The 70,789-nt window shown below is 44.1% G+C and overlaps 5 protein-coding genes and 1 long non-coding RNA gene across 9 annotated transcripts in view; all 6 read right to left on the bottom strand.

Annotated features, from left to right (window-relative positions):
- LOC129815926 (mitochondrial carnitine/acylcarnitine carrier protein-like) overlaps positions 1-11,596 on the bottom strand; it is a 14,836-nt gene extending 3,240 nt beyond the window's left edge. Inside the window, exons 1-4 of the mRNA XM_055870139.1 lie at positions 11,495-11,596; positions 2,136-2,228; positions 1,899-2,026; positions 40-130 (exon numbers count right to left, since the gene is read on the bottom strand). Of these exons, the coding sequence (XP_055726114.1) occupies positions 40-130; positions 1,899-2,026; positions 2,136-2,228; positions 11,495-11,596 (414 nt within the window). The remainder of the gene's footprint in view (positions 1-39; positions 131-1,898; positions 2,027-2,135; positions 2,229-11,494) is intronic.
- A 554-nt stretch (positions 11,597-12,150) lies between these two features.
- On the bottom strand, positions 12,151-26,363 carry LOC129815895 (NCK-interacting protein with SH3 domain-like). 3 transcript variants are annotated; one of them, XM_055870077.1, is made up of 14 exons: positions 26,127-26,363; positions 20,445-20,649; positions 19,196-19,308; positions 18,578-18,755; positions 18,365-18,440; positions 17,655-18,199; positions 17,218-17,388; positions 16,853-16,939; positions 16,490-16,628; positions 15,698-15,778; positions 15,441-15,569; positions 14,782-14,871; positions 14,445-14,617; positions 12,151-14,269 (listed from the first exon to the last, which is right to left on the bottom strand). In XM_055870077.1, the coding sequence occupies exons 2-14, from the start codon at positions 20,613-20,615 to the stop codon at positions 14,051-14,053; spliced, it is 2,172 nt and encodes a 723-aa protein (XP_055726052.1). In that variant the 5' UTR covers positions 20,616-20,649; positions 26,127-26,363; the 3' UTR covers positions 12,151-14,050. The 3 variants fall into 3 exon arrangements, with proteins under 3 accessions (XP_055726052.1, XP_055726051.1, XP_055726053.1); XM_055870076.1 differs by lacking the exon at positions 26,127-26,363 and having other exon boundaries at positions 20,445-20,831; XM_055870078.1 differs by lacking the exon at positions 26,127-26,363 and having other exon boundaries at positions 17,655-18,196; positions 20,445-20,831.
- Positions 26,364-29,476: 3,113 nt separating this feature from the next.
- LOC129815936 (uncharacterized) lies at positions 29,477-33,213 on the bottom strand. Its single transcript, XR_008753495.1, has 3 exons — positions 32,998-33,213; positions 32,623-32,677; positions 29,477-32,196 (listed from the first exon to the last, which is right to left on the bottom strand). It is a non-coding gene; the product is annotated as an uncharacterized LOC129815936 (long non-coding RNA).
- Positions 33,214-39,178: 5,965 nt separating this feature from the next.
- LOC129815925 (transforming protein RhoA-like) lies at positions 39,179-48,996 on the bottom strand. Its single transcript, XM_055870138.1, has 5 exons — positions 48,820-48,996; positions 42,022-42,179; positions 41,487-41,607; positions 40,067-40,197; positions 39,179-39,963 (listed from the first exon to the last, which is right to left on the bottom strand). Exons 2-5 carry the CDS (start codon positions 42,175-42,177, stop codon positions 39,790-39,792), a joined length of 582 nt encoding a protein of 193 aa, XP_055726113.1. The 5' UTR covers positions 42,178-42,179; positions 48,820-48,996; the 3' UTR covers positions 39,179-39,789.
- Positions 48,997-51,969: 2,973 nt separating this feature from the next.
- LOC129815922 (cytokine-inducible SH2-containing protein-like) lies at positions 51,970-56,733 on the bottom strand. The gene is made up of 3 exons (XM_055870135.1): positions 56,143-56,733; positions 53,867-54,039; positions 51,970-53,711 (listed from the first exon to the last, which is right to left on the bottom strand). The coding sequence occupies exons 1-3, from the start codon at positions 56,160-56,162 to the stop codon at positions 53,203-53,205; spliced, it is 702 nt and encodes a 233-aa protein (XP_055726110.1). The 5' UTR covers positions 56,163-56,733; the 3' UTR covers positions 51,970-53,202.
- A 288-nt stretch (positions 56,734-57,021) lies between these two features.
- LOC129815911 (twinfilin-2-like) lies at positions 57,022-64,649 on the bottom strand. 2 transcript variants are annotated; one of them, XM_055870121.1, is made up of 11 exons: positions 64,225-64,649; positions 62,866-62,943; positions 62,499-62,677; positions 61,892-61,987; positions 60,949-61,053; positions 60,751-60,765; positions 60,543-60,587; positions 58,342-58,467; positions 58,040-58,190; positions 57,829-57,950; positions 57,022-57,656 (listed from the first exon to the last, which is right to left on the bottom strand). In XM_055870121.1, the coding sequence occupies exons 1-11, from the start codon at positions 64,247-64,249 to the stop codon at positions 57,489-57,491; spliced, it is 1,110 nt and encodes a 369-aa protein (XP_055726096.1). In that variant the 5' UTR covers positions 64,250-64,649; the 3' UTR covers positions 57,022-57,488. The 2 variants fall into 2 exon arrangements, with proteins under 2 accessions (XP_055726096.1, XP_055726098.1); XM_055870123.1 differs by lacking the exon at positions 60,751-60,765.
- Between the last annotated feature and the right edge of the window lie 6,140 nt (positions 64,650-70,789).

Below are 70,789 nucleotides of genomic sequence, written 5' to 3'. Positions count from 1 at the left end.
AACCCAGTTCTGTGTGGTCTTACTGTAGGTGTTTCTCACCTGTAGGAGACACTTGATGCGTTCTCCAGGGGCCATGATGGCTGTGGTGAACACGCCTGACAGCATCCCGGCAGCAAACAGCTGTGGATACCTGAGAAGGACAGCAGATGGTTATGCACAACACAAACAAGCGCACACACATAAACATATGCATACACACACACACACACACAAACACACACACACACACAACCATGCCTGTGCACACAAACTCTTTCAACATAAAAATGGGTGAAGACACTACTATGGAACGATCACCTACAGTTGAAGTCGGAAGTTTACATACACTTAGGTTGGAGTCATTAAAACTCCTTTTTCAACCACTCCACAAATGTCTTGTTCACAAGTCACACAAGTCATTTTCCAACAATTGTTTAAGGACAGATTATTTCACTTATAATTCACTGTATCACAATTCCAGTGGGTCAGAAGATTACATACCCTAAGTTGACTGTGCCTTTAAACAGCTTGGAAAATTCCAGAAAATGATGCTTTGGCTTTAGAAGCTTCTGATAGGCTAATTGACATCATTTGAGTCAATTGGAGGTGTACATGTGGATGTATTTCAAGGCCTACCTTCAAACTCAGTGCCTCTTTGATTGACATCATAGGAAAATCAAAAGAAATCAGCCAAGACCTCAGAAAAAAAATGTAGACCTCCACAGGTCTGGTTCATCCTTGGGAGCAATTTCCAAATGCCTGAAGGTACCAAGTTCATATGTACAAATAATAGTATGCAAGTATAAACACCATGGGACCACGCAGCCGTCATACCGCTCAGGAAGGAGGCACGTTCTGTCTCCTAGAGATTAACGTATTTTGGTGCGAAAAGTGCAAATCAATCCCAAAACAAAAGCAAAGGACCTTGTGAAGATGCTGGAGGAAACAGGTACAAAGGTATCTATATCCACAGTAAAACGAGTCCTATATCGACATAACCTGAAATGCCGCTCAGCAAGGAAGAAGCCACTGCTCCAAAACCGTCATAAAAAAGCCAGACTACGGTTAGCAACTGCACATGGGGACAAAGATCGTACTTTTTGGAGAAATGTTCTCTGTTCTGATGAAACAAAAATAGAACTGTTTGGCCATAATGACCATCGTTATATTTGGCGGAAAAAGGGGGAGGCTTGCAAGCCGGAGAACACTATCCCAACCGTGAAGCACGGGGGTGGCAGCATCATGTTGTGGGGGTGCTTTGCTGCAGGCGGGACTGGTGCACTTCACAAAATAGATGGCATCATGAGGTAGGAAAATTATGTGGATATATTGAAGCAACATCTCAAGACATCAGTCTGGAAGTTAAAGCTTGGTCGCAAATGGGTCTTCCAAATGGACAATAACCCTAAGCATACTTCCAAAGTTGTGGCAAAATGGCTTAAGGACAACAAAGTCAAGGTATTGGAGTGGCCATCACAAAGCCCTGACCTCAATCCTTCAGAACATTTGTGGGCAGAACTGAAAAAGCGTGTGCGAGCAAGAAGGCCTACAAACCTGACTCAATTACACCAGCTCTGTCAGGAGGAATGGGCCAAAATTCACCCTACTTATCGTGCAAAGCTTGGGGAAGGCTACCCGAAATGTTTAACCCAAGTTAAACAATTTAAAGGCAATGCTACCAAATACTAATTGAGTATATGTAAACTTCTGACCCACTGGGAATGTGATGAAAGAAATAAAAGCTGAAATAAATCATTCTCTCTACTATTATTCTGACATTTCACATTCTTAAAATAAAGTGGTGATCCTAACTTACGTAAACCAGGGAATTTTTATTAGGACTAAATGTCAGGAATTGTGAAAACTGAGTTTAAATGTATTTGGCTAAGGTATATGTAAACTTCCGACTTCAACTGTACGTAAGGACTTGGACTGGGGTTTTCTGTTGTAGTTTCTTGCCCAGGCCAAAGCCAAAGAAGCAGACAGCGAACATGGGTGTGACTCCAATGATAGGGGCCGTCATGCCTTTATACAGGCCTTTGAATCCCTGTAATAGAGAAAATTAGAGAAAGAGGAATGAATAAAAGAGACAGCAAAGAGAGTTGAACAAAACAAACACATTCAACACCAGAAAGCGATAGGCTACTACTACCCACCTCTTTGGCAAGGGTCTGCTTAAAACAATCAAAGGTGCCTCTATACAGGGGGCTCTCACCAGGGCTGGGCACAGGCATGGTCTGAATACGCACCTAAGAGAGAGGAGGATATGTACACACTCATCATATAGGCCTACACACATGATATACTTCTGTATAGAGGAACATGTATTTCTTATTTCCTATATGTGGCTCAGGTGATATACAGTCGTGGCCAAAAGTTTTGAGAATGACACAAATATTAATTTTCACAAAGTCTGCTGCCTCAGTTTGTATGATGGCAATTTGCATATACTCCAGAATGTTATGAAGAGTGATCAGATGAATTGCAATTAATTGCAAAGTCCCTCTTTGCCATGCAAATGAACTGAATCCCCCAAAAACATTTCCACTGCATTTCAGCCCTGCCACAAAAGGACCAGCTGACATCATGTCAGTAATTCTCTCGTTAACACAGGTGTGAGTGTTGACGAGGACAAGGCTGGAGATCACTCTGTCATGCTGATTGAGTTCGAATAACAGACTGGAAGCTTCAAAAGGAGGGTGGTGCTTGGAATCATTGTTCTTCCTCTGTCAACCATGGTTACCTGCAAGGAAACACGTGTCGTCATCATTGCTTTGCACAAAAAGGGCTTCACAGGCAAGGATATTGCTGCCAGTAAGATCGGATCATCAAGAACTTCAAGGAGAGCGGTTCAATTGTCGTGAAGAAGGCTTCAGGGCGCCCAAGAAAGTCCAGCAATCGCCAGGGCCGTCTCCTAAAGTTGATTCAGCTGCGGGATCGGTGCACCACCAGTACAGAGCTTGCTCAGGAATGGCAGCAGGTAGGTGTGAGTGCATCTGCACGCACAGTGAGGCGAAGACTTTTGGAGTATGGTCTGGTGTCAAGAAGGGCAGCAAAGAAGCCACTTCTCTCCAGGAAAAACATCAGGGACAGACTGATATTCTGCAAAAGGTTCCTTGGATTGGACTGCTGAGGACTGGGGTAAAGTAATTTTCTCTGATGAATCCCCTTTCCGATTGTTTGGGGCATCCGGAAAAAAGCTTGTCCGGAGAAGACAAGGTGAGTGCTACCATCAGTCCTGTGTCATGCCAACAGTAAAGCATCATGAGACCATTCATGTGTGGGGTTGCTTCTCAGCCAAGGGAGTGGGCTCACTCACAATTTTGCCTAAGAACACAGCCATGAATAAAGAATGGTACCAAAACAAGAGCAACTTCTCCCAACAATCCAGGAACAGTTTGGTGACAACCAATGTCTTTTCCAGCATGATGGAGCACATTGCCATAAGGCAAAAGTGATAACTAAGTGGCTCGGGGAACAAAAGATCGATATTTTGGGTCCATGGCCAGGAAACTCCCCAGACCTTAATCCCATTGAGAACTTGTGGTCAATCCTCAAGAGGCGGGTGGACAAACAAAAACCCACAAATTCTGACAAACTCCAAGCATTTATTATGCAAGAATGGGCTGCCATCAGTCAGGATGTGGCCCAGGAGTTACTTGACAGCATGCCAGGGCGGATTGCAGAGTTCTTGAAAAAGAAGGGTAAACACTGCAAATATTGACTCTTTGCATCAACTTCATGTAATTGTCAATAAAAGCCTTTGACACTTATGAAATGCTTGTAATTATACTTTAATATTCCATAGTAACATCTGACAAAAATACCTAAAGACACTGAAGCAGCAAACTTTGTGAAATTAATATTTGTGTAATTCTCAAAACTTTTGGCCATGAGTGTACATCTGCAATAACTGGCCACTGTCATAGGCTTAATGTAGTGCAGTATGACAGAAATTGCCATATACAGGTAACTAACAAAATAACCAACATAAAGTGTCTTAATAGAGCATTGGGTCACCAAGAGCCAGAACAGCTTCAATGTACCTTGGCATAGATTATACAAGTGTCTGGAACTATAATGGAGGGATGCGATGTCACGAATCCCGCCGAAGATGGTGCCTCTTCCTGTTCGGTCGGCGCTCGGCGGTCGTCGTCGCCGGCCTACTAGCTGCCACCGAACCCCTTTTCTATTTCATTTAGTTGTGTCTGATTTGTTGCACCTGTTTCGTGTTTAGGTTTGGTTGTGGGCTATTTAAACCCAGTAGGCCCGCCGGCTTTTGTGCGGGCTTGTTTTTCTGTTTGTGGTGTTTGATTATTCTTGTGGTTTCTTTTCCTGATCAGTTTCGTCCTGTTTGTTGGACTGGGACTTTACGCGCCCTTGTGTGTGTGGCGTGACCGTCTCTCTGGTTGTGTTGGAATATTAAAGATCCATATCTTTTGAACCCTGCTCTCTGCGCCTGACTCCTGCACTCACTACTTATTGAAGCCGTGACATACGACACCTCTTCCACAAGAAATTCCATATTTTGGTATTTTGTAGATGGTGGTGGTGGGAAACGCTGTCTGAGGCGCCGCTCCAGAATCTCTGATGAGTGATCAATTGGGTTGAGATCTGGTGGCTGAGACGGCTATGGAATATGGTTTAAATCGTTTTCATGCTCATCGAACCATTCAGTGACCACTGGTGCCCTGTGGATGGGGGTATTGTATTCCTATGGGGGCATAGCCATGGTAGCCAAAATAATGGCCTGCCAAGCATTTTATACAATACACCTGTGTGGTTGCACCTGTTTTCAATATACTTTGTACCCCTTACTTACTCACGTGTTTCCATTATTTTGGTAGTTACCTGTAGGTCAAACATCCCCCCTACCCCACCACCAGCAAACGATGAACTGAAAACTCAAAAGAGTCATGATGTTGTCCCCACAGTGACTGTAAGTACATACTCCAACCAGAAGTCATGGATTACAGGTAACATTAGCACTGAGCTAAAGGGTAGAGCTGCCGCTTTCAAGGAGCGGGACTCTAACCCGGAAGCTTATAAGAAATCCCGCTATGCCCTCCGACGAACCGTCAAACAGGCAAAGCGTCAATACAGGAGTAAGACTGAATCATACTACACCGGCTCCGACGCTCATCGGATGTGGCAGGGCTTGCAAACTAATACAGACTACAAAGGGAAGCACAGCCGAGAGCTGCCCAGTGACACAAGCCTACCAGACGAGCTAAATTAGTTATATGCTTACTTCGAGGCAAGTAACACTGAAACATGCATGAGAGCATCAGCAGTTCCGGACAACTGTATGATCATGCTCTCCGCAGCCGATGTGAGTAAGACCTTGAAACAGGTCAACATTCACAAGGCCGCAGGGCCAGATGGATTACCAGGTCGTGTACTTCGAGCATGCGCTGACCAACTGGTAAGTGCCTTCACTGACAGTTTCAAGCTCTCCCTGTCTGAGTCTGTAATACCAACATGTTTCAAGCAGACCACCATAGTCCCTGTGCCCAAGAACACTAAGGTAACCTGCCTAAATGACTACCAACCTGTAGCACTGACATCTGTAGCCATGAAGTGCTTTCAAAGGCTGGTCATGGTTCACATCAACACCATTATCCCAGAAACCCTAGACCCACTCCAATTTGTATACCGCCCTAACAGATCCACAGATGATGCAATCTCTATTGTACTCCACACTGCCCTTTCCCACATGGACAAAAGGAGCACCTATGTGAGAATGCTATTCATAGACTACAACTCAGCGTTCAACACCATAGTGCCCTCAAAGCTCACCACTAAGCTAAGGACCCTGGGACTAAACACCTCCCTCTGCAACTGGATCCTGGACTTCCTGACGGGCCAACCCCCAGGTGATAAGGGTAGGTAACAACACGTCCACCACGCTGATCCTCAACACGGGGGCCCCTCTCGGATGCGTGCCCAAGCCCCTCCTGTACTCCCTGTTCACTCATGACTGCACGGCCAGGCACGACTCCAACACCATCATTAAGTTTGCCGATGACACAACAGTGGTAGGCCTGATCACCGACAACGACGAGACAGCCTGTAGGGAGGGGGTCAGAGATCTGGCCGTGTGGTGCCAGGACAACAACCTCTTCCTCAACGTGATCAAGACAAAGGATATGATTGTGAAAATGGAGGATCGAGCATGCCCCCATTCTCATCGACGGGGCTGTAGTGGAGCAGGTTGAGAGCTTCAAGTTCCTTGGTGTCCACATAACCAACAAACTAACATGGTCCAAGCACACCAAGACTGTCGTGAAGAGGGCACAACAAAACCTATTCCCCCTCAGGAGACTGAAAATATTTGGCATGGGTCCTCAGATCCGCAAAAGGTTCTACAGCTGCCCCCTCGAGAGCATCCTGACTGGTTGCATCACTGGCCTGGTATGGCAACTGCTCTGCCTCCAACCGCAAGGCACTACAGAGGGTAGTGCGTACAGCCCAGTACATCACTGGGGCAAAGCTTTCTGCCATCCAGGACCTCTACAGCAGGCGGTGTCACAGGAAGGCCCTAAAAATTGTCAAAGACTCCAGCCACCCTAGTCGGAGACTGTTCTCTCTGCTGCCGCATGGCAAGCGGTACCGGAGCTCCAAGTCTAGGTCCAAGAGGCTTCTCAACAGCTTCTACCCCCAAGCCATAAGACTCCTGAACATCTAATCAAATGGCTACCCAGACAATTTCCATTGCCCCCCCTTTTACACTGCTGCTACTCTCTGTTATTATCTATGCATAATCACTTTAATAACTCTACCTACATGTACATAATACCTCAATTACCTCAGCTAACCGGTGCCCCTGCACATTGACTCTGTACCGGTACTGTATATAGCCTCGCTGTATATAGCCTCCCTGTATATAGCCTCGTTATTGTTATTTTACTGCTGCTCTTTAATTATTTGTTACTTTTATTTCTTATTATTTTATTTTTATTATAAAAAAAATTAACTGCATGATTGGTTAGGGCTTGTACGTAAGCATTTCATACACTTGTTGTATTCGGCACTTGACAAATAAAATTGTATTTTATTTTACAAGCCTCTCGTTCACATGTCCTTCACAATAGGGGGCTTATTCGAGCTGTCATTTGTGACTGAGACATGTAAAAGTGTGCCTTAAAAAATGTAGCTTACATTTGTTGATTGCTAGGCATACATATAAGATTATGTCTTGATACATTTGAAACAAGGTCTAGTTGTGGCAGCAACCAGACTAGACTGTAAGCGACCCTCTGCGGAATGTATTGCTTGACTGCCTGAGAGTGTTATGCAAAATATCGTTTGCAAATTGCTTCCACCCCAAACGGCTTGATCTTGAGTTCGAGTTTGTTGAACAGAGCTTTGTCCATCATGACATTGAATAATCAATTCATTGCATCCATTCTTGTATTTTTGTTCTCTATGCTGCCTGCAGTATGATATATTTTCCCTCACGCACATGATAGACAGTTGCTGGTTGGAGCATGTCTTTGGAGTCGCTGAGCCGGAGAAGCGCGTATTAAAACCCCCTGCTGGAGGTCATTTTGCAGGGCTCTGGCAGTGCACCTCCTTGCACTAAGGCGGAGGTACCGGTCCTGCTGCTGGGTTGTTGCCCTCCACGGCCTCCTCCACGTCTCCTGATGTACTGGCCTGTCTCCTGGTAGCGCCTGCATGCTCTGGACCCTACGCTGACAGACACAGCAAACCTTTTTGCCACAGTTCGCATTGATGTGCCATCCTGAATGAACTGCACTACCTGAGCCACTTGTGTGGGTTGTAGACTCCGTCTCATGCTACCACTAGAGTGAGAGCACCGCCAGCATTCAAAAGTGACCAAAACATCAGCCAGGAACGGGTTGGGGATTGTTGAGCTGCCTCTGATAGCCAGGCGGAGAGCGAAGAGGAGCAGCTTGAACGAGACAATCCGCGGAGGACAAGCTGAAGAAAGAACTCAGGCCAGTCAGAGAAACACAATCTACTCACACGCTCACATACAGATTCATGCATACACACTGTCCCTCTCTCCCCTTACCTTACCATGACCTCTATTTCTTACATCCCTCAGAGAAAGGACCATTTTCGGGGTATTGCTTTGTGCACTGACTTTACTCAACTCATCAGTTGATTTAGCCCAAATCCTAACCACATCAGTTTTTGACAACAGGCTGCATACATTAAAGTGAAACATACCAAAACCAGATCTAGATTTAAAATCAGAGGGTGTTTTGAGACATTGCATATCAGGGCCAGGGTTAGGTTGCACATTACCTGATATCAACAAAAGAAGAATAACTAGGCACTGTCTTATTTTGCACACTTTGTACAAAATAATAATATGCAGTACTACAGGATATTTCTTAACGTAGCTCTTTATTAGCTAGCTATAACTGGCATGTTCACGTATCGCCAACCAGGATCAAACTGACCATGACCTAACCATTTGGGTGGTCTTAACCAATCATAGCACAGTATGATATGGCGGTAAAATGCATCCAATTACAATTCAGTATGTTTACACATATGAATATTACAGGCACCTGTTTAATAGCCTTGCACGGCTTCTCTTTTTAAAGAGAATTCTACAAGTGAGTTTCCAGACAATACAAAACAGTCATTTAAAACCATTAGACTTTGGTTGTGACACAAGTTCCTACTGTTCACGCCATGCCACAAATGCATCGGCACCTGGACGAGTGAAAAAGAGCGAGGTGCCGCAGACAAACCCTTGTGAGTGAACAGCTAAAAGAGTTTTTATATACTAACTCTATTTTATCAATGTACCAATCGGGCTTCAGGAAGAAGCATAATACCAGCAGCCATGAAGGTTTTAAATGATATCACTGAAGCCTTTGACAAAAATCAGCACTGTGTCTCACTTTTTATTGGTCTCTCTAAGGTTTTTGATACAGTTGATCATGCTATACTGAGGCGAGATTGTCGAGTGTAGGTCTTTCAGAGCATGCAGTTGCATAGTTTGCTAACTATCTGTCTGATAGAACTCAGTGCACTCAATTTGATGGGCTCATGTCTGTTAAATTGTCTGTCTGTAATGGAGTGCCCCAGGGCTCTGTACTCGGTCCCCTCTTATTCACTATTTATATAAATAATTTAGACAAAAATTAGCAAAATGCGCAACTTCACTTTTATGCTGATGATACTGTTATTTATTGTTGTGCCTCGTCTCTCACAAAAGCTTTACAAAACTTGCAAACTGCTTTTTATACTGTTCAACATACCTTGTGTCAATTGAAGCTTATCCTCAATACTGACAAAACTAAACTAATGGTGTTTTCTAAAGCAAGAAATAGATCTCTGAACCTTTCACCTATTACTACCTGTCAGGGAAATGAGATTGAGACTGTAACCTCTCATTTAAATTGCAATTTCAACAACTTACAAAAGAATTTAAGCTTGAAGTTGGGATTATATTTTAGTAATAAGGCCTGTTTTTTTTAAGCCAAAGGGAGGCTAGTATCAGCTACATTTATGCCTTTACTAGACTATGGGGATATTTTATAAATGAATGCTTCTGCTCAGTGTTTGAGATCAATTGACACCCTTTACCATGGCGCATTGAGATTTATTTTAAACTGCAAAACCCTTTCGCACCACTGCACTTTATATACAAGGGTTGGTCACTCGTAGGCTCAGTCACTGGTATACTTCTATTTACAAAGCCATTTTGTCTTCACTACCATTTTATTTGGACATTTTTATTGTTCATAAATGTGGTGGGTACTCTCTTCATTCGCAGGACTTTATCCTGCCAACTGTTCCAAATGTCCGAACTGAATTTGGTAAAAGGGCTTTTATGTACTCTGCTCCATTGTACTCCGGCCTTCTCTAGTCACTCGTAGGCTCAGTCACTGGTATACTTCTATTTACAAAGCCATTTTGTCTTCACTACCATTTTATTTGGGCATTTTTATTGTTCATAAATGTGGTGGGTACTCTCTTCGTTCGCTGGACTTTATCCTGCCAACTGTTCCAAATGTCCGAACTGAATTTGGTAAAAGGGCTTTTATGTACTCTGCGCCATTGGCTTGGAACACCTTACAAAATACTTTTAAACTGGAAGACCTTATCCCGATTGGTGTTTTTAAATCACTGATGAAGGATTTTGAGATTGATTCCCTGACCTGTCAATGTTTTTAATTTGCTGTTTTATGATTTTGTTATACTCTTGTGAATTCTATGGTTTTTACTAGATTACTTGTAGTTTTTCATGTTGTCTGTCTGTAATTGTGTACTGACTTGGTGCTGCCTATCTTGACCAGGATGCTCTTGAAAAAGAGATTTCAAATCTTAATGAGCCCTTCCTGGTTAAATAAAGGTTAAATGAAAATAAAGAAATAATAATGTACAACATTAACAATGTCTACACTGATCAATTTGTGTTATTTTAATGGACAGCATGCCAATTGCATGCTCCCTGAAAACTTGAGACATCTGTGGCATTGTGTTGTGTGACAAAACTGCACATTTTAGAGTGCCCCTTTACTGTCCCCAGCACAAGGTGCAGCTGTGTAATGATCATGCTGCATAATCAGATTGTTGACATTCCACACCTATCAGGTGTATGGATTATCTTGGCAAAGGAGAAATGCCACCAATAGGGATTTAAAAAAAATTATGCACAACATTTTAGAGAAATTTCTGGAATCTTTTATCCCAGGTCATGAAACATGGGACCAACACTTTACATATTGCATTTATATATTTTGTTCAGTATAGTATCATATAACAGACGGTTACTTAAGTCCAAAGCGAAGTGTTGGTCTTGGTGGATGGGTGGGCGTATAACGCAAGCTCTAGCAACCCCAAAGGTTGTGAGTTCAAATCTTCTCATGGACAACTTTAGCTCATTAGCAACTTGTACAGTACTAACAACTATTGTATATACTTTGTAACAACTTAGCATGTTAACTAACCCTTTGACCTAACTCCTAAACGTAACCCTAACCCCTAGCCTAGTTAGCCAGTCAGCTAATATCATGTATTTTGCAAATACGTAACATATAGTACATTATGTAAATTTGTAACTGGTAATTCTTAACATATCATACGAAATGGGTGATGGACATTCACAAATTAATACAAAACATACGAAATGCCCTGACACCAGGTTGGCCAGCAGGTCAAACTAACGACTAAAATGAAGGAGTCACTCGGAAAAAACGAATCATGACTCTCGTGTCAGTAAAACGTCGCTCAAAATAAACGATTCGTTCGCAAACTGCACAGTACTACAGCTCAGTGAAGCGCTCATTATGTAAACTGACAGTCCCTGTCATAAGTTCTATGAAATTTAAAGAACAAGGAAACTAACATCCAGTAACCAATTATACATCTCTAAAGATACATTTGTATATTACTTTGCTAGGAATGCAGCCTGCAGCAGAGACGAATGAAAGTTAGGCTCGCGAGGCAAGATATTAGCAGCTAGCTACTTTGTTATTAACTTAAGACAGCTAGATGAGCAATGAGTAACTTTGCAAGAAATAATTACTTTTGTGGTATCAAGTGGATGTCTAGCGAAGACCAAGCAGACACCACCAAAGCCCCCAGCGAAGAAGTTCTTCCCTGGGTTTATTGCCTGGTATTTAGACATGGTTTCTGTTCAAGAAAAGACAGCTAGCTAACAAGAAAATAAACACAAAATGTTGCGTCTTTACGACCAGCAGCTATTTGGGGGAAGCTAACCGGTCCCTATGTCACCACTATCGGTTCAAATGAGAGGTAGATATATTTTCTTGACATCCACCGTCGTGTTTTATCCAGTACGGACATTTTCAACCAATCCATCAAATTTATTTATAAAGCCCTTCTTAAATCAGCTGATGTCACAAAGTGCTGTACAGAAACCCAGCCTAAAACCCCAAACAGCAAGCAATGCAGGTGTCGAAGCATTTCACCCATATATGTGCCCGGACCGAGTAAATGATTACACATTTGCTTTGGTCCCTCTTAAATTTAGAGTTCTACCATAAACTCTCCATATTATTTGTAAACATACACTACAGGAAGAATTTTAATGCAATTCTTGGACATACTTCTACAAATACTATTTCAAATTAAAATACTTGGTTTTGCTAAGGATGCCCCTCCATAAAACAAATATTATTTAAATGCAAAAAGTACAACACACACAAAACTGGACCACCATTCATTGAGATGTTTGTTTATTAGTAGATTATAAACATTAAGAAAATACACTTTCTTACCATCGCCTCTCTCTGAACAACCATTTCAAATATATTTAAATTGGGAAAATAGATCAATTGGTTTTATTACTATAACACAGTGGTGGCTTTAAGGGACAAAATAAGTCCAAAGGACAATGATTAAACAACAGGAAACCATACACATACACCTTCTCACACTTACAAAAATATACACACACCTTACATAGACACTCACAGGCACATGCATAGCTTTATGCATGAACACAGGATAATAAAAACACATATCACAGAGTACACTGGTATATCCCATGTTAAAATAAGTAAACACTAAGTGTGTTAAAGGGTACAGTATATGTGTATCATGATGGCCACTAGAACATTTTGCCACAGAAACACTTCCACTATTAGCTCTAACAGCTGAGTAAAAATAACCTATGATACAAGGGAGAAAAAGCTTTGATAGAGTGGGAGACAGTGACTTAGAGAAGTCATTAAGAGAGTGAGACTTGCCATGTGAAAAAAAATGGATGTGTCCTGCAAAATGGGTGGAAACTAAAATGTCCTTTGTGTCTTGTACAGTGATTCTCAGGGGTACTATAGTAAGGGGTTGAATTATACAGTAGGGGGCAGAGTGGAGTGCAATCTTAAGGACGGGACTGATAACTGAGATAGATTTCGTACCAACATGATCAAGGAAAAGCAATCAATCGCGTTTGGTGACAAGTCACTTAGTTAACCCCAGACTGCAGTTGAAGTAATACTGAACAATCGAAACATATCAATCCCTTATTATTTTGTACTAATAAATAACTACCAGTGGAAACACCATTCCCTTTCACAGAGCCATAACCATATAGGAAGTTAGTCAAGGCTTAGTATGTAGAAGCGACGTGTTACAGCTTGTTGTTACTTGGTACAGCCTTGTTATTACAGTGCTGTTACGTTCCATCTACAGCACAAGCAGCAGAGCAGAGTAGGAGCGGCCTTGTTGGGAAGAATTTAGAGCATGTCATAGGTTAGTCATGCCTAGAGAGGAGGTTACTATAGATAAAGTGTAGGGCAGAAAGCATGGTAACAAGTACTGCTCAGTCAGACAATCACAGCCATAGATATTAAGTGAGGTTCACCACGTAGCAGCATTGCCATTGCAATAAATAGTGAGTTTTAAAACTAACCTCAAAGTCTAGAATGTCTTGTTGAGAAAGGGCTTGTTTTCCAGACACAGATTAAGCATAGTCAATGGAGATTCTCCACTGAGCATGCTTTTTAGTTTAGAGAACTAGGCTTAATCTGTGTTCAGGAAACCAGCCCAGAATATTTTGTTATCAGTCTATTGGCTCATTTGTCTTTTCATTTCATTGAACACACTGAGGCCATGCCATGTGATGAGGAATAAGAATGAGTGATAAAGAAGTGGTCTACAGCAGTGGTTCTCAATCTTGGTCCTGGGAACCAAAAGAGTGCATATTTTAGTTTATGCCTTAGTACTACACACCTGATTCAAATCAAACCTTGATGATGAGTTGATCATTTGAATAGGCTGTGTAGTCTTAAGGCAAAATCTAAAATGTGCACCCCTCCTGGGTCCCCGGACCAAGATTGAGAACCACTGATCTACAGAATACAGTACACTAATACCAGGGTTACAAGGCCCTACATAAAACACTGTAGGCTGGCCCCTCAGTACAAGGGATTACATCATAAGGGCTTTAGCCCTTATGATGGAGGGTTCAAGTCAAGTGTAACAGTATGTTATCTCAGAAACTAAGTAGCGGTCTACAGTCCTTTCTTAATCCTAGGAAGTTCCTCAGTACCATCCCTCAGTATAAAGGAGCAGACTACTGGATGAGTGCACATCACCACTGTCATATTCAGTCATCCTAGCTCTCGCTGATCTGAGGGAATTCCTTGTACATCTCCTGCACTATTAGCTTATCCATCTGTTTAGCTGTGGCCCCGCCCTCGTCCGCTCCTGAGTTGTCCTCCTCTCTCAGAATCCTTTGCAGCGCGCCCTGCAGGTCGGAGAGGCGGTGCCGGTGCTCCAGGTAGTCTGTGGAGCGTATGATGGAGTGCATGAGGGAGAGGTACTCCATCCTCAACTGGGGGGGAAGAAGAGAGAGCGAGAATGTGAACCCATTAGCAGCACAGTCATTATACAGTTCACATTCCTTTTGAGGATGCATTTATCTAGCTAAACATAAGACTCAGCCATGCTTAGGTCCCAGGCTGGCTGGCCAATGGGAAGTGTGGTGTGAGCGTGCATATCAGTCTCACCTTGTCCCCAGGTGAGAGGTCAGAGATGCATCGAACAGCGATGTCTATCATCACCATCATGTCCGTGCGGTAGAAGATGTCTGAAGAGTCTCGGCTGGCGAAGACATCCTGCAGGAACTTAAGTACTGAGTGTGGGGCAGGGGGAGCATGTTTAAAGACACACACAGGGTCATCTGGAGAGAGGAGAGAAATAACAAGTAAGAGGGTGTAGACAGAGAGAAAAGTGAAAAAATAAGCATAGAAAGAAGGAACCGAAAAGAAACGGCAAAGGACTTGGAATGGATTCACACGGTATCGTATTGAATATCGTCGATGTAAACAAAGGTGTGCGTCTCACCTCCTCTGTTTAGTAGAAGCACTATTTTCTCAGAGAAGATCTTCACGTTCTTCTTGACTACAGTCTGCATTATCACGTTGCTGCTAGGCACTGAGAGCAAGAATGAACATACACACCTTGAAACAACAACATTAGCACAAATACCACACCTCACAGGTAAAACAAAGAGAAAGAACACTTGGGTCCCCTTTGCCATAATACATAAAGAGAAAGAACGCTTGGGTCCCCTTTGCCATAATACATAAAGAGAAAGAACACTTGGGTCCCCTTTGCCATAATACATAAAGAGAAAGAACGCTTGGGTCCCCTTTGCCATAATACATAAAGAGAAAGAACACTTGGGTCCCCTTTGCCATAATACATAAAGAGAAAGAACGCTTGGGTCCCCTTTGCCATAATACATAAAGAGAAAGAACGCTTGGGTCCCCTTTGCCATAATACATAAAAGCAGTCAATAGGGAAAATTCCCCTTCACCACTTTTTAACCTCATATTGATTAAATATAGGACACAGAAAATCACTGTTTTCACATTGAACTGGTATGGAGCTACAGACTATGAATATGAAGTTAAAGAGTGGTGAAGTACCCCTTTAAGAGTGGTGAAGACAACTGTTAAAATAAAAGGTGTATGTTCTGTCTAAAGCCTGTGTCCTCTCACCTATGAGGTGCAGGTTAAAGGCCAGGATGAGATTGACACAGAGGTCAGGGAGCTGCTCTGTGGGGTCAGAGAGAAGACCGTCCTCAACCACATCTAGCAGGAACTGAACAAAACTAGCGTTTAAGTGCTCTATGGAGGGAGAGATAGACAGACAGATACATTTTCAGCTTTGAGTTTGAACATATTGATCGATAATGTGATGGCAGTTTGTAAGTATTCTAAAGCAACATAGTGGTCCTATGTAATATTGTTCATACCATAGTGGTGATAGGGCACCTGCTCCCCCATAGAGAAGATCATAGTCAGGACCAAGGCTGTGTAACACATCTTCTGATGTTCTGGGGAGAGATAAAACACAGACATACAAACATTCATGAAAGAGAGAGGGCACAAAGATGCTAAATAAAAGAGACTGAAACAGAAAGATATGAGGAAGGAGACAGAGGTCACAAAGAGAGAGAAAAGAGAGAGAGAGAGAGAGATGCTCAAGAGAAGATGGGCTATGTGCGCACTGCCCACAAAATGAGGTGGAAACTGAGCTGCACTTCCTAACCTCCTGCCAAATGTATGACCATATTAGAGACATATATTTCTCTCAGATTACACAGACCCCCAAAGAATTCAAAAACCAAATCCAATTTTGATAAACTTCCATATGTATTGGGTGAAATACCACCGTGTGAAATCACAGCAGCAAGATGTGTGACCTGTTGCCACAAGAAAAGGGCAACCTGTGAAGAACAAACACCATTGTAAATACAACCTATATTTATGTTTATTTATTTTCCCTTTTGTACTTTAACTATTTGCACATCATTACAACACTGTATATAGACATAATATGACATTTGAAATGTCTTTATTCTTTTGGAAGTTGTGCGTGTAATGTTTACTGTTCATTTTTTATTGTTTATTTCACTTTTGCTTATTATCTATTTCACTTGCTTTGGCAATGTAAACATGTTTCCCATGCCAATGAAGGCCCTTAATTGAAATTGAATTGAGAGAGAAAGAGAGGGAAAAGGAAGTGATAGAGGAGGCCTTCTCACCCTGTGTGTCTGTCTGCAGGTCTCTGGCCAGCTCCATGGGCAGGATGGAGTTGAGGAGGGTGGAGATAAGGGCAGAGTCCAGGCTACACATCGCCCCAAACACCTTGAGCAACAGCAGGCGTAGAGACACTCGGTGTTCCTGCACAGTGACACATGAAGTAACACTGTTACTATACTATGCATTTACAACATGCCGGTGAAACATCACTCATCTATGATAATTAAGTTGATTCATACCACAAACAACACGTTTAAAAATAATGCAATGATAAAATATTGTTTACATTGTGGCTCTCTTGGGTGGGAAACAGGATGACAGGGTAACACAGGGTCTGGTAGTGAGTGACATGTAGAATATCTTACCATCTGGTAATAGGTCACTAGTGACAGCACTGGCTCTGAGTGGTTGACCCTGCACATCCTCTTACACACCTCTGGATCTGCATCTGTCTGGGGACACAAACACCATCTTCCTTAGATTCAACAGTTACCAAAGGTCTCAGTGGTAATACTATCACATCTATGAGGAATCCCTTTGTCCAGGGTCGTATTCATTAGTGCACACCGTAGCGAAACATTTTGCAACGGAAAACGAAGACAAGCGTTTCTTATTGGACACATTCAGGCAGTCCCTCCCCATTTCAGTCCGTTGTCTTCCGTTTGGCGTCTACTGAATACAACCCAGGTGTCAGTCCTGAGTCAACTTTCCCTGAGTGCACATATCTCACCAGTATCTTCAGGAGCTCCTCCAGGTAACATGCAATGAGAGAGTGGTCTTCGTGAAGAGCCCAGCTGCGCTGCTGAGAGTCGTCAAAGTGACGGGCAAGGTCGCCTAAGATGACCTCCAAGCGCTGTTCATCGTGACACACTTGTCCCTGTGGCAACGCCGAACTCTGATCCTACAGGGAGAAGTCTAGGTTATTTTGGGGTATGTTATGTGCACATGGAATCGGTTCGACCTGACAAAGATCCACATCGGATCGAAACATTGTCACTGTTATAATTGGTATAAAGAGCATTTTAATTTGCAGACTTTCCTGTTATGTACAAGTATAATGTGCACGTATAACAGCTTAACTTTCTAAAGGTTGAGGTTATAACATGAAATACTGTGTATTGGAGCAAGTAAGTTGACATTCTGCAACTAGACGATTATGTAACTGACCTTGCTCTCTACCAATGAGAGGAGGACTTTCTCTAAGTCAGATGAGGCTTGAGGTATGGTAGTTTGCAGGTGACCCACGACCACACCCACCGCTACCCGAGACAGATCGTAACTCAAGCCCGTGTTCCTCCTCACCAGCTCGATAAGCTCCGCCCCTGTTGTCCCGGGGACAGACTCTGAGTGAGTGGGGCTGCCGGGGGGGCTTTCAGCGACAGAGGGCGGGGCAAGAGGCCAGTCGGTTTCTGATTGGTCCTCAGTGCTGGGCTGTGGTGGGGGAGTGGGCTGAGGTTGGGGTGCGGGGCCCTTCTTTGAGGGAGCTGGCTGGGGAGAGGGGTCAGAGGGAGGTAGGTCGTTTGGAGGAGGGGGCGGGGGCTTCACACGGCTTGGCACTGGGGGCGGGGTGCTGGCAACGCTTGGAAGGCTGACATCAGAGGACACCACAGAGTGGGAGGAACCAGAGTCCAGGGAGGCAGAGCTGACAGAAGGGGACAGGCCAGTCCCTGTAGCAGTGGCGGGGCCAGTAGGAGGAGGAATGGATGACTCTGCTGAGACAGAGAGAATGAGGAAGAATATGGAGGAGCGAGAGAGAATAGAGTAGAAGTTGCAGTAGATGGCATGAGTAGTGTGTGTGTGTGTCTGTGAGTGGAAAGAAGATGTGTGTGGAGAGAAGATGAGTAGCTGTGTCTCCATGGTGACGATGAGACAGTCACCTGGGTGTCGGCTGGCTCTTAGTTTCTCAGGAGGAGGCGGAGTTATGGGTGCTGCACGACGGGGCTGAGGAGGCACCTGCAAGACATAACAGTAAATCAGAGTAAATATCAGGATATCAGTTATATGTCTCAGCCTCCTCAAAAAAAAATGGACTATCATGAAATGGACTATCATGTATTATTCTTTTGGTGTGAATGAATGCAATCGAAGACCTGGTAAATCCCCTGCACATTGTCAGTACTCTCTGACATTGTGCGGCTGATCCCATTGGGTGGTTGAGGGTTGTGGCTGAGGGACAGTTCGCTGGTAGAGGAGGACAGGCCCTGCTTAGGACTGGATGGAGTTGGACTTCGCCTTGACAGGGTCTCCTTCCTGTGATGGATCAACTTCCTGTTCCAGACGCAAAGAGAGAGTCAATGGCTATTTCTGAAATGTAATGTATTCCTACTAAAGTAGTGTACTAGCCTATGTAATGAATAGGGGGTCATTTCAGATGCAGCCTATGAAGATAACTGATCAGAGAAAAGCGATTTCCGGTTTATTTGTAGTTATTGTCACATACACCGGTTAGGTGCAGTGAAATATGTTGTTTTACAGGGTCAGCCATAGTATTACGGCACCCCTGGAGCAAATTAGGGTTACGTGACTTGCTCAAGGGCACATCGGCACATTTTTCACCTTGTCGGCTCTGGTATTCGAACCAGCAACCTTTCGCTCTAGGCTACTTGCCACCCTATGATGATGAGGAATCAGCACCAATCAGGGAACTGTAGCGTGAGGATTCTACACATCAGTGTGTGTGTCTGTGTGTGTGTTAATGTTGCACTCACTGTAGCATGTCTCGCTGCTCCAGGTTGTATTTGCCCCCGTTCTTCATGGCCAAGTTATGGATCCCTTCGATGGCCCGGTCGATAGATTGTAAAACCTCATCCTGCTCTGGAGCCTGGGGCACAGAGAAAAGGAGGGCAGAGAGAGAGAAAGAGTTAAATATTCAACATCAGCATTAATTATTACGAAACAAGGAAACAAAAAAAAACATTTGTCTGGAGGGCAAAATGGGCCTCCAGTCAGAAAAAACTAGGACAGCACAGTTATCTAACCAAAATCAAACCCTCTAAACAGTAACACGCCAACCAATGCAGTCCAGATACAGACAGACACCTAGCCTGACCTCACCTACACGGCCCAGGCAGGGACAGTCAGACAGAAAATCCTGCTGCACAGTCAGACATAGCCTGGAATCCACACTGACTGAATATCGCTCTGCTTCATCTTGGTTTCATTTCACCAAGTCAGCAAAACACACTCATGCAGTTCACACTGAGAACTCATTGACTAAAATAAGAGTGCATTGGAGCATCCAGCTGGGTAGCTGTATAGAATATGGGATGCTGGCATTAATCTAAAAGGCCTGAGATTTCACAAACTATGCATAGCTCTTCTAACTGAACTCTCCCCATAGAAAGCATGAAACATTAGATTACAGTTTTTATTATGTGATTAAAAGTTTTTATTATGTGATTAAAAGCAATGTATCCTGTGTACGTACTGTATTTTCTCTAATCTCATCATCAGATTTTAAACGCGACACACAAATAGCAGATGCGTCGCCACATTTTTCCTGCATTTTGGCTTATGTCCCAACTACCCCTGCGGTACAGACCCAGCTGGCATTGCGAATTTGGCATGACTCTGAGCCGTTCTCATTAGACCATTTGGGTTTATTCTGGAAAAATCTTTCAGTTTGCATGTAAACGTCCACATATAATAGTGTCATGTTGAATATGGAAAATACTCTTAATATGCAGCTAAAAGCCTATAGAAACAAATTAGCAAAAGACAGGCAATGCAGCAGAGCATGTCTCCAGTTCACGTAGGACTGTCACGTGAAAGAAAGTCACAAAAGTAGCTGAAATCAGGTCTATTGGAATGCAACGCAGCAATTGAACCTCTCACGATCGTTCAATTGTTAGACTGACTGGTCCACTCTCTTTTATCATGCTAACAAGCTTGCATGGAATACTTGTCAAAATCCACGTTCACCAATCAAGAAAGTTAAGAAACCATTGTTAAACATACCTGAATCCTTTCGATGTAAGAAGCGGGAACGTAGCCTGTCTCGCCCGAACTGCAGCGTGAGCCGAGCCACCAGTGTTTGTTGCTGCGTTCCAGGATCAGAAAACTCTCGCCGGACCCGAAGTGGAGCGAGTTGGGCTCCGCAGATCGAAAGGCATACAGTGACCGATACATAGCTATTTCTTCTGCTTTAAATCCCTTGTAATTCCTCAAAAACACATATATGACTGTTTCAGCAAATACACAATTAGCTAATTACATGTACTCAGTCGAAGATAATTTGAAATGTATATTTACGACATGGGCGAATGACTCTCCTGCTTTCTATTTACAATGTACTACAACTTGCGACTCTCGCTTGTACCACAGTAGGGGGCGCGCACGCACGCAGAACAACGCGGGCGGGCACGCCCCTTTGGTATTCAGGCAAATGAATCAATGACAGAGCTGACGGAGGGTATAAATATACAATATAAATCCAATATATATAGACAACTGTTTATGCAAGCTTGCTTCACATGTATATCAGATATAGGGCCATAATTATGTCCATCATTGGAAACTATTTCCAGATTAATGTAAATATATACTTTTTTAATGTGTTTATTATGTATTGGGGATTTGTGGTATATGGCCAATATACCACAGCTAAGAGCCAATGTATGCTTGATCCGAAAATGGTCGGATGGTGTGATGCCCCCAGAGGCATGCAGAGGCCAGAGGTCCTTACCTTGAGCTCCATACCACATTGCTGTGCACCATTAAATTGTGTGACAATGTTTAAAAAAAAATATATATATTTCACCTTTATTTAACCAGGTAGGCTAGTTGAGAACAAGTTCTCATTTGCAATTGCCACCTGGCCAAGATAAAGCATAGCAATTCGACACATACAACAACACAGAGTTACACATGGAATAAACAAAACATACAGTCAATAATACAGTAGAAAAAAAAGAAAACAAAAAAGTCTATATACAGTGAGTGCAAATGAGGTAACATAAGGGAGTTAAGGCAATAAATAGGCCAATATAGCAATTAAACACTGGAATGGTAGATGTGCAGAAGATTAATGTGCAAGTAGAGATACTGGGGTGCAAAGGAGCAAGATAAATAAATAAATACAGTATGGGGATGAGGTAGATAGATGGGCTGTTTACAGATGGGCAGTGATCTGTGAGCTGCTCTGCTAGTGAGGGAGATATGAGTCTCCAGCTTCAGATTTTTGCAGTTCGTTCCAGTCATTGGCAGCTGTAATGGTTTTCTTCCTGGTGTAACGGATGTGAAATGGCTAGCTAGTTAGCGGGTACGCGCTAGTAGCGTTTCAATCAGTTACGTCATTTGCTCTGAAACCTAGATGTAGGGTTTCCTCTTGCTCTGCAAGGGCCGCGGCTTTTGTGGAGCGATGGGTAACGATGCTTCGTGGGTGACTGTTGTTGATGTGTGCAGAGGGTCCCTGGTTCACGCCCGTGTCGGGGCGAGGGGACGGTTTAAAATTATACTGTTACACTGGGATGAAGGAGAGGACCAAAACGCAGCGCAGCTAGTGTTCAACATAATTTAATAAAGAAAATGTGAACACTACAAACAACAAAACAATAAATGTGAAAACCGAAAACAGTCCTATCTGGTGCAGAACACAAAGACAGAAGACAACCACCCACAATCCCCAACACAAAACAAGCCACCTATATATGATTCTCAATCAGGGACAACGATTGACAGCTGCCTCTGATTGAGAACCATATTAGGCTGAACACAGAAACAGACAAACTAGACACACAACATAGAAGGCCCACCCGGCTCACGTCCTGACCAACACTAAAACAAGCAACACACATAAGAACTATGGTCAGGACGTGACAGTACCCCCCTCCTGAGGTGCGGACTCCGAACGCACCCCTAAACCTCAAGGGGAGGGTCTGGGTGGGCATCTGTCCGCGGTGGCGGCTCCGGCGCAGGACGAGGACACCACTCCACCATTGTCTTTGTCCCCCTCCTTAGCGTCCTTTGAGTGGCGACCCCCGACCTTGACCTAGGAATCCTCACCAAGGTCCCCACATAATTGATGAGACAGCTCAGGACAGCGAGGTAGTTCAGGACAGAGAGGTAGCTCAGGACAGAGGGGTAGCTCAGGACAGAGGGGTAGCTCAGGACAGAGGGGTAGCTCAGGACAGAGGGGTAGCTCAGGACAGAGGGGCAGCTCCGGACAGAGGGGCAGCTCCGGACAGAGAGGCAGCTCCAGACAGAGAGCCAGCTCCGGACTGAAGGGCAGCTCCGGGCTGAGGGGCAGCTCCGGGCTGAGGGGCAGCTCCGGGCTGAGGGGCAGCTCCGGGCTGGAGGGCAGCTCATGACTGGAGGGTAGCTCATGACTGGAGGGCAGCTCATGACTGGAGGGCAGCTCATGACTGGAGGGCAGCTCATGACTGGAGGGCGGCTCATGACTGGAGGGCGGCTCATGACTGGAGGGCGGCTCATGACTGGCGGGCGGCTCATGACTGGAGGGCGGCTCATGACTGGAGGGCAGCTCCTGACTGGCTGGCGGCTCTGGCAGCTCCTGACTGGCTGGCGGCTCTGGCGGCTCCTGACTGGCTGGCGGCTCTGGCGGCTCCTGACTGGCTGGCGGCTCTGGCGGCTCCTGACTGGCTGGCGGCTCTGGCGGCCCCTGACTGACGGACGGCTCTAGCGGCTCCTGACTGACGGGTGGCTCTGACGGCTCGGGACAGACGGGCGGCTCTGACGGCTCGGGACAGACGGGCGGCTCTGACGGCTCGGGACAGACGGGCGGCTCTGACGGCTCGGGACAGACGGGCGGCTCTGACGGCTCGGGACAGACGGGCGGCTCTGACGGCTCGGGACAGACGGGCAGCTCTGACGGCTCGGGACAGACGGGCAGCTCAGACGGCGCTGGGCAGGCAGGCAGCGCAGACGGCCGACTCTGACCTGCTGAGGCGCACAGTAGGCCTGGTGCGTGGTACCGGCACTGGAGGTACTGGGTTGGAGACACGCACCTTAAGGCTAGTGCGGGGAGCAGGAACAGGGCACGGCTCGGGACAGACGGGCAGCTCTGACGGCTCGGGACGGGCAGCTCAGACGGCGCTGGGCAGGCAGGCAGCGCAGACGGCCGACTCTGACCTGCTGAGGCGCACAGTAGGCCTGGTGCGTGGTACCGGCACTGGAGGTACTGGGTTGGAGACACGCACCTTAAGGCTAGTGTGGGGAGCAGGAACAGGGCACACTGAATTCTCAAAGCTCACTATAGGCCTGGTGCGTGGTACCGGCACTGGTGGTACCGGGCTGAGGGCACGCACCTCAGGGCGAGTGCGGGGAGAAGGAACAATGCGTACAGGGCTCTGGAGACGCACAGGAGGCTTGGTGCGTGGTGCCGGAACTGGAGGCACTGGGCTGGAGACACGCACCACAGGGAGAGTGCGTGGAGGAGGAACAGGGCTCTGGAGACGCACTGGAAGCCTGGTGCGTGGTGTAGGCACTGGTGGTGGGGCGGGAAGGTGGCGCCGGATATACCGGACCGTGTAGGCGTACTGGCTCCCTTGAGCACCGAGCCTGCCCAACCTTACCTGGTTGAATACTCCCCGTAGCCCGCCCAGTGCGGAGAGGTGGAATAACCCGCACTGGGCTGTGTTGGTGAACCGGGGACACCATGCGTGAGGCTGGTGCCATGTACACCGGCCCGAGGAGACGTACTGGAGGCCAGATATGCTGAGCCGGCTTCATGGCACCTGGCTCAATGCTCACTCTAGCCCGGCCGATACGCGGAGCTGGAATGTACCGCTCCGGGCTATACACACGTACAGGAGACACCGTGTGCTCTTCCGCATAACACGGTGTCTGCCCGTACTCCCGCTCTCCACGGTAAGCATGGGAAGTGGGCGCAGGTCTCCTACCTGACTTCGCCACACTACCCTTTAGCCCCTCCCCCCCAAGACATTTTTGGTGTTTCTTCTCGGGCTTCCTTGCTAGCCGCGTACCTTCATAACGTCGGTTCCCTTTCGCAGCTGCCTCCGCTCTCCTAGCTGCCTCCACCTGTTCCCACGGAAAGGCAATCCCTTCCAGCCAGGATCTCCTCCCATGTGTAACAACCTTTTCCGTTCAACACATCCTCCCAAGTCCATTCCTCCTGGTCCCGCTGCTGCTGCTGCTGCTGCTGTCCGTAGCTACGCTGCTTGGTCCGAGTTTGGTGGGTGGTTCTGTAATGGTTTTCTTCCTGGGATGAAGGAGAGGACCAAAACGCAGCGCAGCTAGTGTTCAACATAATTTAATAAAGAAAATGTGAACACTACAAACAACAAAACAATAAATGTGAAAACCGAAAACAGTCCTATCTGGTGCAGAACACAAAGACAGAAGACAACCACCCACAATCCCCAACACAAAACAAGCCACCTATATATGGTTCTCAATCAGGGACAACGATTGACAGCTGCCTCTGATTGAGAACCATATTAGGCTGAACACAGAAACAGACAAACTAGACACACAACATAGAAGGCCCACCCAGCTCACGTCCTGACCAACACTAAAACAAGCAACACACATAAGAACTATGGTCAGGACGTGACAGCAGCAGAGAACAGGAAGGAAAGGCGACCAAAGGAGGAATTGGCTTTGTGGGTGACCAGTGAGATATACCTGCTGGAGCGCGTGCTACGAGTGGATGCTGCTATGGTGACCAGTGAGCTGAGATAAGGTGGGGCTTTACCTAGCAGAGACTTGTAGATAACCTGTAGCCAGTGGGTTTGGCGATGAGTATGAAGCGAGGGCCAACCAACAAGAGCGTACAGGTCGCAGTGGTGGGTAGTGTATGGGGCTTTGGTGACAAAACGGATGGCACTGTGATAGACTGCATCCAATTTGTTGAGTAGAGTGTTGGAGCCTATTTTATAGATGACATCTCCGAAGTCGAGGATCGGTAGGATGGTCAGTTTTACAAGGGTATGTTTGGCAGCATGAGTGAAGGATGCTTTGTTGCGAAATAGGAAGGTGAGGTGAGGACAGGAGGTCCTGTATAAACAGAAACTGACTGACTTCCTTGACAACTTCCTCCACAACAGCTCTGTGCTCCTCTGGGAAACGCAAGAATTATGAATCCCCTGACTTCTGCAGAGGCCATATCACTGTAAATGCTGCATGGCTAATGCAGAAGCCGGGTTGACCATGTAGCGCCTTTTAGGGCTGTATGCAGGCACTCCGCGTTGTGTGGTGCTTAAAAACGTCCTTTAACCATTGTATATTAGCAATATACCACACCTCCTCCGGCCTAACTGCTTAATTTTACCACTTGCAAATTATCATCCCCCAAAATTCTGCCTTAACCACGTTTCCATCCACAGTAAAAGTTATACTGTTTAAAAAATTCAGGACAGCTTTGATAAAATCAGGAAGTTTAGGTACAATTGTATAAATGCCAAAAGATCATTTGTTCATTGGACATGGTGAGATATTTTTGTGTCGGTACAATGTATTATGCGAGAAATGGCGGTGGATACGCCTTTATGCGCAAATACTGATATAATAAGTGCACGCAATGACCTTGATACTCCTTTCCAATATATCGAGGGTCTTCTTCTGGTGACATGATGATCGATGCTTTACTGCCGTTTGACAAATTCAAATATTATTGTTTTTATCCATAATAAGGTCATCATATAGAGTAGAATATCCTACCCGCAATGTATCTGCGAGCTGTTGGTTTGAGCGCATGTCAAGACCAGAGTATGCGCATTTGCTTACTCAATAGTTTTTGTGACAAAACTATCCGTAGAGTTGAATATGCGATGGAAACACATTAAACTATAGATTGCATTACGTACCTATCTATTGATATAATTAATCACTGATTGCTACAGTGTATTTACACAAGACCATGTCCGTAATAAAATAACCGGAAGTACTCAAACGGAAGTATCACACTTTGTGCTACACAAAATGAGTTCCCACCGACATTAGGTAAGTAACTGTCAACAACATGCGAGACAGTTCCTCCAGAGATTTTCACACCCCCTGCGTTCACAAGGTACAGCACTGACTATTCAGAAAATACACTAAGGTTTAGTGCTAATTAATGTTAGCTGCACAACTTGACATCTCTGCCCCCTGGAAGCAAGCTAGTTAGCAAAAATGCTGCTTTCAAACTGTGTCTTGCTACTTGAGACATTTCAGCCAGACAAGGCTATTGCCAATGCCAGATCTATTGTTATTACGTCTTGCTACATGTGAGATCCCAATTTAATATAATCTGTCCAAAATTCAAAGTCAACCCTAATATCAAAGTTTGCAACGTCTTTTTAGACATCTTTATTATTATGAGAACTTGTTTTCAACTGGTCTACCTGGTTAAATAAAGGTGAAATAAATAAAATATATTTTAACCTTTAATTTGACAGGGAGTCATGCTGACACCAACTTTTTACAGTTGAGCCCTGTATACAGGTCTGATGTCCCTATCCCACATCAGCCTGTCATCCTAGCCAGAGTAGAATCCAACCCTATGCTTGCTTACAGCTGCACTGGGGACGGACTAGCCCAAGGTGTACTCTTAAACAGCCTACCATTATTCCTTGAGGTCAAAGGACCTTATATGTTATTTTCAGAAGTAGACTTGCTCTGGCAGCCAAAACAGCCAATTCTCCATCTAAATGTGAATCGATTCTGAATTGCGATACGGTTCTAGAAACATAAATCCCTTTACTTTTATATCACATCAAAATAATTTCACAAATGCAAAATATACACTTAGATTTTTACATTTTAATAATTTAGCAGACTTACAGTAGTGAGTGGATACATTTCCATACTTTTTCAGCACTGGTCCCCACGTTGTGTTCGACCTTTGCTCTAATCCCCACCAGAAGTCAACCTTTATGACTGTTCTATTTTTTTTCATCTCTCTTCAGCTTTAGTTTACCTGCTTCCTGTGATACTGTTGAGTGCTGTGTGAGAGAGAAATTAGTAGTGATGAGTTGAATATGAGATTTAACAGTATTATGTTGAATGTCCTTTTAGCTTTCCATATGTCGCCCCCTGCAGGTTGGCAGCTATAAAGACATCAGTGTCGAGGGCATGGCACTTTTTCGCATGCTGGGACCTCGAAATGGTGCAACACAGTACTAGTCAAAAGTTTGGACACACCTACTCATTCAAGGGGTTTTCTCTACCACAGCATTCTGCAGCGATATGCCATCCCATCTGGTTTGCGCTTAGTGGGGCTATCATTTATTTTTCACCAGGACAATGAGTTGTGTAAGGGCTATTTGACCAAGAAGGAGAGTGATGGAGTGCTGCATCAGATGACCTGGCCTCCGCAATCACCTGACCTCAACCCAATTGAGATGGTTTGGAATGAGTTGGACCTCAGAGTGAAGGAAAAGCAGCCAACAAGTGCTCAGCATATGTGGGAACTCCTTCAACACTGTTGGGAAAGCATTCCAGGTGAAGCTGGTTGAGAGAATGCCAAGAGTATGCAAAGCTGTCATCAAGGCAAAGGGTGGCTACCTTGAAGAATCTCAAATATAAAATATATTTTGATTTGTTTAAAACCTTTTTTGGTTACTACATGATTCCATATGTGTTATTTCATAGTTTTGTTGTCTTCACTATTATTCTACAATATAGAAAATAGTACAAATAAAGAAAAACCCTTGAATAAGTAGGTGTCAAAACTTTTGACTGGTACTGTAATTCAATTATACTTCAGTCAAGATGACACAAATTATGATAGACAATAAATGTGATACTCAAATTTATAAATACACAACCTCATGCAAGATGCAAAGACAGAAGTACAATTCCCTGGCATATACAGATAAAATAAACACAGTGAATTATAGGTCATTTGTTATAAATAGTTGAAAGGTCATACTTCAAATGTTTTTGTGAATTCCACTTCAGAGGTATGACTATAGTTTATGTCTGTATGCTCATGATTTGTCTCGTGAATGATTTGTGTCCACAGAGGTTCTGATCCTGGATACGGGGGGGGGGGGGGGGGGGGGGGGGGGGGGGGTCAGTCAGAATTGATTGATCCCAAACTCCTGGCCCTTCTCAAGAGCAAAGGCATCACTGTGGAGGTGCAGGACACAGTAGGGACACATGACCTCAACTGACATCTGGTTACAGTATTAGGGATGTGTGGTTGTGCAATATATTTCAGTACATGAGCATTTATAGACAGGTTTACCCAAGCCTGGTTTAGAATATCCTCTTGTTAAGAGATTTCTCTCACATTAAGTTACTGTGTGCCACCACCGCTCTGGAAAGCTCTCCATCCATACACAGACATGGGCAGCCTCTGCCTATAGAATGTGTAGGGCAGCTATCATTTGCATTTTTCTCCTCTCTCTGACACTCATCCCTTCTCCTTCCTCAGCCAAACGCTTGTGCAACTTCCTGAGCAGTGAAAGGTGAGTGGTGGCGGCTGGTCTGATTCTTCCTCCAATCAGCACAGAGCTAGAGTAGCCTAGCAACAAGAACATCATGAGGTATTTTTGGAAAAGAGGGATTTGATGGAAAAGAGGATGTTTGTTCACCACTCTAGGACGCATGATCTGGATCAATCTGTCCTTATTCAGGTGCTGAATTGCTGTATGTTTTTTGCAATTGCACTCTCCTTGCTCGACGGTTGTATCATGGTTTTATGTAAACAGGGTGAGACATTTCTAGAAGTTTGTTTGTGTGTGTGTATGTGTTTACGGGAAGATGAAAATGAAAAAGAGAAGTGGAGTGTGTTGGCAATTATGTATTTCTGAGCATTGGAGGATATGATTTGGAGGGGGTGTTTTCTAGTGTTTTTTATCTGTATCATTGTAAATACATATGGCATGTTACCATTGAAGCAATAAACAATATCTACAACAAATAGTTTTTTTTGTATTTATATAATTGCATGTGTTGAAGATAATGAGTAATGTTGACATGTTCATGTCATTGAGCACCGTTTGCTGATTATCATGAGCAATTTACTAAATGGAACAGAAAGACATTGATTCATATCAATAATTCAGTGAGTGAAAGCATATGGGATATACCCAAGGTGACTGTCCTTCATTTGGATTAGTAAACCTCTAATCTCATTGTCTATCTTCTACCCTTACCTCTCCGCACCACCCGTTTCTCTATCGGTCTCAAAATATAACATAATGCAATATGTAACGCAATTCCATGGCTTTGTTCTTCTCAGAGATAATCTGCAGGATACGTGTATCAACTAATCATCATTCTAGTTTTGCTTCACCACACAAACACATGGCCATTCATTCAATCATTCAACCATTCATTCACACGCAATCACATACTCCTAATACACTAAACTCGGAAGAATATAAATCAAATCAAATATTATTTGTCACAAACACATGTTAAGCAGATGTTATTGCTGGTGTTGCGAAATGCGTGCGTTTCTAGCTCCAACAGTGCAGTAATATCTAACAATTCACAACAATACACACAACCTAAAAGTAAAAGAATGGAATTAAGAAATATATACAAATTAAGAAGAGCAATGTTGGAGTGGATTAGACTAAAATGCAGTAGAATAAAATACAGTATATACATATGAGATGAGTAGAGCAAAAATATGTAAACATTAAAGTGAATAGTGTTCCATTATTAAGTGACCAATGATTTCAAGTCTATGTATATGGGGAAGCAGCCTGTAAGGTGCAGGGTTAAATATCCGGGTGGAAGCCGCCTAGTGAATGCTATTTAACAGTCTGATGGCCTTGAGATAGAAGCTGTTTTTCAGTCTCTCGGTCCCAGCTTTGATGCACTTGTACTGACCTCGCCTTCTGGATGATAGCAGGGTGAACAGGCTGTGGCTTGGGTGGTTGTTGTCCTTGATGATATTTTTGGCCTTCCTGTGACATTGGGTGATGTAGGTGTCATTGAGAGCAGGTAGTTTGCCCCCGGTGATGCATTGGGCAGACCGCACCACCCTCTGGAGAGCCCTGCAGTTGTGGGCGGTGCAGTTGCCGTACCAGGCAGTGATACAGCCCAACAGGATGCTCTCAATTGCGCATCTGTAAAAGTTTGTGAGGGTTTTAGGTGCCAATACAAATTTCTTCAGCCTCCTGAGGTTGAAGAGGTGCTGTTGCGCCTTCTTCACCACACTGTCTGTGTGGGTGGACCATTTCAGATCGTCAGTGATGTGTGCGCTGAGGAACTTGAAGCTTTCCACCTGCTCCACTGTGATCCTGTCGATGATCAGTCCACTATCAACTCCATTGTTTTGCCAACATTGAGTGAGAGGTTATTTTCCTGGCACCACACTCCCAGGGCCCTCACCTCCTCTCTGCAGGCTGTCCTGTCATTGTTGATAATCAGGCCTACTACTGTTGTGTCATCTGCAAACTTGATGATTGAGTTGGAGGCGTGCATGGCTGTGCAGTCATGAGTGAACATGGAGTACAGGAGGGGGCTGAGCACGCACCCTTGTGGGGCCCCTGTGTTGAGGATCAGCGAAGTGGAAGTCCAGGACCCAGTTGCACAGGGCAGGGTTCAGACCCAGGGCCCCGAGCTTAATGATGAGCTTGGAGGGTACTATGGTGTTGAAGGCTGAGCTATAGTCAATGAACAACAATCTTACATAGGTATTCCTCTTGTCCAGATGGGATAGGGCAGTGTGCAGTGCGATGGCGATTGCATCATCTGTAGATATATTGGGGCGGTAAGCAAATTGAAGTGGGTTTAGGGTGACAGGTAAGGTAGAGGTGATATGATCCTTAACTAGCCTCTCAAAGCACTTCATGATGACAGAAGTGAGTGCTACTGGGCGATAGTTATTTAGTTCAGTTACCTTTGCTTTCTTGCGTACAGGAACAATGGTGGACATCTTAAAGCGAGTGGGGACAGCAGCCTGGTATAGGGAGAGATCGAATATGTCCGTAAACACTCCAGCCAGCTGGTCTGCGCATGCTCTGAGGACGCAGCTAGTGATGCCGTCTGGGCCGGCAGCCTTGCGAGGGTTAACACGCTTAAATGTCGGCCACGGTCAGCCACGGAGGAGAGCCCACAGTCCTTGGTAGCGGGCTGCATTGGTGGTACTGTGTTATCCTCAAAGCGGGTGAAGAACGTGTTTAGCTTGTCCGGAAGCAAGACGTCGGTGTCCACAAAGTGGCTGGTTTTCCCTTTGTAGTCCGTGATTGTCTGTAGATCCTGCCACATTCGCCTTGTGTCTGAGCTGTTGAATTGCGACTCCACTTTGTCTCTATACTCTATAATGATGCACAGGCCACAGTCAAATTAAGTGTGGTGTTTATTAGACAGGGTATTAAATCAACAGGAAGTTATTTAGCGTACCACTCTCCAGTCTCGATACCATCAAAGAGAGTAGAAGAGTATCTACCACATGATAAATGGAACATTTACAATGACATACAGTAGCTGTCAAGCAGGGAATTCTGGGAGATACAAGAGGTCAATCTAAGGGCTGCTTAAAAAACACAAAAACAAAGACATGACAGACAACCGCAATATAATATTATTGTAATATTTGCCATTTAGCAGATGCTTTGTCCAAGCGTGTGCATACATTTTTGTATAGGAGACCCAAGTGGGAATCGAACCAATGTTCAAAATGGGAGGAACGTCCTTTTGTCCTCATCACGTCACCATCATCACAGTCTCTGCACAAGTCACCAAAGATGAATTCTCATCCTGTGTTGCGGCGATGGAAATCCCTGATATCCTCACACTCAGTCTCAAAGTGTGTCGTGGCGTCATAGGAGCGAGACACAAAGATCTGAACAAGGGAGATGGGATCAAAATAAACAACACCGGAGTCTCCTCAATTTGTAATCCTGGTACAACTCAATAGCCTAGAATATTGAAACAATTTTGATATATTATAGTGAATTCGGTGGGTATCCTCGACCAGGGCTTGAACCCAGGTCCAGCGACTGTCAACCCCTTAGCAGTTACACCAAGAGATCCAAACCTCTCAAAAAGGTTGCTACGTGTTGGCTTAAGGTCGATACACTACCCCCTTTCTTTCAGGAGAGCGTGTCCCCATGCTTCTCTATTCCAAGTCCTTAACGTGTATCAATTAAGGGAGTATCCCCGACCAGGACCTGAAACCTGACTCGAACACCAAAAGATGTGAACCTCTTGGCGAGGTCACTAGGTGTGCGGTTAAGGACAATACAATATATTGAAGGTAGCCCCTTACCTGACTTTTCCTTCCATCAGCAATGGGGACCATCATGTTGCTGACAGAAACAAATCTGTAAACCAATCACATTAATTCTTTTGTGTATTTTTTTGAGTGTGAAATTGGTTGTGTGTCATTAAAATACACTGTACATGTGATTCTAAATGTAACAGTAGGTTGTGTGAAACTTTAAAAAAGATATATATACTTTTAAGGATATTTTCTGACTCGATTGAACAGATAGAGAGAGGATGACAGTGGAGAAAGCTATAGAGAGGTTGTGTCAAAGGGCAGTAGCCGGATTCAAACATATGCCAACACCGCAAACATTTTTGCCGGGGGCTGTGGCTAAGACTGCAAGACCACCTTAGGCCACGGTTGTGTAGAACTTACCTCTGATGAATGGGCTCCAGCAGTTCCATCCCAGGCTGCACTTACTTCTCTGGGTTACTGGTCTCTACAGTGGTGCTCACCATGGCAATATACATCCCCGATGACGCCATGTTGTGAGCGTTGTACATCATACATACAGTGGGGCAAAAAAGAATTTAGTCAGCCACCAATTGTGCAAGTTCTCCTACTTAAAAAGATGAGAGAGGCCTGTAATTTTCATCATAGGTACACTTCAACTATGACAGACAAAATGAGAAAAAGAAATGCAGAAAATCACATTGTAGGATTTTTAATGAATTTATTTGCAAATTATAGTGGAAAATAAGTATTTGGTCACCTACAAACAAGCAAGATTTCTGGCTCTCACAGACCTGTAACTTCTTCTTTTAGAGGCTCCTCTGTCCTCCACTCGTTACCTGTATTAATGGCACCTGTTTGAACTTGTTATCAGTATAAAAGACACCTGTCCACAACCTCAAACAGTCACACTCCAAACTCCACTATGGCCAAGACCAAAGAGCTGTCAAGGGACACCAGAAACAAAATTGTAGACCTGCACCAGGCTGGGAAGACTGAATCTGCAATAGGTAAGCAGCTTGGTTTGAAGAAATCGACTGTGGGAGCAATTATTACAAACAGATCACTGACCATCTCGAATCCCACCGTACCTTCTCCGCTGTGCAATCCGGTTTCCGAGCCGGTCACGGGTGCACCTCAGCCACGCTCAAGGTACTAAACGATATCATAACCGCCATCGATAAAAGACATTACTGTGCAGCCGTCTTCATCGACCTGGCCAAGGCTTTCGACTCTGTCAATCACCATATTCTTATCGGCAGACTCAATAGCCTCGGTTTTTCTAATGACTGCCTTGCCTGGTTCACCAACTACTTTGCAGACAGAGTTCAGTGTGTCAAATCGGAGGGCATGTTGTCCGGTCCTCTGGCAGTCTCTATGGGGGTACCACAGGGTTCAATTCTCGGGCCGACTCTTTTCTCTGTATACATCAATGATGTGGCTCTTGCTGCGGGCGATTCCCTGATCCACCTCTACACAGACGACACCATTCTGTATACTTCCGGCCCTTCCCTGGACACTGTGCTATCTAACCTCCAAACGAGTTTCAATGCCATACAACACTCCTTCCGTGGCCTCCAACTGCTCTTAAACGCTAGTAAAACCAAATGCATGCTTTTCAACCGTTCGCTGCCTGCACCCGCACGCCCGACTAGCATCACCACCCTGGACGGTTCCGACCTAGAATATGTAGACATCTATAAGTACCTAGGTGTCTAGCTAGACTGCAAACTCTCCTTCCAGACTCATATCAAACATCTCCAATCCAAAATCAAATCTAGAGTCGGCTTTCTATTCCGGAACAAAGCCTCCTTCACTCACGCCGCCAAACTTACCCTAGTAAAACTGACTATCCTACCGATCCTCGACTTCGGCGATGTCATCTACAAAATAGCTTCCAATACTCTACTCAGCAAACTGGATGCAGTTTATCACAGTGCCATCCGTTTTGTTACTAAAGCACCTTATACGACCCACCACTGCGACCTGTATGCCCTAGTCGGCTGGCCCTCGCTACATGTTCGTCGTCAGACCCACTGGCTCCAGGTCATCTACAAGGCTATGCTAGGTAAAGTGCCGCCTTATCTCAGTTCACTGGTCACGATGGCTACACCCACCCGTAGCACGCGCTCCAGCAGGTGTATCTCACTGATCATCCCTAAATCCAAAACCTAATTTGGACGCCTTTCCTTCCAGTTCTCTGCTGCCTGCGACTGGAACGAATTGCAAAAATCTCTGAAGTTGGAGACTTTTATCTCCCTCAACAACTTTAAAAATCTGCTATCCGAGCAGCTAACCGATCGCTGCAGCTGTACATAGTCCATCTGTAAACTACCCACCCAATTTACCTACCTCACCCCCATACTGCTTTTATTTATTTACTTTTCTGCTCTTTTGCACACCAGTATCTCTTCTTGCACATGATCATCTGATGATTTATCACTCCAGTGTTAATCTGCTAAATTGTAATTATTCGATTTATTGCCTACCTCATGCCTTTTGTACACATTGTATATAGATTCTCTTTTTTCTACCATGTTATTGACTTGTCTATTGTTTACTCCATGTGTAACTCTGTGTTGTTGTCTGTTCACACTGCTATGCTTTATCTTGGCCAGGTCGCAGTTGCAAATGAGAACTTGTTCTCAACTAGCCTACCTGGTTAAATAAAGGTGAAATAAAATAAAAATAAAAAAATTAGGAAATGGAAGACATACAAGACCACTGATAATCTCCCTCGATCTGGGGCTCCACGCAAGATCTCACCCGTGGGGTCAAAATGATCACAAGAACGGTGAGCAAAAATCCCAGAACCACACGGGGGGACCTAGTGAATGACCTGCAGAGAGCTGGGACTAAAGTAACAAAGCCTACCATCAGTAACACACTACGCCGCCAGGGACTCAAATCCTGCAGTGCCAGACGTGTCCCCCTGCTTAAGCCAGTACATGTCCAGGCCCGTCTGAAGTTTGCTAGAGAGCATTTGGATGATCCAGAAGAAGATTGGGAGAATGTCATATGGTCAGATTTTTTGGTAAAAACTCAAGTCGTCGTGTTTGGAGGACAAAGAATGCTGAGTTGCATCCAAAGAACACCATACCTACTGTGAAGCATGGGGGTGGAAACATCATGCTTTGAGGCTGTTTTTCTGCAAAGGGACCAGGACGACTGATCCGTGTAAAGGAAAGAATGAATGGGGCCATGTATCGTGAGATTTTGAGTGAAAACCTCCTTCCATCAGCAAGGGCATTGAAGATGAAACGTGGCTGGGTCTTTCAGGATGACAATGATCCCAAACACACCGCCCGGGCAACGAAGGAGTGGCTTCGTAAGAAGCATTTCAAGGTCCTGGAGTGGCCTAGCAAGTCTCCAGATCTCAACCCCATAGAAAATCTTTGGAGGGAGTTGAAAGTCCGTGTTGCCCAGCAACAGCCCCAAAACATCACTGCTCTAGAGGAGATCTGCATGGAGGAATGGGCCAAAATACCAGCAACAGTGTGTGAAAACCTTGTGAAGACTTACAGAAAACATTTGACCTCTGTCATTGCCAACAAAGGGTATATAACAAAGTATTGAGATAAACTTTTGTTATTGACCAAATACTTATTTTCCACCATAATTTGCAAATAAATTCATAAAAAATCCTACAATGTGATTTTCTGGATTTTTTTTCTTCTCATTTTGTCTGTCATAGTTGAGGTGTAACTATGATGAAAATTACAGGCCTCTCATCTTTTTAAGTGGGAGAACTTGCACAATTGGTGGCTGACTAAATACTTTTTTGCCCCACTGTAGATGTCTGAAAAACAAATAGGGTCAAGTTATGATTAATCCCAAGTCTAACATATTGTATTCACATTTAACCTGTTTGGTATTTGGGGTATGGTGGTTATTTTGATGAATATGTGTTACCTGAAGCTAAGGCCTTTGCCTCGGTTGAAGGGACTTTGTGGACTTTACTAGCCCTATACACATAGCTTCCCTCCAACACCTTAAAGTCCCGATGCCGAGTTACCTCGGTGTACACCAGCATTTTAACCAGCTGACCTGAACAAACACACAAGCACAGGATAACACTACAAGAATGACCCTGACTCACAGTTGAGTTCGTTCTGAGGTGTCTGTCCTATATCTGAGAGTTATAAGATCAGGAAACCTTTTTTTGATGTGTTTTTGGTATTTAACCCCTTATTTTAGGCACTAAACTATCTCCATACTTCCATTCATTTTTTAAATTGGTACCCGGCTATCTTCAGATTAGTTTGTGATTCTTGTGCTCGTAGAGCAAAACAACTGACATGTACATTAGACTCACCTTTCCATAGAGGGATCATATTAGTGTGTATCCCAAACTGTTCAGAAGCTACAGACAGAAGTTGGCAGATTGGCTGTATTGTCCCGTGTTGCTTGTGGGGGTCGTAGAGCAAAACGTGAGTCTCCATCTTTCCATAATAGTTTGTAGGCTGTTCGGATGCTACAGACGTTTTCATGAGAATACCAATTTTGGGGGGATGTCTCATGGTCTGACAAACACCACTCTAGCTGTGCCACCTTTCACTGCAGATACGGAAGGGCGACATAGGCGGATGCAGTGGATTGAGACGTAGACCATGCAAAAAAATAAATCTCAATTTTAAATTGATGTATTTCGATTGGGATTATGTATTGTGATAATTAGAAGTGAAACACTAAGTTAGTGAATTTAGTGGAAACCTGCTCATTTGTAACAAGGATGGTAACAAGCATTCATTGCTACACTGCTGTAATTGTGAGGCTTGCACAGCAAGAGCCCCATCTTAGATATTCAACATATCTCTTCTTATTCTTTAGCACTCTACTCCTCCTACACCGTTTAAGTTAGATGGAATATCCGTCTACTTCTCTGCTATTCATATCTGGTCGCCGAATCAAAATATTCACTAGGGATCTTACGCTACAGCTGTTTTAGTAACTGCATTACCACATCTTCTTCCAACTTTTCCCCCAAAAACAGAAGTTTTCACCACTAACGCAACAAGTTAGAGAAAAATGTTACAAGGTATGAAATCTTCACCTACTTCTCTGCTTGTCAAATCAGAAATCGGATAAGAAATCGTGTGTACCAATCTGTAACTAGAGCCGTTTTAGTAACCAATCGCCTTCTCTCTTTCTAGCTGCTGTAAATCATGTCAGAAGCCAGCAGATTAATTATTTTCCATACAACTGCCGTTTGGACCACTAACCCAACAAGTTAGAAAAAAATATTGCTCGGATATTCTCAGACACAGAGAGCATACATTATGAGAGTGAAGAGAATAACCACAATTACAGACCACAACAACGCAAATATTGACCATTCAACAACTGAACCATAACTACAGACTAGATCCACACAACTACGGACCAAAACAACTGACCACAACCACACAACTGACCGCAAAAACAAAACTGCTTACCATATCTAGTGACCACAACCACACAAATTCTGACCACACAACTACTGATCACTCATCTACTGACCACAACCACACATCTAGTGACCAAAACCACACAACTACTGATCACAACCACTCAACTTTTGACCCTTACAACTATTGACCACAACTACTGATGTAAACCACACAACTTCTAACCGGAACCACAAAACTTCTGACCACAACCACATAACTACTGACTATCGGTGGGAATTAAAAATGATTTCACTATTTTAATAATATAATCAAAGTACAACATTTTAAACTTTTGAAGAACAAACCCCACAACTTTACTTGTAAAGTTACCATGTAGTTACATATCACTACAATGTAACTATGAGTTGTCACAGTTAACTACAACACTTGTTAGTGTAATTACACTGTAATAAGGACCCCTTACAATGAAGAGTTACCATCATGTCTTTTGTTAATTTATCCAGTGGATTGAGTCCCTATTCTGACAGCCGGTCAGCTCTTCCTCCTGTGTGTCTTCCTGCTCACCATCACCTCTGACTGGATCTTCTATCGCTCCCTGGTGGCTGATTGCAATGGCTGTGATAGATCAGCACTCCTACTCAAAGATACTTCATAAATACAGCCCCAGTTCTTGCATGATAATCATGTGAGATCCATTGTCTTGTCACCTCATTTTACCAAACACTCCTAGTAGACTGTGCCATATCCTAATGACAGACCCCTCAGGAATGTAAATATAGTGAAAATGGGCATAATGGGCATAATGTGAGGCACGATCCAACGATGTAAAAAGTAAAGCACACAGTATGTTACAAAAAGCTATACTTGCACGTTGAAACAATACTGTTGACCAAGTCCGGAAATCACACCAAAGACCTAGAATCTAAGACCTATTTGTCTTGAGTGCTTGGAACTCAGTACGGACAGATTATGGAAGCAGAACTCATTTTTGTTCTTTGCAATGGCAAATGATCTTTTACATATAATTTAAAATAAAAATGTACCATATGTATTTTGCTTGTATCTGTATCAACATCTGCCATCATCCAGTTCCCATTAACTGTCTCAAGAATCTTAAAGTTAGTTATTACACACAGATACAACATTTCCATATGTGTTAAACTAAGTGTTCAAAAATTGTCCATGTGGGTTTTTATGAATAGATGCACATGGGGTTTTATATGAAGCACATTTATTTCAACAATGTTATGCCTGTGCATAAATCTAAAATTACAAAAGAATCATAAAGACTATGGGTCACAGTGTATAGGTACCCCTCCCTGATTGGCTGTGGTAATGTTCCTCAGTTCAGTGGGCAGGGCTCAAGCACTTAATTGGCAGGTATGACACAACAATAGATCCCCTGTGGTGTATTCAGGAAGAACAAAAACCGATCAAAAACGGGGAGGGACCTACCTGAATTTGTCCATTAGAAATTAAGTTTCCGTTGCAAAACGTTTTGGACTAATGATTACACCTCTGGCTGACTACATCAGTTACATGGCCGTACAGGTTCAGAAGGGAAATGTTGATATGGCAGATTCACTCATGTACAAGTACAAAAAAAGCATTTCCATAACCCCATCATCAACATTGAATACTGACAAAACCATGACTATTTAACTTGTTTTGCTTTAAGACAGAAAATTAAAAGCATTACACCTTTAGTAAAAACTGGTGAGCACAGTCTTTTTTGGAGCAAAGGGGGGAATAGACCTAATTTCTTATCTTCTATTGTTCCCCTTGTACCCAGTGGGAGGCCGTGTTCCTCACGCCTTCCCTCCTTTTACAGTAGGAGGCATTTATGTCTCTGCTTCCCCCGCCGGGCCTGTAGCGCCGCCCTCGTGGCCATCTCAAACACTTCCCTCACCCCATCCTTGCTCTTTGCGGAGCACTCCATGTAGCCGAAGGCACTGATCCGGTTCGCCATGTCACGCCCCTCCTCTGGCTTCACAGGCTCCTGAGAGGGGTGGGGGGTCAGAATGTGGAGTCAGGAAAGCCACATATTGATCTTCTGAGAATTGTGTGTGTGTGAGAGAGATTGAGAAAGAGACTGACTGTACCTGCTTCATCTTGGCTAGCTCTCTGCGGGTGTGCTCGTCGTTACGCAGGTCCTTTTTGTTGCCCACTAGGATAATGGGAACGTTAGGGCAGAAGTGTTTGACTTCTGGAGTCCACTTCTCCGGGATGTTTTCTAAACAAGGGGGAAGGGCAGAAGTCAAGGCCAGTAGGAGTTAGCGAGAGCAAACTTCTTCAGCATACTAATCAAGGCTGTCCAGTAGGGCTGGGCGATATATATTGTGTGACGATAGAAAAATGTCTATCGTTTCATATTATGCTCTATCGTTTATTTCGTTGTCGCAAATCACACTCTTTACTGCAACATTTTTCGTCAATTGGACGACGCTTTGCGTTCGTAAATTTGCAACAAACAAACATGAAAGAGAGTGAACGTGGTACAGAGCACAGAGACACGGAGCTCGTACCTAAAAGAGGGGCAACTTAGGTCGCATGGACGTGGTTTGGGTATGAAAAGTCTGACAGACCAGAAAACCGTCCTCTGCAAAATATGGCGCAGGCCGGTCTCGACAACAGGCTCAAACACCATTAACCTCTTTTAGGACCTACGCAAGAATCATGTGAAACAGTACGGAGAGAGTCCACGGTGAGACGCAAAAATGTAGTAGAGTGCTCAAAACAAACCCGACTCAGACGTTGCAAGAGGCTTTTGCCCACGGCACACCATATGGCAAAGAATCACAAAGATGGAAGGAGATAACAGCTGCCTTTACAACTTACATCTGCAAAGACATTGCCCCAATTTACACGGTCGATAAACGGGGGTTTTGTGGGTTGGTGCGAACACTCGACCCAAGGTACCAAATGCAAATTGATATGACACATATTATTGCCAAAATAACATGCAAAACAGGCAAGCCCCCAAAAATATATATGTTATTTTTTAGGCCTATATTATTTTGTTTGCAACTATAGTTGAATTGTTTTTTATTTACTTTAAGATTTTATACATTCATTTTTTATTACATGCTTAATTGAAAATTTGCCCAGGTTCAAAACAAAATAATCAAATATGAGTAAGTATCTTTTTATTTTGTTGAGTATAATTAAAAATGTAATAAGAAATAGGCCTTACATGTGGTCATTTTATATAAACTATTTATTCATTTAATTTAAAAGTTAATGTGCTATATCGTGATATATATCGTGATATGTATCGTTATCGGGATATGAAATGACCTATATCGGGATATGAGATTTTGGACATATCACCTAGCCCTACTGTCCAGGTCAAAGTCCTCTGATTGTGGATATAAGTGTGCTTTCCAATTCTGTCAAAGCTCTGTCACCAAAACAAGACCCGGTGTCACAAAAGTGAATGTGTATAAGTCTGCACAGTTGTATTGATGTCTGACAGAATTGGTATGTGTGGGTGTCTGTACGCGTAGCGACATAAATACTCACCCAAACTGTCGGGGCTATCAATGGAGAAGCACATGAGGATGACGTCAGTATCTGGGTAAGAGAGGGGACGGAGCCTATCATAGTCCTCCTGGCCTGCTGTATCCCATAGTGCCAACTCAACCTGTCAAAGGATTTCAAGAGACATCAACCAACTGTGCCCAACTTCCCAGATAAATACAGTGTATCTGACCTATTATAAAACAATTTAGAGGCATGATGCAGATTGCAGAATGGCCAATCCACATTTAATCATAGGAAAAGTCAGCAATACGAAATAATTACACACAGCTGGGTAACTTACTGCTTAGAAAAATCAATTGAAACAAAATGTGATATCTGCCAACATTGTCTGCCACTATTGGCGCTTACCAATTTGGGAAAGCCTCGAGTGAGGTTGCAAATTGGGAGGAGCCAGTAGTGACTGTTGGCAGATTTTAATTCTGTTAATTCTCATTGATCATCCTGCTTTGTATGATAAATGTAATTTACAGCGAGAGAAATACAGGTTGAAAAAAACTAAGGGAGAAGACATTACCTGTTTGCTGTCGACCTCAATGTCAGCGACGTAGTTCTCGAAGACAGTGGGCACGTAGACCTCGGGGAACTGGTCTTTACTGAATACGATGAGCAGACAGGTCTTCCCGCACGCTCCGTCTCCCACTATGACCAGTTTCTTTCGGATGGCTGCCATGACTGAACAAACGAGAGAGAATGTTGATACAGACATAAATACATTACAGATCAAAGAGTTGGAGCATGGATGGTACTGGCAACAGATGTTTTCAAGTCCTGCATGGGCCTCATATTACGTAGTTAATAGTTACAGTATGTTAGCTGTAGCCCATTCATAGGCACAAACTCCCTTAGAGTGCATATAGATGTAGGTATCTTCCTCCTGGGGGACTTGTTAAGAGCCTGGACACCTGCTCAAAATGCTCACACGCATCGCTTGTGGTACGGTTTTGGAAACATTATGAACGTATCTTTCATATCAGCGACAAAAAATAAATAAAAAGGATAAATTCATAGGGTTAGAGTTCCCACGTGATCATATCTCCATGTTACATAACTTGTTTATCAAAAACAGACAGAAGAGACCACCTGTGCACCTGTGTGTAAGCATAACTGGGGAGGAAGTGTAGTCCGTCAACTTGAAGCACTGCCAATCTGCTAACATTATAGTAAGTGCATCTTTTTTTACTTTAAATATTTCCTCCCCTCGCCGATATGAAAGATAAGGGCCAAATGCAGGGCTCTAAAGTGCGCCCAATTTGGTCTCATATGCGACTAAATATGTTTCTGTGCAACCAAGAGTTTTATTTTGGGAGCACTGTGCAACTATGAAAAAAATCTCCCAGATAGTTGTAATAATGATAAGGCTTCGCTGTGCCGTTGTTTCCGAGTTCCCTAGAGAAACAAGCGAGTGCAAATCCATTAGCGTCATTGTTGCACCATTACTACAGCGAACACGGTTTGCTTCTAGCTCTACCAGGTCAAAAGACTGGCGCACCATTTTTATCTTCCTAAAGCGGATCGCCAGAACCGCATTTTACATTCAGAAACCATGTCGTGGACCGTTCTAAAACCACTCGCGCGTCGACGTCATTAACCATTTGTTTAGACTTTGTTCAGTCATGTTACCTCGTTGTCTAGCTAGCTAAGAACCTGGTAACTTTATCAGTTTATCCAAACATTTGGGGGCACATAAAGGAAATGGGATAGCTTCTTCAGGAGATCAATGGTAATAGCAATGAATGAATGACAGAGCTCTTGCATTTAATCATCCCAAACCTGACGTTTATAAAGAGACAGTGTACAATTTTCAATGTAATGCATCAGGGGCTCCCAAGTGGCGCAGCAGTCTAAAGCACTGCATCTCAGTGCTTGAGGCGTCACTACAGGCCCTGGTTCGAATCCAGGCTGTATCACAACCGGCCGTGATTGGGAGTCCGATAGGGTGGCGCACAATTGGCCCAGCGTCATGTCCGGGTTTGGCTGGTGTAGGCCGTCATTGTAAATAAGAATTTGTTCTTAACCGACTTGCCTAGTTAAATAAAAAATTAAAAAATAGGACAAGAGCTTTTACACAATATAGAAACCTAATATTTTACAACTGACATATTTACAGTGTTATATATTAGTTTCTAGGGCACAACATGTGCTTCAAAAGTAGCTAGAATTCCTTTAGACTGTACCTCAATCAAAAAAAGTATTTTCTGGTGCACCTAAATTTTATGTTGTACTTCTAACTTTTCTTAAATTGGGAACACCTGTGCTACACTAACATTTGAAATTTAGAGCACTGGCCAAATGTTTTGAGAACTGTTTTCCAAGCGATGGTCGACCGATTCGGCCGATTAATTATGGCTGATTTCAAGTTTTCATAACAATCGGTAATCTGCATTTTAGGATGCCGAATTTGGCCGATTACATTGCAATCCACGAGGAGACTGCGTTGCAGGCTGACCACCTGTTACGCGAGTGCAGCATCAAAAGGACCTTGTGGCTGCAAGGAGCCAAGGTAAGTTGCTAGCTAGCATTAAACTTATAAAAAACAATCAACCTTAACATAATCACTAGTTAACCTAGTAATATCATCAACCATGTGTAGTTAACTAACTTGTCCTGCGTTGCATATAATCAAAGCAGTGCCTGTTAATTTACCATCTAATCACAGCCTACTTCAACTTCGCCAAACTGGTGATGATTTAACAAAAGCACATTCGTGAAAAAAGCACAATCATGGCACCAATGTACCTAACCATGAACATCAATGCCTTTCTTAAAATCAATACACAGGTATATTTTTTAAAACCTGCATATTTCGTTAAAATAAATTAATGTTAGCAGGCAATATTAACTAGGGAAATTGTGTCACTTCTCTTGCGTTCTGTGCAAGCAGAGTCAGGGTATATGCAGCAGTTTGGGACACCTGGCTCATTGCGAACTGTGTGAAGACCATTTCTTCCTAACAATGACCGTAATTAATTTGCCAGAATTTTACCAAATTATGACATAACATTGAAGGTTTTGTTTTCGAAATGATAGTTTCCGGATTTGACCATATTAATGACCTAAGGCTCGTATTTCTGTGTGTTTATTATATTATAATTAAGTCTATGAAATGATATTTGATAGAGCAGTCTGAGCGGTGGTAGGTAGCAGCAGGCTCGTAGGCATTCATTCAAACAGCACTTTCCTGCGTTTTCCAGCAGCTCTTCGCAATGCTTGATGCACTGTTTATGACAAGCCTATCAACTCCCGAGGTTAGGCTGGCAATACTATAGTGCCTATAAGAACATCCAATAGTCAAAGGTATATGAAATACAAATAGTAGAGAGAGAAATAGTCAAATACCTACAACCTAAAACTTCTTAACTGGGAATATTGAAGACTCATGTTAAAAGGAACCACCAGCTTTCATAAGTTCTCATGTTCAGAGCAAGGAGCAAGCTGAGCAAGCTTTTTTTAACATGGCACATATTGCACTTTTACTTTCTTCTCCAACACTGTTTTTGCATTATTTAAACCAAATTGAACATGTTTCATTATTTATTTGAGACTAAATTGATTGTAGTTATTATATTAAGTTAAAATAAGTGTTCATTGTTCATTCAGTATTGTTGTAATTGTCATTATTACAAATATATATATAAATTGCCGATTAATCGGTATCGGCTTTTTTTGGTCTTCCAATAATCGGTATCGTGTTGAAAAATCATAATCGGTCAACCTTCATTATTGCCATTGCTAACACAGTGTTTAAATTATAGCTAACCACTGAAAACCCAATGGAAAGAAGGGTTTGAGAGCTATGTTAGCGGAAGCCCAATATTGGATGAATGTTACTCCTTTGTCCAAGGACCTTACATGTTCTGTTAAAAGGGAGAATTGGCTCCGGTAGCCAAAACAGCCAAATACTCCATACTGAAACGATTCTCAATTGCAGCACAGTTCTAGAAACATAAACCCCTCTACTTTCATATCATATCAAAATAATTTCACAAATAAAAAAATAAAGTTACAGCAGACAGTATTTTTCAGTGAGAACAAGTTTGTGGCGTCTGTCTTCTGTTTACACACAAGTGTTCTGGGACACAGATAGCTAATTAGCACAGGTAGTCCACTGTCTTCCGTCTGTTTTCAATAAAACAAGCGCTATAACATGGAGATATGGCCGTGTGGGAACCCTAACACTATGAAAAGGTGTGTATCAATTTATTTATTTTCGCCAATATGAAAGGATCTTATGCTTCCAAAACTATACCGCAAGCGGTGTGTTAATGTTCAGACTGGGCCTCCCGGGTGGCGCAGTGGTCTAGGGCACTGCATCGCAGTGCTAACTGCGCCACCAGAGTCTCTGGGTTCGCGCCCAGGCTCTGTCGCAGCCGGCCGCGACCGGGAGGTCCGTGGGGCGACGCACAATTGGCATAGCGTCGTCCGGGGTAGGGAGGGTTTGGCCGGTAGGGATATCCTTGTCTCATCGCGCTCCAGCGACTCCTGTGGCGGGCCGGGCGCAGTGCGCGCCAGCCAAGGGGGCCAGGTACACAGTGTTTCCTCCGACACATTGGTGCGGCTGGCTTCCGGGTTGGAGGCGCGCTGTGTTAAGAAGCAGTACGGCTGGTTGGGTTGTGCTTCGGAGGACGCATGGCTTTCGACCTTCGTCTCTCCCGAGCCCGTACGGGAGTTGTAGCGATGAGACAAGGTAGTAATTACTAGCGATTGGAAACCACGAAAAATTGGGGAGAAAATGGGATAAAAATTATTTAAAAAAATAATAATAATAATTTAAAAAAAAATGTTCAGACTGAACATCATTGCTCTTAACAAAACTCCCCCCTACAGATGACACCTTCTTCCAATGACTCTTAGCTACACTATATATACACAAAAGTATGTGTACACCCATTGAAATTAGTGGATTTGGCTATTTCAGCCACATCCGTTGCTGACAGGTGTATAAAATCAAGCACATGGCCATGCAATCTCCATAGACAAACATTGACAGTAGAATGTCCTTACTGAAGAACTGCGACTTTCAACGTGGCACTGTCATAGAATGCCACCTTTCCAACAAGTCAGTTCTAAAAATGTTTGCCCTGCTAGAGCTGCCCTTGTTAACTGTAAGTGCTGTTATTGTGAAGTGGAAACTTCTAGGAGCAACAGCGGCTTAGAAGCAAAGTGGTAGGCCCCACAAGCTCACAGAACAGGCCCGCCGAGTGCAGAAGCACATCAAAATATTCTGTCCCCTGTTGCAACACTCACTACCGACTTCCAAACGGCCTCTGGAAGCAACGTCAGCACAAGACTTGTTTGTCGGGAACTTCATGAAATGGGTTTCCATGGCCTAGCAGCCGCACACAAGACTAAGATCACCATGCGCAATGCCAAGCGTCGGCTGGAGTGGTGTAAAGCTCGCCGCTATTGGACTCTGGAGCAGTGGGAACGCGTTCTCTGGAGTGACGAATCACGCGTCAACATCTGGCAGTCCAACGGACGAATCTGGGTTTGAAAGATGCCAGGAGAGCACTACCTGCCCCAATGCATAGTGCCAACTGTAAAGTTTGGTGGAGGATGAATAATGGTCTGGGGGTGTTTTTCCGGGTTCGGGCTAGGCCCCTTAGTTCCAGTGAAGGGAAATCTAAACACCACAGCATACAATGACATTCTAGATGATTCTGTGCTTTCACATGTGGTAACAGTTTGGGGAAGGCCCTTTCCTGTTTCAGCATTACAATGCCCCTGTGCACAAAGTGAGGTCCATACAGAAATGGTTTGTCGAGATCAGTGTGGAAGACCTTGACTAGCCTGCACAGAGCCCTGACCTCAACCCCATCAAACACCTTTGGGATAAACTGGAATGCTGACTGCGAGCCAGGCCTAATCACCCCAACATCAGTGCCCAACCTCACTAATGATCTTGTGGCTGAATGGAAGCAAGTCCCTCCAGCAATATTCCAACATCTAGTGGAAAGCCTTCCAAAAAGAGTGTTATAGCAGCAAACGGGGGACCAACTTCATATTAATGCCCAAGATTTTGGAATGAGATGTTAGACGAGCAGGTGTCCACATACTTTTATTCATGTAATGTATTGAGTCATGATCAGGGGATATGTTAGCTGTAGCTATCTTTGTAGCAGTGGTGGAACTGTATTTTGAAATGAAATAACGGGATGAAATAAAGGGACAGCTCTCACTTCAAAATATTAATTTGTCAAAATCCTTGATTAATTATTATGATCAAATAGGTCTCCTGTAGGATTTGTGATCTGGAACAACACAGCTAGACATTGTCTAATTTTATGAAAACACTAAGGGTACTTTTTAGATTTAGATTATTTTAATTCATTCAGGAACATAAGACTCAGATGAAAATGTATCGATTGTGCATATTTGAATGTCAATCAGAATAACATTAGTTAACGCAGCTAAAGTAGTTAGCTAATTGAGTGGGATATGAAATCAAGATAACGAGCAAGCTAATATATTGTAACGAACTTGGAAATCGACTCTGCCGTTATAGCATGCTTTTGCGGCACAGTCGATAGCACGCTGGACTTCGGGTTAGAAGGTCGAGGGTTCGAGACCTGCTCCCTGCCGTTTCATTACAGTATTATCTATCCCCCTCACAACAGTATTAACAGTTGGCTGACGGTGCAGCTAACTTATTGGCTTACCTACTTGATTAGCCACAAGATAAATAAAAAGGTAATGAATTAAATTAGTATTTACAATTACGGCCTACCAAAAGGCCTCCTGCGGGACGGGGATCAAAAGTACAAATATAGGACAAAACACACAACACTAAATAAAGAGAGACCTAAAACGACAACATAGTATGGCAGCAACCCATAACAACACAGCATGGTAGCAACTAGCTAGGCAACTAACAGAAGGGTTGTTACCCAGCTAGCTAACTTTACTAACAACTAACGTTAGATAATTTAGCTAGATAGCTCAACACGAAATAAAAATTGCTAGCTCGTAGCTGGTCAACACATGTGTTATTAATTTATGCGGCCATGTCTGATATTGCAGGGCACGAATACCACGTAAACAGCCCTAGCTAACGAACTAGTTAAGGTTATCGATGTGAATTTAAAATAACTAATTTGCCAACGATAGCTTACTAGCGTATTAGATTAGCCTATCCGATGCGGAAGTGATGGGGTGGCTAGCTTGCTAACTGGCAAGGTTGAAGAGGAAAGTACATTTAGACCTGGTTAGCTTTTAATGCACTTAAAATAACTACGTTAGCTAGCTTTACTAACGTTACTGGATTATTGGTTTCTGAGTTATATTGGCATCATTTGTGTAATCCAATTAGGCTTACCTGGCCAATAGGTAGCTAGCTAGTTTGTTGTTTTCTTGATAATGTCTCGGTCTCACGCTTGACTAGTTAGCTTGTGTTAGGCTAGTAGCTCCCAACTGTGTTTGAGGGGGCGCTCTGAAACAGACTGCGAGGAGGAGGTGCTTGACTCGGACTGCGTAGGACGAGTGGCAACTGAAAAATCTTTGATGACTCGGACAGCAAAGTCTGTGTACAGTCAGGGTTTCCTCCCTCTTTATGAACACTGACTGACGCCACACAGTTCCAAACATGGCTTCAACAGAGATGCCCTATTTCACCCCATCGTTCAGACTGCAACGGTGTGTTTATTTGTCACAAGAAAGATATACCTCCAGATGGACCTTGGCAAAAACACCAACAAATGAATTGATTCTCAAATAATCTATTTCCATGGTGATAATTATGATTATTAATAATAATGATCATAGTTAATTGATCATTATGATGAATGATAATTGCACTGATGGAGTATAAAGGTTTTTAAAAGTCCCTACTAAGAAATTGGTAAAGGTAGCCCGAGTGGCGCAGCGGTCTAAGGCACTGCATCTCAGTGCAAGAGGCGTCACTACAGTCACTGGTTTTAATCCAGGCTATATCACATCTGGCCGTGATTGGGAGTACCATAGGGCGGCGCACAATTGGCCCAGCGTCGTCCAGGTTTGGCTGGGGTAGGCCGTCATTGTTAATAAGAATTTGTTCGTAACTGACTTGCCTAGTTAAATAAAAAAAGCCCTTGATCATGACTCTCAGTCAGTGTCCATAAAGAGGGAGGAAACCCTGACAGTTACATTACACCTCAATCAGTGGACAAAGGCTTCTTCTTCTTTGAGATTAGGTTAGCGGATCGCATCCAACGTTTAAGGTGCCTACACCGCCACCTACTGTACGGGAGTGTGAGGCCAGTCATGGCCTACCGAGTTTCAATTATTTTATTAGTCCTGTAAAGCCCTAGACATCACCCCCCCCCCCCCCCCCCCCCCCCAAACGCCAATCCGTCCAGTCTCTATCCAGTCTCTATGAAGGAGTATTTGGCTGTTTTGGCTTCCAGAGCAAATTCTCCCTTTAAACAGAACATGTAAGGTCCTTGGACTAAGGCGTAATGTTAGGCTCCTTTACTCCAATATTTGGCTAGAGTCAAAGGCCTTGCATTCTTCTATCAATCACCTTTTTTTATAAAGCCCTTTTTACATCAGCAGATGTCACAAAGTGCTAATACCGAAACCCAGCCTTAAACCCCAAACAGCAAGCAATTCAGATATAGAGACACGGTGGCTAGGAAAAACTCCTTAGGAAGGCAGGAACCTAGGAAGAAACCTAAAGAGGAACCAGGCTCTGAGGAGTGGCCAGCCCTCTTCTGGCTGTGCTCGGTGGAGATTATAAGAGTACATGGCCAGATGTTCAAACGTTCATAGATCAAATCACATTTATTTGTCACATGCGCCGAATACAACAGTGAAATCATTACAAGCCCTTAACCAACAATGCAGTTTTAAGAAAATAGCTCAAAAAAAAGTAAGAGATAAGAATAACAAATAAATAAAGAGCAGCAGAAAAAAACAAAAGCAGGGCTATATACAGGGGGTACCAGTACAGAGTACATTTTTATTTTATTTATTTATTTTATTTAACCTTTATTTAACTTGGCAAGTCAGTTAAAAACACATTCTTATTTACAATGACGGCCTAGGAACAGTGGGTTAACTGCCTTGTTCAGGGGCAGAACAACATATTTTTACCTTGTCAGCTCGGGGATTCGATCTAGCAACCTTTTGGCTACTGGCCCATTGCTCTAACCACTAGGCTACCTGCGGGGGCACCGGTGGCATTGAGGTACTTGAAGTAATATGCACAGGTAGATAGAGTTATTAAAGTGACTATGAATAGATAATAACAGAGAGTAGCAGCAGCGTAGAAGAAGAGGGCAATGCAAATAGTCTGGCCATTTGATTAGCTGTTCAGGAATCTTATGGCTTGGGGGAAGAAGCTGTTTAGAAGCCTCTTGGACCTAGACTTGGCACTCCGGTACCGCTTGCCGTGCGGTAGCAGAGAAAACAGTCTATGACTAGGGTGGCTGGAGTCTTTGACAATTTTAGGGCCTTCCTCTGACACTGCCTGGTATAGAGGTCCTGAATGGCAGGAAGCTTGGCTCCGGTGATGTGCTGGGCCGTTCACGCACTACCCTCTGTAGTGCCTTGCGGTAGGAGACGGAGTAGTTGCCATACCAGGCAGTGATGCAACCCATCAGGAGGCTCGCGATGGTGCAGCTGTAAAACCTTTTGAGGATCTGAGGACCCATGCAAAATATTTTCAGTCTCCTGAGGGGGAATAGGTTTTGCCTTGCCCTCTTCACGACTGTCTTAGTGTGTTTCGACCATGTTATTTGGTTGGTGATGAGAACGGCAAGGAACTTGAAGCTCGCAACCTGCTCCACTACAGCCCCGTCGATGAGAATGGGGGAGTGCTCGGTCCTCTTTTTCCTGTAGTCCACAATCACCTCCTTTGGCTTGATGACATTGAGGGAGAGGTTGTTGTCATTGAACCACACTGCCAGGTCTCTGACCTCTTCCCTATAGGCTGTTGCATTGTTGTCGGTGATCAGGCCTACCACTGTTGTGTCATCGGCAAACTTAATGAAATTATGGTGTTGGAATCGTGCCTGGCCGTGCAGTCATGAGTGAACAGGGAGTACAGGAGGGGACTGAGCACGCACCGCTGAGGGGCCCCCGTGTTGAGGATCAGCGTGGCGGATGTGTTGTTACCTACCCTTACCACCTGGGGGCGGCCGGTCAGGAAGTCCAGGATCCAGTTGCAGAGGGAGGTGTTTAGTCCCAGGGTCCTTAGCTTATTGATGAGCTTTGAGGGCACCATGGTGTTGAACGCTGAGCTGTAGTCAATGAATAGCATTCTCACATAGCTGTTCCTTTTGTCCAGGTGTGAAATGGCAGTGTGGAGTGCAATGAAGATTGCATCATCTGTGGATCTGTTGGGGCGGTTTGCAAATTGGAGTGGGTGCTTGTAAGTGCTTTAATGTGTTTGGACCACAGGAAAAGTTGCTGCTGCCTTGGCAACAGCAAATGGGGATCCCTAATGAATACAAATACACCTACAAATGTCGAGTCTCATAGCAAGGAGTCTGAATACCTATGTAAATAAGGTATTTCTGTTTTTATTATTTATACATTTGCAAACATTTCTAAAAACCTGTTTTCACTTTGTCATTATGGGGTATTGTGTGAAGATTGATGAGAAAAAAATGATTTTATACATTTTAGAATAAGCCTGTAACATAACAATATGTGGAAAAAGTGAAAGGGTCTGAATACTTTCTGAATGCACAGTACATCATTGGTACCATAGCATACATACAAAAGATGTGATAGACAACTCATTTTGAATTATTGGAAACAGCTCGCTAAACAATGGTTGACAATAAGTTCAGCCTGTCTGTAATGCTTCACAATGCTATGTGTGTATGTTATGCACATATGTGTCTGTGTTTGTATGTGTGTCTGTTTGTATGTGTGTGTGTGTTTGTTTGCCCCTCTTTGTGTGTGTGTGTGTGTGTGTGTGTGTGTCTGTACACTGTCCTCTTTTCGTGTATTAATGACCATTGCTCTGGCTCTAATCCTGATAAGAGGCTTTCTTAGCACTAGTCAAATTCACCTCTTGGAAACCAACTCAGGCATAATGTTCCATGGAAATGCTCCCAGCAATAGGCTTAATGCTAATAATTTCCCCATGTGACTGTTTACGAAACCTGTTTACACAAAACACAAAACACATAGATTTTTGATCAATAATTAAAATCTTACAATATCAAGATCACTCGCTGTTTTTTCACCAGCATCCTTCCATCTGTGATAGATGACATGGAGTACTGCAGCAAAGTCTAAGAACGGTTTTATTATTATTATACCTAAAATTCCTGTTCATTCCTGCTGAAGTAATTCCTCTTTTTTCCTGGCTACTGCTACTCTGTAACAGTCTGTTAGTGACGGTTTACAATAGATTATGGGTCAGACAAAAGACGTAGAAGAGACATCATTTTTTTACTATAAAAGAGATTTTAAACAATAGACACAAAATCCATAAAATGTAATTATATTAATATTAAAGTAAACAGTATAAATGGTGTCTGGTTCATGGATGTCTGTACGAGCAGCCCAAGGCCCAGTGAGACTTTATAGTCCTACTCTTCCAAAGGCAACACTGCACTTTGCTTTCCACACTCCACTGTCCAGCTGAGCTGAGTCAGAAGCTATCTCTGACCCTATAAGCATAAGGTCCTAACCTTTAACCCTCACTGGGAGGTCCCTGGGCCTCCTGTGTGCCCTTCCTTGGGCAGGGATGGCTGCCAGAGGACCCTCATACCTGGAAAGGGTAGTCCTGCAGGTAGCGCACCAGTGGGCGTGGCAGGGGCAGCTGGTCAATACAGTCGATTTGGCAGTTGATGGTGAGGCGTGTGAGGTGCTGGAGAGAGGGGAAGGCCTGTGGCAGGGGACGCATCAGCTTGAGCAGTACTGCATTGTCCTTCGCTGAGGGCTGGGAAGGGCTGGGTTTGGCATTAGGTTTTGGAGGGCCCTCTGACTCCACTCTCTTGCCCTGTTGTGTCTGGCCTGAGCCAACGTAGTGTTGCACCAGGCTGCAGACGTCAGGGAAAGACAGCAAGTGAGGGGGGCCTGGGGAGCTGGAATCCAGACGGAAGTGACCCCCACTGTACTCTATGCGTACGTTGGTGGGGCCACAGGCCGTCTTCACTGACAGAGTCAGCATGTAGAGAGGGTGGCTGCTGTCGCGTACCAGGAAGGTTCCCACTGACACCTTCAGGAGAGCGTCTCGAGCCTCTCTGGCTGAAATTGACCCCCAGTACCAACCTGGAGGCAGAAACAGACCCACATGTTACTATTGTGTCCCATATTATCTCCATTACATGCAGACTTTAACGCTGAAACACACACACATGCTTACACATGTAAACATACACACATACACATAAGGGTGGGGTGGGGGGGGGTGCTAGTAGGCATACCTGAGTTCTGCAGGTACTGGAAGGTGGTGGTGATGCAGCAGAGGTCCTCTGTAGGGTCATAGAGAGGGGCAGTTGGGTTCTGACAACACAAATCTCCTCTCTCACCATAATTCTGCTGCATGCTGCTCATCATCCTAGCAATCATATCCGAAGGCGGCCCTCGCAACAGAGCCCTGAGGTAGGAGGAAAGAATCTATAATTTTGTGCCTGGATTGGATAGGTTATGCCACAGTAGTTGCTATGGTGACAGAAACATATGTCACATCTAGGGGTGGCAAAAGGATTGTGATTTCCACCCCACAATGTTGTCATATAAGTAGTATGATATTCACAGATTTTCACCAGTCACGATTTTCCCTAAACATCAAACACAAAGCAAGCTTCATGAGCACTTTTTCCGCCCTAGTCTTCCATAACTTGGCAAATGGTGGTATATGAACCCTTAGGAGGCACTTTGTTAAACTGTCAGCAGAGGCCCGAAGGCAATGATGCTGCTATAACATAAATAACATAAAATGTGGGGAATGTGTAAAGAAGATGATTTTCCTCCTTTCTTTATCAACTTTGACTTAACCATGTGCCTTTATGTTAACCATGTGTAGTGAAAAAGAAAAGCGGCACACTCTAGGTACACTCTAGGTACTCAGATGCAATAATTTAATAACCATAACCAACATTTGACAGCCTTGATGTCTTCATCAGGGTGTAATGACAAACACTGCAGGTCACTAGTTGATAGAGATTGAAAGGGCACACAGGTGTCTGTAATCATGGCTGGCTGTGGCTTAATTTCATTGGTTGATTTACACATATAAATAGAACATATAAAAAGCATGAATGGATAACATATGATCATAGATACAATTTGGCTACATAGGAATACAAACATTATTTACAATGGATAGCAAAAACATAAGAATCACAAGAATGGCTTCAGATCAAACTCTACGTTGAGACCGAATGTATCTTTAAAGTAAAGATCCAGGCGGCCTCTCGATTTAACAATAAATTGTCAAGGTCACACCCTCTCCTAGGGATACCAATATAGCAAAGGCACAAAATAGAGAGTGGTTTGCTTCCAAAAAATGGCCCGTAACTGGATACGTCGAGTTTTTGCACCTAATAGGTGCTATGCTCAGATTCTTACTTTTTAGTTCGCGCTTCGTTTTACCCATATACTTTTTACAACCCTTGTTGTAAAGTTATAAGATACATTACTGCCTTAGTGAAGCACGTGACAACACCTTTGATTGACCTGTTTCCCTGTGTCACGTTCCTGACCTTATTTCCTTTGTTTTGTCTTTATTTAGTTGGTCAGGACGTGAGCTGGGTGGGTATAGTCTATGTTCTATGTTTATAGGTTAGGTTTGTCTTATTGGCCTGATATGGTTCTCAATCAGTTGTCTCTGATTGGGAACCATATTTAGGCTGCTTGTTTTCACTATTGGTTTGTGGGTGATTGTTCCTGTTTGTGCGTTCATGTGTTCACTAGTTCAGGACTGTAGCGTCGTTGGTTTTCGTCTGTTTATTGTTTTTGTTCGTATTGAAAAAGTATTCCAATAAATATGGAAACGTCCTCTCTTTCCACCGACGAAAGACGTTACACCCTGTTTGGGGGTGTTTGAAGAATCTACATTTGTAAGTGTCATTGTATTGAGCGCAGCCATTACACTTGTGTATCCATCCGAGGAGCAAGGAGACGTTGTGCGTTGGTAACCATATGTAGTTATCATCTTCATGACTTAAAATTAATTGAGCACAGATTGAAAGCAATTGTATAAATAAATTATCAAAGAAATCATAATTATAGCTTCTCCAAAGGGGCGACACAACTAAAATAACGTTTAACAAAACGTTTAGGATCCAAGATTATTGCTAACCTATTATTACCTATGATATACAAATAATGTAGGTAACAAGGTCAAATCCCATGATGAATTCTTGACCCGAAATACCTTCAATTTTGCACGGAGAAAAAGTCCATCCACATTCAAACTTTCAGCCTAGGCTACAACTGTCACAGGCAGACATTTTTTTGACTATAGGCCTAATTTATAATCTTCGAATATGAACTCATATAAATCCTAAACACTTCATTCTCCTGGCTTTGTTCCACACTGTCTGGTACACAACGAATAAACTCTGTGCTGAATGTTCCTTAATTTCCTACATGTGATGTCAAAACGTGGCTACATTTGATTTTCTCAGCACAGCCAAATTGTGAAATTAAAATTAGTGCATGTAGCCTAATTGTGCCAACAACAAATTCAACTTACCTTTGAACACAAGAAATCATTATGAATCCAGTTTAAACATTTTGGCCTGTGTGTTTATACAATTATCCAATAAAGCCAGTGATTATTATATACTGTAGGAACAGTCACCGAGTTGACGTTGTCATGGCGCCAATAACCCGAAAAACAAAAGTAATCTCATTAACTAAATAGACTTTTCAGAATTTTTTCAAAATGTAAAATAATCCAAATTTATTTTGGTCATAACTATAAAATCTCCAACGTGTCAGTTTCAACCTCCGAAAAAATAGAGGGTGAAGTCCAGCGGAGTAATCCGCTCACCAGACACTGTTGTTATTCTATTCTACGGAAAGACGGTGAGAACGCCTCTTGTAAATTCAGTGTTGCGGGTTGACGGGAGTTCTAGGAATCTAATTCCAATAATGGCTTTGTATTTCAGCGCCGCAGCGGCAGGGGCCGCATCTGTCCTGTGCCCACCCTGTTTCGCGGAACTGCGCTGCGTTTCGATTTGCTCCGGCGCGTGCTCGAGTTTCCTTTTCAGCCTCGCGCCAGGGGTATGGAAGAGGCTCAGCTGGTATCACCAGTACGCCTAATGCGCAGCGGATGACTTCTAAGTAGAGCACTTTCCAGGAAAGCTGACTGAAATTGACCTTAGCTGACAGTGCCCCTCCCGTATAATGCTCCGCCTTCCCTCATAAGGTTTCATAGGCTACTGTTGATTCTTTAACTTTGTGATTACCGTTTGTAAACCTATTCGTTGTTTAAATGAGTGTTTACAAACAAATACGTCTCCAATTTTACTTCTTTAATTTATACGTTCTGTTTTACAGGACAAACAATCAACGATATGCAAGCATATCAGGTAGAGGAGGTTCATTTCCATTCAAAAAAATCTTTCTCAGACATAATTTGACCTCATTCAGATTATCACTGTGGTATGTACAAACACACATTCACACATTATTTTATTTAACACTTGATCGTCCCTTGTTGTATCCCCTATTACCCAAACATTTAGTAAAAACAAAGACAAATTAAATATACATCATTTTTTATTTATTGGAAGATGATGTAAAATAATGAGCATCCTGACATGCTTCAACCTTCATCTGACTGTGATCAGTCCTTTCGGGGAAGGGCAAGGTGATGTGTCTTTTAGTATGGGGCCCAGGGCACTGATGGTGAAACGATGGACAGCGTGGAAAAAGCGAACATACAAGTAATGTTGCATAACATAAAAAATAGACTTTGAGACGTTGCTTTATCTTAAAATAAGCACTATCAGATCCACAAGGTAAGAAACAGACAGTTGAGAAGAGGCCAGTTTATACGTGGAGGTTTGGGTGTGAGTCTGTTCCTGTCACTCTCTAGCTCTCTTCCCCGTTCTCTCCGGCCCCCTTGACGAGGCGCTTGTTGCCCCTCTTCCCCCCTGGCCCACGTGGCTTGGCGAACACCTGCTTCAGAGTGTGTTCGATGGGATGGACCTCCTCATAAAGAAACTCCTCCGTCAGCCCATCCCCACCGTCAATCTCAATCTGTACACACACACACACACACACACACACCACATGCGAGAGAAAAAGGGAAGAGGGAGAAAGAAGGAACATGGTTGGAAAAGATCAGTATACATGCACACTGTGATATGACAGTCTGATATTATAAGGTACATTAAAGATGGGTAACTTGGAGGTTGTGTAATTGTTGAACCTTTTTGGCGATATCTAGATGGTAGTCTCTCTCCACCTCATCCAGTAGCGGGTTCTTACAGCTGGAGTACAACATCCGCTCCTTAATGCTACAGCTATACCCTGGCATGGAGTAGATGAACACTGAGAGAGAGAGAGAGAGAGAGAGAAGGATTATGAGAGATCCTATAACCTTTAATTGCGTATAATGTGTGTGTGTGTGTGATACTGACCCAGAGCCTCCTGTTGCTGTCCTTGGTGGGAGTGTTTGAAGATGAAGAAATGGTATCTGGGTGTGTCTGTAGGGATTCTGTAGGGAAGCTCACGAGTCTCTGTGGGGTTGGTGTGGACCAGCTCGACTGTCTCTTTCTCTGTGTCCAACTTCTGAGACACACACAAAAAATCACAATACTGAGTGTGTATACTGAGTGTGTGTGTGCTTGTGCGTACCTGCGTGTGAGCAAAAGATAGAGAATGTTTGTTGCATGTTTTGTTTGACTTTGTTTTGTATGTTTGTTACGTGAGGCCTGCTCACCAGCTGTATGTAGTTGATACGTTTCTGTTTGAGTTGCTGCAGAGCGCGTTTGGCCTCCTCCTGTAGAGGGAACACCAGGCCTGTAAGAGTCTGGTGCCTTTTGTCCAAACCAAACTCCATTGTCACCTGTAGGGGCCGACATATAGCCATAAAACCACAGTCTCTGCATAACACAAATCAATAATCTATTCCTACATAAACTATAAGGAACAAGGTACTGCAGGAGGAGAAGTTGTTATCAACTACACAAATCAATAAAGAGATGCAGGTGGAAACAGTAGAGGCCGACCAATTATGGCTGATTTCAAGTTTTCATAACAATCGGTAATCTGCATTTTTGGACACCGAATTTGGCCGATTACATTGCAATCCACGAGGAGACTGCGTTGCAGGCTGACCACCTGTTACGCGAGTGCAGCATCAAAAGGACCTTGTGGCTGCAAGGAGCCAAGGTAAGTTGCTAGCTAGCATTAAACTTATAAAAAACAATCAATCTTAACATAATCACTAGTTAACCTAGTAATATCATCAACCATGTGTAGTTAACTAGCTTGTCCTGCGTTGCATATAATCAAAGTGGTGCCTGTTAATTTACCATCTAATCACAGCCTGCTTCAACTTCGCCAAACTGGTGATGATTTAAAAAAAGCACATTCGCGAAAAAAGCACAATCGTTGCACAAATGTACCTAACCATGAACATCAATGCATTTCTTAAAATCAATACACAGAAGTATATATTTTTAAACCTGCATATGTAGTTAAAATAAGTGAGTGTTAGCAGGCAATATTAACTAGGGAAATTGTGTCACTTCTCTTGCGTTCTGTGCAACAGAGTCAGGGTATATGTAGCAGTTTGGGCCACCTGGCTCATTGTGAACTGTGTGAAGACCATTTCTTCCTAACAAAGACCGTAATTAATTTGCCAGAATTTTACATAATTATGACAACGTTGAAGGTTGTGCAATGTAACAGCACTATTTAGACTTAGGCATGCCACCCGTTCGATAAAATACGGAACGGTTCCGTATTTCACTGAAAGATTAAACGTTTTGTTTTCGAAATGATCGTTTCCGGATTTGACCATATTAATGACCTAAGGCTCGTATTTCTGTGTGTTTATTATATTATAATTAAGTCTATGATTTGATAGAGCAGTCTGACTGAGCGGTGGTAGGTAGCAGCAGGCTCTTAAGCATTCATTCAAACAGCACTTTCCTGCGTTTGCCAGCAGCTCTTCGCAATGCTTGAAGCACTGCGCTGTTTATGACTTCAAGCCTATCAACTCCCGAGATTAGGCTGGCAATACTATAGTGCCTATAAGAACATCCAATAGTCAAGGTATATGAAATACAAATGGTATAGAGAAATAGTCCTATAATTCCTATAATAACTACAACCTAAAACTTCTTAACTGGGAATATTGAAGACCACCAGCTTTCATATGTTCTCATGTTCTGAGCAAGGAACTTAAACGTTAGCTTTTTTACATGGCACATATTGCACTTTTCCTTTCTTCTCCAACACTGTGTTTTTGCATTATTTAAACCAAACATGTTTCATTATTTATTTGAGACTAAATTGATTGTATTTATGTATTATATTAAGTTAAAATAAAAGTGTTCATTCAGTATTGTTGTAATTGTCATTATTACAAATATATATATATATATATATATATATATATATAAAAATCGGCCGATTAATCGGTATCGGCTATTTTCGGTCCTCCAATAATCTGTTTTGGCATTGAAAAATCATAATCGGTAGACCTCTAGAAAACATAGTTATAAAATGTGGCTTAAAGATGAGGAGCAAGCCTCTTTTTAAAGACATCCTCCAGAGGATTTTGAACTTTTACTGTTGAAAATACAATACAGTATGCACACTAAAGGGTAGAAAAATATGTTTTGAGCTAAATAGTGTTTTTTCGACATAACTGCAAAGTTCAAGGAGTAGGGCATTCAAGGAGTTGGTCTGATGGGAAGTCGTGATGTCATCGGCCTCCCCCTTGCTTCAGGAACAATAGAGGAGCAATAGAGAACAAAAGAGGAAAGGCCCACCCCCCCACATGTGCAATGTCATGACTTACCTGGACCAACTATTGAGATGTGCCTTTTGTTAAATGAGTTGAAAAGGAGACTGGAGTGCCACTTTTAAAGGTCTTTAGTACAGAGTTGAAGATGAGAGGGCGGGACAAACCTTTGCTCGTCCTCTAGGAGTGTTGCTTAACCTTCTACGCTCATCCTGTGGGCATATAATGGACAAACAATGTTTAATCTCTTTCTCTTTTTTTTCTCTCACACACATGCACACATACTTGCACTCATTGCCTACATACACCTGAACCAGATGCTCAGACACACACACATACACACGTGAAAATACTGAGAGAAGAACCCTAGCTTACCCATACAACCTTGTCCTGGATGGCACATTACAGAGACACAAACACATATGGATGACAATATGTACTACACATCATACAAAGGTATAACAAGATACATTATCTCACATTAGTAGCCTTCATCGTATATGTTTGTAATATGCACTGAAAATAATATACTAATTGGTGGATATATAGCACAGTCACTCCCCTTTGCTTTACCTCTGTTATTTTTATTCGCTGCAGCTCCTGCTCCGCTACTGTGAGAGGTGCAGGGGAGGAGCAGGAGGACATGTGACGCAGGTACCCCTGGAAACACAGGTCTTCCTGTGGACACAGGACCCAGGAAGTGATTCGCTGAACAAGCCCAACATACTTTATTCACAAAAAGAGGGCTCCTATCCAATTTATCATACATCATCTTAACTCTTAATTTGAGTCAGTTTCCTACAGCATGAAAATAATCTTACAGCAACAGAAAATGTGAATTATTATGTGGATTATAATAATGGACATTTTTGTAGGGGTTGATACATGTTTCGTAGGGGAAATTTCAAAGTGGAAATGACAAACTTCAGAAGCCTTTTAAAATGCAAATACACAATAAGTTTTACATTTCCTGCATTGCCGGAACGTTGTCCTGCAACAGATTAAGCTCCTACATATGTAAGGAGGTAGATGAGGCCACTGAGGAAGGGCTGTGATCAGCTGTTGCCATGAGCTGTCAATCACATAGTGATTTGACTGATTGGAGGCTGATATATAGACAGAAAAGGCAACTAACTGGGTGACATCAGTCACTGACTGTAGTGTCTTCACATGATAATCTTCTGACCTCATGAGGTCAAGACCTCATTTAACCCCTCCTTCATCAACTGCTCTCTTGTGTCTAGTCTACCCAAATGGAATGTGGAACTTTGCTCTACTCTGTGGACTCTGCAGTGGTTGTTGTCAAGTAAGCATCTTAACCCCTGGCCCTGGACCTCCTGAACAGAGTAGGAACATTTGTATGCTGTGGAGTGAGTCAAATGTTCCAATATGCAGAAAATAAAGGGGGAGAAGGGAGGTTATTTCAAAGGCCGGGGATTGATAGGGTTAACCCACAAGTCAGTTAAACCAAAGTCAAATAAAAGTGTTTTGGATTTGATGATTCCAGACCACAGACCTCAACTGTGCCAAACATCTCATCCTTGATGTGGCCTCCGCCAAACTCCTTCTTTAATGTGGCACGGGTGGCAGCGTAGACCATCTTCTCCCTCACCTACAGGGGGCATAGCGGATGAGGAAAGAACACTGAACACTGGGTAGTGCACTGCATGTGCATGTTTTACAGAAAATGTGTATAAACTGTATGCATGATCGAGGCAGGTAGCCTAGCGGTTAGAGCATGGCAGGTAGCCTAGCGGTTAGAGCGTTGCAGGTAGCCTAGCGGTTAGAGCGTTGCAGGTAGCCTAGCGGTTAGAGCATTGCAGGTAGCTTAGCGGTTAGAGCGTTGTGCCAGTAAACGAAAGGCTTGCAGTCGAATACTTGAGCATACGAGGTGAAAAATCTGTCGATTTTGAGCAAGGGACTTAACAGTAATTTGCTCTAGGGGAGCTGTAACACGATGGCTGACCTTGTAAAACAACACATTTCATTGCACCTCACCGGTGTATGTGACAATAAAACACAACCGTCATTTTGTTCTGGTGATTTGTATAGTATTGCAAGCTGGCATAATGTAATTCAATGTTGACTGCAAATAGAGATGTGTGGTCTTAGTATTTACGTACTGGTGATTGATCAGGTGACCAAGCGATGAAGATCCATTCATAGCCCTGTGCATTCTGGGAGTCAAGGCGGTACAGGATGTAGCAGGGCTCCTGAGCCACCAGCAGAGGAAGGAGGAAGTGATCATAGTCCTTGTCCCAGCTCTTTGCAGGTTCTCTGTATGAGCCTAGCACCAGTTCCTCTGGAAGACGGACAGAGAAATACTCATATCAAACTCTCCTCTTTGAGCACAGTCCTCACATTTAAATAGTTGCCAGTCCCCAGTGGATCAGGTTTAGAACATCAGACAATTGGTAGATAAACAGGTACTCTTTACTCAGTCTTGGTTCTAGACTTCACATACTGTGTACATACAACACCCATACTTACCATCTCTGATGACAATTTTTGCTATTCTGATGGTCCCTCCCCTCACCCTGGACAGGAAGTCCTTCAGTTCATCCGATGCTACAATGGTATGTTAGACAAGAGAGAGACAAGGAGGGGGGGGGGGGGGGGGGGGCAGAGAGAGAGGGAGACAGAGAGATGTATAGGGAGACAGAGAGAAAGAGATAGGGAGGTGGAGAGAGATATAGAGAAAGGGAGAAAGAGAGAGCGGGGTGGGGGGTGGAGAGGGAGACAGAGAAAGGGAGGTGTAGAAACAGAGATAGAGAGAGATCAAGAGAAAGGGAGAAAGGAAGCGAGAGAGAGAGGGAGACGGGGAGAGAGAGGAGAGGAAGATGGCAAGAGAAAGAAAGAGAGAGAGAGATGGGGCAGTAAGAACTTGAGACACCGGGGAGAAAATCTGATCCCCTGACAGGCACTCACGGTATCGCCTTAAGTGACATAGACAGGGGTCACAGAGATACTGTACAGCTGATACGGAGTGAATAGAGTCTATACACAACAAGCTGATCCCAGAACAATTAATACCGGTTGGGGAAAGTTGTTCTCTTTCGAATGGACTGAACCCATAATTTGGGTTATTACACAAAGTGAGTTTCCCTCTCTTTAAGAAGATTTACTGTACGCCTCCTCTCTCTCACCATGGTTACCAAACACAGCAGAAGTCTCATAAATGATGTAGGATCAGGTGAGATAAGTGAGAGAGCGGAGATGTATGCTTCCGCCCCAAGCTCCAGTTACTCACATGCTGAAACATACGCACATAGCCATAAACTAAACACACATTCCCATAGATACAGTACATCTCATAAAAGTATAGGGTTTGAAATATCCCAACTGTTCAATACTTTTAGGAAAGTGACAAATAATGTTTCACATTATATCCCTCATATGGGAGAAAAATGAATGGTTCTATATGGGACTAAATGTTTATAAGTGTGGTATTATGTAGACTCCAATGAAGATGATTATGTGAGTAAGGTTAGAGGCTCCATAAGCGTATTCACACAGACTGCGCCCCGAGGTGTCACTCACCATCTGAATACCACGAGCTGGCATAACATTCCCGTTAAAGTAAGAATGAATTACCATCACATTACATCACATTAGATTACAGTGTTGTGTCGCAGAATGTCCCGAATTCTGTTGCAACACCAAATTCTTATAACTCAGAACGGATCGGTTGGACTACACGATTGGAGAGCTTTAACGCACAATGGCACAGCGCAAAGAGAGAGCACTGGTAATTGATAATAATCACTTTTCCACTCTACAATACAACACTAGCTATCATTCGTTCCAATGATATCATGCGCGTCTAGGCCTACCCAAGAGGACATTTACCATGGATTCCAGTCTGGTGCGACATCCTTTGGCAGTAAGATTTCTGCTTCAAAATCCTCTCCTCCAAGGTAGCCTTCTAGAGTGAGTCTCTACGTGTCCTCTATCTCTCTCTGTTGCTGCTCAGTTGGATCCTCCGTACTGGCAGCAGACAGTTCGGCCTAAACCAACTTCAGCGTAAGTGACATAAAAGCCCCAAGGCTGACTTGGGGGATTCCTAACGCGTGAAACCTGACCTGTGGCAGGTGAGTAATAACGCGGCTGTCAGTGGATATGCCACCTTAACCACTGCTCTAAAATGATTCGTGTATCAATGACAACCACTTTACAGCGCCTGACAGGAGTGGGACCTCTCCAACGACGCGCTTCTATACACCGCGACAAGTGGCAACGCAGGCGCAGTAGACACGTTATCTTTCAGAACTCCGCAGGTGAAATATACTGTCCTTGGGTCTCTATCTTTTGTTGGATGTCTGTCCCTGTGTCATCAGCAATGACATATTATCTATCACTCATGCACATCGTGAACCGGATCGGTTCAACACACACGGACGCAGCAGAGATCTCAAATTCCAGCCACCTGGTCACAGAAATGGGACACCCCGCATGAAGCTAATCCAAAAGTTTCGACACTGCACCTTTGGTAGGCTACAGACTGTAATGTAATTAGACCCCGTTTAATATGTGAGAGATAAGCACTGTTCCCCTTGACTGATAAATCTCAGATACCTTTTGATGTAAAAGCTATCTATTTCCATATCCCAGCCTAATTGTTAATTAAACATTAAATGGTAAAGTAGGCTATAGGTAGACTATAGGCTTATGATATTACACTTAGGCTTAGGTCTACAAAGCATTATGTCATAGGGGCAGGAATGGTGGGTTTTTCAATGGTCAGTACTTAAGGACCGAAACAATGGCCAGGTACAAAAACTAAGAACAAAGCTCTTTCATAAGCAATACGTCTGATTGTGAGTGTGTGTATGAGAGAAAGATAGAGACAGAAAGAGAGAGAGAGAGAGACACACACACACACACACACACACACACACAGACACACACACACACACACACACACACACACACACACACACACACATGTAGGTGGTGAGAGGAAGATGAGTGTGTACCTGTGAGGTTACCTGTGATGGGATCATCCATAATTCAGTAAGCTCCAAGGTTCTATACATTATTCAACAGAGGCCCCCTCTCTACTATACACACAGATACACTTTATGTGCACACACGAATGCACACACCAATGAAAAACACCAGAGCTTAAGGACATAAAAAGTAGACGTTAAAACATTTGAATACTTTCAGAATAAACAGTACAAAAAACACTAACATTGAATTCCCAATAAAACATGTACCAGCAGTTCAAATTTACACTTGATTGAAGTTTGCCATTGTATCAAAAAAGTTACAAGTTCATACATAACTCTCCACTTATTAACATTATGTGGAAGGTTGCTCAGAATCACAGTAAAAAAACAAGATATCTAAACAAGTTTTTGGCAGTAGTACACCTCAAGTCTTCTCTACTCTTATAAAAATGTATCTCAACTTATCTGCAGGCTACAAGCACCTGTCACAGTGGACAATAACTACTGTAATAACTAACCACAGCTCTAGTGCTCCCCTTATGTAACCTTCCCTATTTGACAAATCAATCAGTGTATAGAGTGACAGCTCTCCTCAGGGATAATCGACATTGGAATCCCTTTCACCAATGCCTTAGTGTGCATACAACTTTATCTGGAGCCATTAAGAGTCCACAGTGTTATGCATTTGCATACTCAGAGCAACATGAAAGGAAAAGGGCATGCTGGGTAATGATGATGACAGTTTCTCTGTGGCCCAACTCCTTTATCAGTCTCCTACACTGGGAAGCCAAAACACCTGCAAAAAGAGAAACAGAGAGCTTGGGGGTAGAGGTTGGCAGGGGCCAGTGAAAGACAATGTCTGAGCGTGTCTGAGTGAGTGAGTGTTTGGCTGATGAAAGTGTTTGTGTGTGTGTCTCACCATATTGGAGCAGGCACTGGCAAACATCATGTATTTAAGTTAAACTGCAGTGTGTTGATTGGTAAAGAATGCTTCCCGTCCAGAACAGCTATTTTCATCGCACTCTCTGAGGGTTAGTTAGGTTGTCATAGCTGTCGCTCTCCTCATCCTCGGAAGAGGTGAGGAGAGAAGGATCTTCTGACCAAAATGCGGAGTCCGGGAAATATGCCATCTTTATTTATTAATAACGAAAACTGATGACACGAAAACAAACACTTTCAAAACTTACAAAATAACAAAACGACGTACAACGGAACCTGAACATAAACTTACATAGACAAACGTAAACTCACGAACAGGAACGGACATCGAAACATACGAACAGCCCAACAGCTCCAAAAGTGAATATATCGAACACAAACGAAGACATCACAAGAGACAATCACCCACCAACAAACAGTGAAAATGCCCTACCTAAATATGACTCTTGATTAGAGGAAAATGCAAACCACCTGCCTCTAATCAAGAGCCATACCAGGCAAACCGAAACCAACATAGAAACAGATAACATAGACTGCCCACCCAAAACACATGCCCTGACCATAAACACATAAAAAACAACATAAAACAGGTCAGGACTGTTACAGTACCCCCCCCTCAAGATGCGCACGCCGGGCGCACAAGCACAAAGTCCAGGGGAGGGTCCGGGTGGGCAGTTGACCACGGTGGTGGTTCCGGCTCAGGACGCTGTCCCCATACCACCATAGTCACTCCCCTCTTCTGTCTACCCCCTCTAATGACCACCCTAACACTACCCTCCCCTAAATAAACAGCTAGCACCGGGACAAGGGGCAGCACCGGGACAAGGGGTAGCACCGGGACAAGGGGCAGCACTAGAACAAGGGGCAGCACCTGGATAAGGACCATCACCGGAATAAGGGGCAGCACCGGGACAAGGGGCAGCACCGGGACAAGGGGCAGCACCGGGACAAGGGGCAGCACCGGGACAAGGGGCAGCACCGGGACAAGGGGCAGCACCGGGACAAGGGGCAGCACCGGGACAAGGGGCAGCACCGGGACAAGGGGCAGCACCGGGACAAGGGGCAGCACCGGGACAAGGGGCAGCACCGGGACAAGGGGCAGCACCGGGACAAGGGGCAGCACCGGGACAAGGGGCAGCACCGGGACAAGGGGCAGCACCGGGACAAGGGGCAGATCCCAGCTGAAGGACTCTGGCAGGTCCTGTTTGGACGGCTCTGGCAGGTCCATGCAGGCTGACGGCTCTCGACGCTCATGGCAGACTGACGGCTCTCTACGCTCATGGCAGGCTGACGGCTCTCGACGCTCATGGCAGGCTGACGGCTCTCGACGCTCATGGCAGGCTGACGGCTCTCGACGCTCATGGCAGGCTGACGGCTCTCGACGCTCATGGCAGGCTGACGGCTCTCGACGCTCATGGCAGGCTGACGGCTCTGGCTGCTCATGGCTCACTGACGGCTCTGGCTGCTCATGGCTCACTGACGGCTCTGGCTGCTCATGGCTCTTTGACGGCTCTGGCTGCTCATGGCTCTCTGACGGCTCTGGCTGCTCATGGCTCTCTGACGGCTCTGGCTGCTCATGGCTCTCTGACGGCTCTGGCTGCTCATGGCTCGCTGGCGGCTCTGGCAGATCCTGTCTGGTTGGCGGCTCTGGCAGATCCTGTCTGGTTGGCGGCTCTGGCAGATCCTGTCTGGTTGGCGGCTCTGGCAGATCCTGTCTGGTTGGCGGCTCTGGCAGATCCTGTCTGGTTGGCGGCTCTGGCAGATCCTGTCTGGCTGACGGCTCTAGCGGCTCCTGTCTGGCTGACGGCTCTAGCGGCTCCTGTCTGGCGGATGGCTCTGTAGGCTCATGGCAGACGGGCGGCTTTGCAGGCTCATGGCAGACGGGCGGCTTTGCAGGCTCATGGCAGACGGATGGCTCAGACGGCGCTGGGGAGACGGATGGCTCAGATGGCGCTGGGGAGACGGATGGCTCAGATGGCGCTGGGGAGACGGATGGCTCAGATGGCGCTGGGGAGACGGATGGCTCAGATGGCGCTGGGGAGACGGATGGCTCAGATGGCGCTGGGGAGACGGATGGCTCAGATGGCGCTGGGGAGACGGATGGCTCAGATGGCGCTGGGGAGACAGATAGCTCTGTAGGGAGGAGAAGGAGAGACAGCCTGGTGCGTGGTCTAGGCACCGGCTGCGCTGGAGAGGAGGAAACAGCAGGAGAGAGAACCCGGAGAGACAGCCTGGTACGGGGGGCTGCCACCGGAGGACTGGTACATGGAGGTGGCACCGGATATACCGGACCGTGAAGGAGGACACGTGCTCTTGAGCACCGAGCCTCCCCAACCCTACCAGGTTGAATGAACCCCGTAGCCCTGCCAGTGCGGCGAGGTGGAATAGCCCGCACTGGGCTATGCAGGCGAACCGGGGACACCACCTGTAAGGCTGGTGCCATGTACACCGGCCCGAGGAGACGTACTGGAGACCAGCTACGTTGGGCCGGCTTCATGGCACCCGGCTCGATGCCCAACCTAGCCCTCCCAGTGCGGCAAGGTGGAATAGCCCGCACTGGGCTAAGCACGCGTACTGGGGACACCGTGCGCTTTACCGCATAACACGGTGTCTTACCAGTACGACGCCTTCTACCTCCACGGTAAGCACGGGGAGTTGGCTCGGGTATCCTACCCGGCTTTGCCACACTCCTCGTGTGCCCCCCCCCCAAGAAATTTTTGGGTCTTACTCACGGGCTCCCAACCGCGTCGTCGCGCTGCCTCCTCATACCAGCGCTCCTGGGCTGTGGCTGCCCTCTTCTCCTCCTTAGGACGGCGATATTCCCCTGGTTGAGCCCAAGGTCCTCTACCGTCCAATATCTCCTCCCAAGTCCAGAAATCCTTATTGCTCCGTCGAGCATTCCCATACCGCTTGGTCTCTGTATTTTGGTGGGTGATTCTGTCATAGCTGTCGCTCTCCTCATCCTCGGAAGAGGTGAGGAGAGAAGGATCTTCTGACCAAAATGCGGAGTCCGGGAAATATGCCATCTTTATTTATTAATAACGAAAACTGATGACACGAAAACAAACACTTTCAAAACTTACAAAATAACAAAACGACGTACAACGGAACCTGAACATAAACTTACATAGACAAACGTAAACTCACGAACAGGAACGGACATCGAAACATACGAACAGCCCAACAGCTCCAAAAGTGAATATATCGAACACAAACGAAGACATCACAAGAGACAATCACCCACCAACAAACAGTGAAAATGCCCTACCTAAATATGACTCTTGATTAGAGGAAAATGCAAACCACCTGCCTCTAATCAAGAGCCATACCAGGCAAACCGAAACCAACATAGAAACAGATAACATAGACTGCCCACCCAAAACACATGCCCTGACCATAAACACATAAAAAACAACATAAAACAGGTCAGGACTGTTACATAGGTGGTTATTGATGATGGATTGGGGGAAAATAGTTATACAATCCTCTGGACTTATTGGAGTTCAGATAGTAATAATATCAGCTAATTGGGTCAAATGGCAAATTTATTTGGGTGATCCTAGAATTATCTTGAGTGCGTCAGACTTGAAATTGTGTTGAGTTGTTTTGATATTAGATTTCCGTGGATCACGGAGGGATTGGTAAGACAGCCTAGTTTGCCAAGTTCTAATGTTGGGACTTGGAAGTGCTGGGCTCACCAATCATGACAAACTTTGAGTCTGGGGTGAAGCAGCAGGCCTCGAGTGAAATGTTGTTGTAGCCCTACATAACACACAGGAGAGACACATGTCAAGATGTAGCCAGTCAGAAAATAACTATGTATTTACTAGAGATAATACATGGTGTGAGCTATTTGCATATTAGTAGATATGTGTGTGAATATGTACATTAGGTCCATCAGTGCAGTGTGATAACAGTTCTCTCACTGAGAAAATGTGCAGCACAGCTCCATTGAATGCATCTAGGATGTGAATAGCGCCCCCATTGATAGAGATGAGAATCTGCTTCCCGTCTCTTCATTTCACTCACACACACAGCTGAACTGAGTTTGACAAGGAGGCGAAGGTGCCATGAACACAAGACATCAACGCAAACTGTCTTAATGACCTCACCTTATATTAAAAACAGTTAACAAAAATACATTTTACAGACATTTTCACAGTGTTACCTTGTCAAAGGAACATAGAAAACACAGTTTAATGGCCTCAGAGTTGACCCCAGCAGCAAATATCAGGCCCTCAGGATCAAAGGAGCAGACAGGCTTCCCCGAAGGATTAGTTAGACCCTGAGACAAACAAACACATATTTCAAAACCTGTTACAATATATAACTTATCTCTCTGTAATATATACTGTATATATATTATAATGGTGCTGGAGGAGATGGCTGCCGTTTTACAGGCTCCTAACCAACTGTGCTATTTTGTGTGTTTTTTCACATTTTTGTAACTTATTTTGTACATAATTTTTCTGCTACCGTTCTTATGACCGAAAAGAGCTTCTGGATATCAGAACAGCGATTAC

Source organism: Salvelinus fontinalis, chromosome 18, assembly GCF_029448725.1.
Source record: "Salvelinus fontinalis isolate EN_2023a chromosome 18, ASM2944872v1, whole genome shotgun sequence".
NCBI classification, from domain to species: domain Eukaryota; kingdom Metazoa; phylum Chordata; class Actinopteri; order Salmoniformes; family Salmonidae; genus Salvelinus; species Salvelinus fontinalis.
The sequence above is the reverse complement of the archived record's forward strand: the minus strand, read 5'-3'. Positions and strand labels throughout refer to the sequence as shown.

Bases quoted from the DNA above. Each gene is read 5' to 3' on its own strand.
- LOC129815895 (XM_055870077.1), bottom strand. From the start codon at position 20,615: ATGTATCGGTCACTGTATGCCTTTCGATCTGCGGAGCCCAACTCGCTC. The intron at 17,389-17,654 runs GTCAGTTACATA...TTCTCCCTGTAG, and splicing joins TCTCATTGGTAGAGAGCAAG to GATCAGAGTTCGGCGTTGCC. The intron at 16,629-16,852 runs GTAAGATATTCT...GTCACTGTGCAG, and splicing joins TAGTGACCTATTACCAGATG to GAACACCGAGTGTCTCTACG.
- LOC129815925 (XM_055870138.1), bottom strand. From the start codon at position 42,177: ATGGCAGCCATCCGAAAGAAACTGGTCATAGTGGGAGACGGAGCGTGC. The intron at 41,608-42,021 runs GTAATGTCTTCT...ATCCTTTGACAG, and splicing joins TTGAGGTCGACAGCAAACAG to GTTGAGTTGGCACTATGGGA. The intron at 39,964-40,066 runs GTACAGTCAGTC...CACCCCTCTCAG, and splicing joins AGCTAGCCAAGATGAAGCAG to GAGCCTGTGAAGCCAGAGGA.
- LOC129815922 (XM_055870135.1), bottom strand. From the start codon at position 56,162: ATGATTTCTTGTGTTCAAAG. The intron at 54,040-56,142 runs GTAAGTTGAATT...CTCCTACCTCAG, and splicing joins ATGATTTCTTGTGTTCAAAG to GGCTCTGTTGCGAGGGCCGC. The intron at 53,712-53,866 runs GTATGCCTACTA...TTCTGCCTCCAG, and splicing joins CCAGTACCTGCAGAACTCAG to GTTGGTACTGGGGGTCAATT.
- LOC129815911 (XM_055870121.1), bottom strand. From the start codon at position 64,249: ATGTCGCACCAGACTGGAATCCATG. The intron at 62,944-64,224 runs GTAAATGTCCTC...ATACCATTGTAG, and splicing joins GCACCAGACTGGAATCCATG to CATCGGATGAACTGAAGGAC. The intron at 61,988-62,498 runs GTACGTAAATAC...TGCCCCCTGTAG, and splicing joins GGTCACCTGATCAATCACCA to GTGAGGGAGAAGATGGTCTA.